General features: G+C 44.6%; 1 protein-coding gene across 1 annotated transcript; it reads left to right on the top strand.

Annotated features, from left to right (window-relative positions):
• The first annotated feature begins 439 nt into the window (after positions 1 to 439).
• Positions 440 to 60,621, top strand: LOC103304972 (complement C3-like). Its single transcript, XM_054717463.1, has 41 exons — positions 440 to 513; positions 1,234 to 1,426; positions 2,245 to 2,407; positions 2,504 to 2,574; positions 5,424 to 5,518; positions 5,619 to 5,701; positions 5,787 to 5,877; positions 6,214 to 6,316; positions 6,429 to 6,558; positions 6,783 to 6,898; positions 6,991 to 7,140; positions 7,584 to 7,793; positions 7,922 to 8,125; positions 8,490 to 8,651; positions 9,037 to 9,166; positions 9,412 to 9,483; positions 9,627 to 9,827; positions 12,777 to 12,885; positions 13,139 to 13,224; positions 17,722 to 17,864; positions 17,954 to 18,166; positions 38,472 to 38,538; positions 38,633 to 38,719; positions 39,415 to 39,618; positions 40,067 to 40,142; positions 40,418 to 40,577; positions 41,546 to 41,644; positions 42,940 to 43,096; positions 44,592 to 44,755; positions 54,537 to 54,695; positions 54,841 to 54,900; positions 55,018 to 55,105; positions 55,218 to 55,269; positions 57,436 to 57,523; positions 57,629 to 57,721; positions 58,632 to 58,737; positions 58,943 to 59,032; positions 59,247 to 59,330; positions 60,031 to 60,114; positions 60,205 to 60,340; positions 60,427 to 60,621. Exons 1-41 carry the CDS (start codon positions 440 to 442, stop codon positions 60,566 to 60,568), a joined length of 4,995 nt encoding a protein of 1,664 aa, XP_054573438.1. The 3' UTR covers positions 60,569 to 60,621.
• Positions 60,622 to 71,392: the final 10,771 nt, after the last annotated feature.

Here is a 71,392-nt window from a genome sequence, read left to right on the forward strand (position 1 = left end):
ATTTTAAAAAAAATAATAATAAGTTAATGGACGAAACTGGACTGAGCCTGGCCCAGATATCTGAGGTGGGGGGTGGGGGAACCCCTTGCCCTCAGAGTTCCTCCACTACAATGTGGGTGTAACAGGGAAAGGTCCCTGTTCATCCACTGGCCTTGCCACTGAGGAAAGCCCAGGCAGGGGGCACTTGTGCTCCTGTTGGAGAAGGATATGCCCTCAAGTTAATTACCCAGGACCTGCTGGCCCAGGAAATGAAAAAACTTAGGAAACGTTATTGAGAAATCTGGGGCAGCCCCAGGAGAGGCCATGGGGAGCAGAGGGCTGGGCTGAGTGGAGGAAAGGCGGGAACTAGATAAAAGGAGGCCTCCAGCAGCCTCTGCTCAGTCCTCTCCCTCCAACCCTCAGTCCCTCTGTCCCTCTGTCCCTCCACTGTCCCTGTACCATGGGGCCTGCCTCAGGTTCCAGCCTCCTACTGCTGCTGCTGAGCAGTCTCCCCCTGGCCCAGGGGGACCCCATGTGAGTAGTCATGGCCCTACCCCAAGTGAGGCAACTTCTGAGGTGGAGTAGGCATTTGTGGGTTCAGGTCCTTGTAGAATTCAGGGTGCATTATGCCAGAGGATGAGGAGTTAGTGGGGAGGAATGCTAATAAATAGGGCTGCCTGTGACTTTGAGAGTTTATGGGTTGGGTGTTTGTGAAATTCAAGCATTGTACAGAGGGAGTGTGTGGATGTTTATGAAACTGGGGGTCTGCAGGTTTAGGGTGCATATGGTGTTTGCTGATTCTGTGGATGTGGAGGTTTGACTTTCCATGATTTAGGAGTTTGCAGTTTTAGGATTTATGGGTTTCAGTGTGTGTAGAGCTATGGCGTGGGGTTATGTTGGCTGGGGGTGGGGCGGATTTAGTTGTATTTATAGGCCTGGGTGATAGAGGTTTAGGTAGAGGCTTGGAGTGTTCAAGGATTTGGGGTTCAAAGATTTGGTATATGTGAGTTTGGCTATGTATAGTTGGGGTGCCTGAGGGTCTGGGTGTTTAGAAACTTAGGGCGTTTAAAGATTTAGGGATCAGGGTTTCAGGAGTATGTATGTAGATTCCCCAACTGTGGGTTTGGAAGTCTAGATAATTAGGGGACTTGCTGGTTCTGGTTTTGAGGTTCCTGCAGGAGCAGGGACTGGGGAGACCCCCTTGGAGGCTGGAATGTTTGGTTCCTAGGATGACCCCGTGCACTCTTCCCACAGGTTCTCCATAATCACCCCCAACATCCTGCGGCTGGAGAATGAGGAGACAGTGGTGCTGGAGGCCCACGATGGGACAGGTAACATTCCTGTCAAGGTTAAGGTACACGACTTCCCAGCCAAGAAGCAGGTGCTGTCCAGCAAGGACACCATTCTGAACAGCGCCAATGGATACCTGAGCACCGTCACCATCAAGGTGGGTGCTCACTGGAGCCGCCCCGCGGATGCTCCACCCCCTATGGGTCTTCTCCCCATTCCAGCACCTCGCTTATGAGCCCTGTCCCTTCCTCAACCCTTCCATATTTTTAATCCTCATGAGAATATGCTTTCACCAGGAGGAAAGAAGAGAGAGAGAGAGAGAGAGAGAGAGAGAGAGAGAGAGAGAGAGAGAGAGAGAGAACATGCTCAGTTGCCTCCAGTACACACCCTGGCTGGGGAATCAAACCTGAAACCCGGGTATGTGCCCTGATCAGGAATTAAACCCAGTGACCTTTTGGTGCACAGGTCCAAGCTCCAACCAACTGAGTCACAGCAGCCAGGGCAGCCTTTCCTCTCTTTAATTCTCCTCCCCATTTGAGCCCCTCCTTTTATTGACCCTGCCCCTTCTAAGGCCCTCCCTAACCCTGAGCCCCTTCCCTTCCAAGCCAACAATGTCTGTGTCCCTCCTTTTGGAGCCCTTTCCCTTCCAAGCCCTCTCTTCCTTCAAGCCCCTCTCCTCTCTGAGTCTCCTCCCCTTTCTGAGCCCCCCTACTACTGAGCCCTCCATCCTCTGAGCCTCTTCTCTGATCCCCCTTTCCATTCCTCTCTGAACCCTAGCCTGTCTCCTGCCCTTGCCCCCTCACTGAGTACCCCCCTCCCCAAACCCGGGCCAACCAGAGAGACCAGGCAGGAATGAGGGACAGGCTCTGTTGTGAGGAGGGGCTGGTGTGGACCCGCCAAAGGCCCAGAGGTTGGACGGTGGGCAAGGGGCCCTGGGGCAGACCCCTCCTCATGCTCTCTCCCATCCATGCCTAGATCCCGGCCAGCAAGGAGTTAAAATCACAGAAGGGGAACAAGTTTGTGAGTGTCCAGGCGGTCTTTGGAAATGTGCCAGTGGAGAAGGTGGTGCTAGTCAGCTTTCAGAGCGGGTATCTCTTCATCCAGACGGACAAGACCATCTACACCCCAGGCTCCACGGGTAAGGGGCTGGTGGGTGGCTCCGAGGGCTGGGGCTGGGTCATTGGGAGGAGCAGGGCCTCACTGAACTGTCCCTTTCTCTCCCGCCACCTCCCAGTCCTCTATCGGATCTTCACTGTGGACAATGAGCTGCTGCCCGTGGGCCGGACGGTTATCGTCAGCATTGAGGTACCAGGCAGCCGGGCCCCCAGACACACTTGGGGCAGAGACTCAAGGAGAGACTAAGGGAGAGTTTGAGACAGAGAAAGAGACACTAGGAAAGACCTTAAGGCAAGCATGTCAAACTCAAAGGCTAACACGGGCCAAATAAACAAGGTGTGAGTTATGTGGGCCGCAAAAAAACAAAAGCTTCAACTTTCATAGAAACGTAGGTTTATTTCTATAGAGACATGCTGAATACAGAGGGCTGAAATAAATGATAATCTTTAACATAAGAGAACATTTTAATAAAAATTACTATTTTTTTATTTAACATGAACTTACCAGACACTGAATAACTGCACAAATTAATAAGCGTAACGCAAATAAACCTATTTTTCTTGTTCTCCAAAAGTGAAATATTTCCTGTTGTGCACACCAAACAAGTCAGTACAAGACTAATGACATGGCAATCGGCTGCTAAAATATTCACTGCTAGTGTTAGTGGGGAGAAATGGTACTCTCGCAAAAAAAAGACGCTTAAGGGAAATGAATGCAACAGGATTATAGTAATCCGTCATTAGCGAACGTTGTAGTTTGTTATTAACAATTAGGTATAACAGTATATTGTAAAAATTAAGTTATGAAATTGTTATTAAAACGTTTCTTACATACCATTATATTGGCTGGGCCACAAAAATATTTCTTGTGGGCTGCACGTGGCCCACAGGCCTCGAGTTTGACATGCTTGTCCTAAAGCAGTGGTCGGCAAACTCATGAGTCAACAGAGCCAAATATCAACAGTACAACGACTGAAATTTCGTTTGAGAGCCAAATTTTTTAAACTTAAACTTCTTCTAATGCCACTTCTTCAAAATAGACTCGCCCAGGCCGTGGTATTTTGTGGAAGAGCCACACTCAAGGGGCCAAAGAGCCGCAGTTTGCCAACCACGTCCCTAAAGCAAAGAAATATAGACAGGCACAAACACAGAGGCCTAGAGGTGGGCGGGGACCCAGGGAGCCGGCATGGGGCAATGTTCACACCTATGAATTCCACCTCCAGATAAACCGCTGGTCCCTGTGACTCTGGCCAGGTCTCTCACCTTCCTAAGCCTAAATTTTCTCTTCTGAAGATTGGAGTAATTCCATAATGCTGTGTAGTAGTCTGTTCTGCCTACTGTAGCCAGGAGGCACCTGTGAGCACCTGAGTCTGGGCCAGTCCCTCCTCTGCTCACATTTCTCCAGGACTCCTCCCTCCCTCCAGATAAAAGCTCAAGGCCTGGCTCAGTGGTTGAGTGTCTACCTATGAATCAAGAGGTCAAGGTTGGATTCCAGTCTGGACACATGACCAGGTTTTAGACTAGATCCCCAGTGTGGGGCATGCAGGAGGCAACCAATCAGTGATTCTCTCTCATCATTGATGTTTCTATCTCTCTCTCCCTCTCCCTTCCTCTCTGAAATTAATAATATATATCTATATATATTTTTTAAAAGCTCAAGTCCTCCCTGTGACCTACAAGGCCCTGAATGACCTCCCTTGTCCCTTTCCTGCCCTTACCTCCTCCCACTCTCCCTCTCACTCACTCTATTCCAGCCACACAGGCCTCTTCCCTGTTCCTCTGACACACGAGGCAGAGTCTCCTGCCCCAGCGCCTTTGCACTGGTTATTTTTTCTGCCCAGAAAACAATCTTCCTCCAAAAATGCACTCTACTTGCCCTTTATCTCCTTCAAGACTTTGCTCAGATGTCACCAATGCCCCAATGGTACAGTGAGGCCTTTCTGAGCACCTGTAAATTTGCAACCCCCTCCCATTCACACATGCACTTCACTCTTCCTGCCATGCTTTTGGCATCCTGTAAATTGGATTTATTCATTTATTAATTGCCCCCTCCACCAACCTCTGTGGGACCACAATTCCCTACAGGACAGAGTTGTGTGTGTGTGTGTGTGTGTTTTAATATATTTTTATTGATTTCAGAGAGGAAGGGAGAGGGAGAGAGATAGAAACATCAATGATGAAAGAGAATCATTCATCAGCTGCCTACAGCACGCCCCCTACTGGGGACCAAGCCCGCAACCCGGCATGTGCCCTTGACAGGAATCAAATACAGGGCCCTGTAGCCCTGGCTGGTTTGGCTCAGTGGATAGAGCAGGCCAATGCTCTATCCACTGAGCCAAACCAGCCAGGGCTACAGGAAAGAGTTTTTATCTGTTTGTTCCGGGGCTTATTCCTTAATTGATCCAAGTGTTTGGCATATAGTGGGGCTTAATACAAAGTGATGGAAGAAAGGAGGCAAGGAGGGAGAAAGGCAGAAGCGAAATGTCGCCTGTGCCAACAGGGTGGCATTTTCCACAGTTACCCTGGTTTCCAGGAGAAGCCAGAGAACCAGATTTCTATGTGGGGTCTCCCGATGTTTAACTGTTGACAGAAATGAAATAATATGTGTATAGGAGATTGCTATTCTTGCAGAGGAGAAGGTTGAACAGAGCAATTATGTATGGCTTGGCACAAATCAAATGCTCAGCCCAGGGCCTTGAACAAAAGGAGGTAATACAGTCTAGTGATTCTTAATATCAGGGGGCCACTCATAATGATGAGCTCCTGCTCATATGAACGCTGTCTCACGCCAGAGGGTCTGTATTTATCTCCTGTTTTTAGATGTGCACATTGAGCACAGAGAAGTTAAGTAACTTGCCCAAGGTCACACAGCTTGTAGGTGGCACAGTGGGATCTGAACGCAGGCTGACCAACTCAGGTCCACGTTCTTAGCCGCTGCTGCTGTAGACATGGCAGAGAGAGTGTCCAGACACAGAGAAGGAGAGGGCCAAGGGGCTAAGCCTGCTCTGAAGAACCACACCCCTCCCTGTCTATCTACAGACGCCCGAAGGCATTCCCATCAAGCGGGACCCCCTCTCTTCTCAAAACCACATTGGCATCTTGTCCCAGTCTTGGAATATCCCGGAGCTGGTCAAGTACGTCAGGCCCTCCGGGAGTGGGTTTGGGGCTCCCCTCTCCCAGAAGGAGTCGGAGGCTGCCAGGTCTGAGCAGATCACTCACCTGCCTTCCCCACAGCATGGGGCAGTGGAAGATACGAGCCCACTATGAAGATTCGCCACAGCAGGTCTTCTCCGCTGAGTTTGAGGTGAAGGAATACGGTAAGAGAAGGAGGGAGTCAGGATGTGGGCCCCATAATGCTGGGTTCAGTGCTGGCTCCTCACCAGTGCTGTTCCCCCACTCCAGTGCTGCCTAGTTTTGAGGTCCAAGTGGAGCCTGCAGAGAAATTCTACTACATTGATGACCCTAAGGGCCTGGAGGTCACCATTACAGCCAGGTGAGGGGCCAGGTGAGGGCCAGGAGAGAGACCAGGTGAGGGATTGGGTGAGGGGTCAGGTGAGGACCAGGTGAGAAGCCAGGTGAGGGGTCAGGTGAGGGGCTAGGTGAGGGCTAGGTGAGGGGCTAAGTGAGAGCCAAGTGAGGTGCTAAGTGAGGGGTCAGGTGAGGACCAGGTGAGGAATCATGTGGTACCAGATGAGGGGCCGGGTGAGGGCCAGATGAGGGTGAGGTGAGGGGCTGGGGATTCTGGGTCCTCTCCATGGCCAGTGGAAGTTTGGGGGAGGGGGACACAGCTTTTGAGGAGGGAGAATCTGAGACTCTCCTCTCTGCACAGGTTCTTGTACGGGAAGAATGTGGATGGAACGGCCTTCGTCATCTTTGGGGTCCAGGATGGTGACCAGAGGATTTCACTGTCCCAGTCACTCAAGCGTGTTGTGGTACCTACCAAGGGCTCCCAGAGCTTCCTCCACTCTGAACCCTTCCCTCTCACTCTCTGAATCCCCTCACTGCTGAGTCCATCCCCCTCTGAGCCCTCATTCCCTGTCCCAGATAGAGGATGGCACTGGAGAAGCTGTGCTGAGCCGAGAGGTCCTGCTGAGTGCGGCCCCAGAGCACCCGCGAGAAGCTGCCCTAGTGGGAAAATCATTGTATGTGTCTGTCACCGTCATCCTACACTCAGGTGAGGCATGGGCTGAAGGTGGAGGCTCAGTACCACCACGCAGTCCGGTGTGAGAGGGGAGGCCCAACTGAGGGAGGAGGCCCGGAATGAAGGTGGGATCAGTCTTATGACAGAGGCCCCGTCTGAGGAGGGAGGTCTGGTATGAAGGCAGCAGGGTCCAATGTGGGGGAAGCCTGGCCCTGAAGGGTGGCCCAGTAGCCCACCCTCACAGCTGGCCCCCTCAGGCAGCGACATGGTGGAGGCGGAGTGCAGCGGGATCCCCATCGTGACCTCCCCCTACCAGATCCACTTCACCAAGACGCCCAGGTTCTTCAAACCCGCCATGCCCTTTGACCTCATGGTGAGACCCAGGGCAAGGTTGCACCCCACTCCTGAGCACTAGCCTCGTCTCTGGGTCTGCTGAACCCCCTTCACCTTTCCCTGCACCCACAGGTGTATGTGACGAACCCCGATGGCTCCCCAGCGCCCCGCATCCCTGTGGCAATTCAGGGCTCCAACCAAGAGATTTCTGTGACCCGGGATGATGGCCTGGCTAAGCTAACCATCAACACACACAGGAGCCAGAAGCCCCTGTTGATCACTGTGAGTCTGCACCAGCAGGACCCCACCACAGGGAAACCGAGGACTTTATTCATACAGCGGGCTTCTAATGATTGCACAAAGGGGTCTTGTCATGTGCATAGCGGGGGTCCTTTCATTTGCATAAGTGGGTCTTGCCATTCACACGGAGATGTTTCATTCACATAGAGGAGTCTTGTCTGCACATTGGAGTCCTGCCGTCTGGGTAGAGGGTCCTCCTGCCATTTACACAGGGCCTCCTGTCATCTGCATGGATGTCTTATAAGGACCCTTGTGATGACATTAGTGCACCTGGGTGACCAAGGATAATCTGCCAATGTCTAGATCCTTAACTCCATCTCACCTGCAAAGTCCCTCTTGTCACACAAGCTGCCACATTGCCAGGTGCAGGGGTTAGGTCATGGACATCCCAGGTAGGCAGCATGCCTCCCTGTCTCCCTGCTCAGGTCCGCACAATGAAGGAGGGCCTCCCGGAGGGGCGACAGGCTACCAATCAAATGCAGGCCCTACCCTACAGTACGATGGGCAACTCCAACAACTACCTGCACCTCTCCGTGCCCGCCACGGAGCTCAAGCCAGGGGACAAGCTCAATGTCCACTTCTTCCTGCAAATGGACCCCGGCCAGGATGCCAATGTCCGGTACTTCACCTACCTGGTGCGTGGCTTCCTACAACCCCAGGTCTCCCCGCTCCTCACTTCTCCAGCTCTCAGAGCCCTACCCCTTTCCAAATCCCCCATCCTCCCTCCTGCTGTGCTGATCCTTATGCCAACCTGTCTCCCAAGGTCATGAACAAGGGGAAGCTGTTGAAGGTAGGACGCCAGATGCGAGAAGCCGGCCAGTTCCTGGTGGTGCTGCCTCTGACCATCACGACAGAGTTTATTCCTTCCTTCCGCCTGGTGGCCTATTACACGCTGAACAAAGGAGGCCAGAGGGAGGTGGTGGCTGATTCCGTGTGGGTGGATGTCAAGGATTCGTGTGTGGGCACGGTAAGCATTGTGAGTCTCTGTGCCCATCATGTGACTCTCTGCCTGGCCATGGCTTTCTCTGTTTCTGCCTCTCTCCATCCTTCTGAACCCATTTCTCTGCCCTGCTTGTAGAGTTCCTGCCTTTCTCTTCCCCTTTTCCATCTTGTTTTCTTCCCTGTTTTAGTCTCAGTATCTCTTTTGCCCCCAATTTTCTCTTTCCTTAACTTTCTACCTGATGATGGTTTTGTGCGTGTCCCTTCTTCTCTCTCTGTCTCCACCTTTCTCTCCTTCCAGACCAGACCAGAACCCCTTCTGTCCTCTACCAACCAAGGCTGGGGCCTCACTGGGCTGACTTCTCCCTCCTACCCCTCCCACCTCCTCACAGCTGGTGGTGAAAAGTGCCATGAAGGAGGAAAAGCATCAGCATCTACCTGGACAACAGATATCGCTCAAGATAGAGGGTAACCAAGGGGCTCGAGTGGGGCTGGTGGCTGTGGACAAAGGCGTGTTTGTGCTGAATAAGAAGAACAGGTTGACTCAGAAAAAGGTATGTCCCCATGTCACTGAGGTTGGGTAAAAGATGGCAGAGGCAAAAAGATGGCATTGGGTTGAGGTGGGAATGGCGCTGGGGAGAACCAGTGACATGAGATTGAGTGTGGGTTGAGTGCAGAGGTCAAAATGGACACAGACATGGGAATGGGTTGAAGTTCAAGTTGCAGATGGAAATGCGGATGGACAGGGTCTATGTTGGGGACAGTCATGGTAATGGACACAGATCTGAGTCCCACAGCAGCACACTCCGATCACCCACTTTAGAGTGTCTGGGGCCCAACAGGAGGACAGTAGTGAGGTTAGGTGGATGTGTTGGTGCGTTGACCTAGGCCCTGCTGGCCTGGCCTCAGCCTGCCCTTGAGCCCCTCCCCACCCTGCAGATCTGGGACACAGTGGAGAAGGCAGACATTGGCTGCACGCCGGGCAGTGGAAAGAACTATGCAGGCGTCTTTACGGATGCCGGGCTGGTCTTCCAGACCAGCAAAGGCCTGCAGACCGAGCAGCGGTCAGGTGAGGAGTCGGCCAGTGGACAGCCAGGGAGGGGCAGCACTTCTACCTCCCAGATAGGATCCGGGACCCTGGTTTCAAGTCCTGCCTCTACCACCAACTAGCAAATCGCTCTCCTCTCTGAGCTTCTGTGTCTACATCTGTTAAATGGGAGCAATAACACTCCCCCCTCGCAGCTACTGTGAGGAGTAAACCAAGGACAGGCAGTCAGTGTTTAACCCATCTTGTTCTGTCCACCCGCCCCTCAGATTTGGCATGCCCGAAACCAGCCACCCGGCGACGCCGCTCTGTGCAGCTCATGGAGAAGAGGATGGGCAAAGGTGGGAGCCCTCATCCGCCTCCCCCACCCTTGCACCCTGTCCACTGAGATCCCAGCAAAGCGGGAGGAGGGCACGGCCTGGACCTGGGCAGGTCCTCCCTGCGAGGCCCTGTGGGGACTTGCCTGGGGTGTGTGTTCCCACAGCGGGTGAGTACCCCAGCAAGGAGCTGCGCAAGTGCTGTGAGGACGGTATGCGGGAGAACCCCATGCAGTACCCGTGCCAGCGCAGGGCGCAGTTCATCCTCCAGGACAAGGCCTGCGTGGACGCCTTCCTGGACTGCTGCAACTACATCACCCAGCTGCGGCTGGAGCTCAGCCGGGACAGCGACCTGGGCCTGGCCAGGAGTGAGTGCTGCGGCCTGGGGGGCCCTGCCTGAGGGCCGGTGTTGCGGGGGGGTGCCCATCAGTGGGGATGGGAAAAGTGTGGATCAAATTTGGTTTAAAGAGCAAAGGCAGGTGTGAGTGGCTTGTGAAATTGAGGGAAATTACATTATCAATTACAGGATGAAACGTAACAAAAAATATGCTTCTGCTTAAAACCTAAGGAAGATTGGGAAACTTGCCCAGTGGCTGGCTGGCCGACCAAGACCAACGCAAAAATAATTACCTTGTTTTCTTTAAACAGCCTTTAACTTACAGACAAACTTGTGCGGGTTAAACCCGCTCCCCCCTTGCCTTCCCTCAGCTATTTGATGCCCCCATAATTCTGAATAGTTTAGTGTGGATTTTTTGGCAGCAAATATATTCTCCTAAACACCACAGCACAATGCTCAGCATCAGGACATTACTATGGATTCCTTCCCACCATCTAATTCAGACTCCACTCAAACGTTGCCACTTTTTAAATTTTTTAGTTCTCTCTAGGAAAAGGACCCAGTTCAGAGTCACACATTGTATTGGTGTGTCTGGTTGTGTCTCTTTAGCCTCCTCGTATCTGCCCAACCCCCAGCGGCTCTTTGGTCTTTCTGTGACTCTCACGTTCTTCATGTACAGGAGGTACACAGGCCAGATCATTTGAAAGTTGTTCAGCCCCCTGAGTCTGCCTGATGTTTCTCCTGCTCACATTCGGGTTTTGCATTTTGGGCAGGGCTGTCCCAGAGGATATATCGTGCCCTCCTTGGTGCCTGGAATCAGGAGGCAGGTAGCATTTGTTAAGGCACAATTTCTAGGCAGCGGGAAGACATAGAACCAGGCACTTGGAAGATTCAGAAAATGCACTTTATTGCAGGAGCACAGGTGCTGTGACTCAGGGGAATTGGTTCCTAAAGCTGAGCGCTGACTATAGCGGGCTTTCTCTTTATAAAGGGCATTATGTTCTTTGTTTATGGTTCCCGGGCTTTTCACGGGCTTTTGCAGCCCCCCGTAGGATGGTGGTAAGGGGGAACAAAGAGGCCCTGGCTGGTGTCTGCAGTCAGCCACACATAGTTTATGGCCCTGCAAGAAAAGTATTCAGGGAAACAGGTTTTTCAAGGGCATTAGCTGGAAGGGGTTTGGGGTACAGGATGCAGCTATGAGCAGGCCTGGGGGGTCCATAGACATCAGCTATTGTAATCAGTCATCAGGCAATGAGATGATGTTAATGAGATGATGTTTTGACTCCTGGTGGGTCGGCCTGACCATACCTATCAGTTCTGCTTGCTGGATTCACAGCTGAGTCACCTCCTCAATCACTTTGCAGGCCTTGAAAAGAAAACTTTAAGAAAAAGTTAGCCCCCTATCTATATATATAAAAGCCTAATATGCAAGTGTCCCACCATTCAACCATTCACCCAGTCACTATGATGTGCACTGACCACCAGGGAGCAGACGCTCCAACCGGTAGGTTAGCTTGCTGCTGGGGTTTGGCCAATCGGGACTGGGTGAGATGGGCCGGACATGGTCTGGAACCAACCTCCCACAGCCCCACCCTGGTCTCTAAAATATTTCTTCTAATTAATTTCCTTTCAGTGTGCACAAATCCATGCACCAGTCCCCTAGTTTACATATAAGAAACTTAACCCCATATGCACATAAGTATATGTGTTCTGCGATTTAAAATAATATAATTACTTTTCAGATTAATTCGGGTACACTATCAGGTTGTAGGTCTCTATTACATTGACTTGTCCCATCATTGGTGATGTGAATCTTGATCCTTGATTAGGTGGTGTCTGCCCTGTTTCTCCATTGTAAAATTCCTCTTTATTCCTTTCATATTTTTTAACATCTTTTTAAAATTTAAGTCAAGAGAGATGTTACCAAAGATCAATATCACTTAGCCTTTAAAATAATAGATATGGATGGACGCCTTATATGGTAACACATGATTTTTGTGTACATGTGTACTTTGGGGGGCGGGGCTTAGCAGCCACCTGTCAAAGGCAGCTGTTGTCAAAGTGGAGAAATATTTCTAAATTCTTTTATCTGGAAAGCTCAAATCCCCTCCACCCCTCCACCCACAAAAGACACAAAGATTCCCAACACACGTGAGCAAAAGACTGTCTATCTTCACTCTCTTTGCAAATGATGACAACTAGGCAGGCTGCTTTCTACTCCTGACAGAGCCTTCCTTCTGCAAAGAGAAGATAAGGCTGCTGAGGGAGTTAGACCTCACTGATCTGCTGGGCTGTGGTTTACACCCATGGGGAGATTTATTTCTCAGTATTGCGTATGTTTTTTAGTCAACTGGGGGTGAGACAGAGGATGGCTTAAACGTTAGTAGCGCCAAAGGCACTTTGATGGATTATCCCAGAGCAGGAATGGATTTAGGCATCTGTGCAATTGCACCTACTTTGTTGTTAGACACACCCAGAGCCAAGTTAAAGTCTGTCCACCATTTCTTGAGGAGAACCCAGCCATCGGTCAGCCTTAGCCACGCCCAGCGGTGTTTACTTGCTGGTGGTGCCCAGCTGCAGTAGAGGCCACCAGGGTCTCCATCAGTCCAGAATCTCCGCTCACCTGGATGCTCTCAGGACCAACGTCACTTCTGATGCAGCAGGCACCGTGCCAGGGGTCAGGGTACCTTTAGAAGCTTATGAAAATGCTTTTGTTTCTTGGAAATCAGGGGAAATGTATATACCCTAGCCTGGATTATCCTTGCCTTTATACCAACGCCGTTGTATAAAATATCACTTTTAACATTTTTATGGAGGCAGGAGCCCTCAAAGGGGAACAGCCTTTAACTCACAGACAAGTCATTTGTCCATGGGTGTGTTTTGCTGCCAGCAACCCCTCCAGGGCTGTAGAAATGAGTATCTAAGGGGACAGCAGGGGAAGCAGGTCTGCTTTTAACCCAGATTGCCCCCACCTGCCCAGGTGACCTGGAGGAGGACATCATTCCAGAAGAAGACATCACTTCCAGAAGCGACTTCCCTGAGAGTTGGCTGTGGAAGATGGAGTTGTTAGAGGACCCAGAGAAAAATGGGTAAGGCTGGGCACCCCTCATTCCAACCCACCCCCAGGCACTTCCTACCCACACTCAGGACCAGAACATTTAATTTGCATGTACCCCAACCTCCTCTGTTTTCTGGGATCATAGTGCAACTCCACAACCCAACCTGGAAAAACCAAGAGGTGCCCACACCTGCACCCTCCAACCGGTCCCTTTGGGGCCCCTCATTACCTGCTCTCCTCTCCACCACATCTTCTCCTAAGGCCCCCATTTCTCCTCCATCTAGAGTCTCCTCCAAGACCATAAAGGTGTTTCTGAAAGACTCCATCACCACCTGGGAGATCATGGCTGTGAGCTTGTCCGACAGGAAAGGTGAGATGGTGGTTTCGCAGGCCCAAGGCCCCGGGCATTTTCTGTTTCTTATCCATCCCAAAGCTCCTCTGCTTCGTGGTGGCTGACACTCTGCCCCCTGGTTACTGGGTGGGGTGGATGCATCATAGTCTAAATGTGGGTGTCAGTGCTTTTTATTTTTATTTTTTTAATATGTTCTTATTGATTTTTTAGAGAGAGAGAGGAAGGGAAAGGGAGGGAGACAGAAACATCAATGAGAGAGAAACATCAGCATCACCTGGCTGCCTCCTGTATGCCCTTTGTTGGGGATGGAGCTCAAACCCAGGCATGTGCCCTCACAGGGAATCGAACCAGTGACCTCATAGTGTATGGGTTGATGCTCAATCACTGAGCCACACTGGCTGGGCAATGCTTTTTATTTTTTAAATTGATTTTATTTTTAGAGCAGTTTTAATTTCACAGCAAAATTGAGCAGAAAGGCCCTGGCCAGTTTGGCTCAGTTGGTTGAAGCATCATCCTGTACACCAAAAGGTGGCGGGTTCAACTCCTGGCCAGGGCACATACCCAGGTTTCGGGCAATTGGAGTCTGTGCTGGAGGCAACCAATAAATGTGTCTCTCTCACAACAATGTTTCTCTCTCTGTCTCTCCCCCTCCCTTCCATTCTCTGTAAAAAATCAATGGGAAAAAAATATCCTCGGGTGAACATGAACAAAAACAAAAGTATTCTATTAAAAACTTGAGCAAAAAGTACAGAGATTTCCTATATACTCTCTGCCATCCCCTCTCCCATGCACAGCCGCCCGCACTGTCAACATCCCCCACCAGAGTGGTGCATTTGTTACAATCAACCATGAAACCCCCAAGTTCATAGCTGACAGTAGGAATTCACTCTTGATGTTGTACATTCTATGGGTTTGGTCTAATGTTTCATGACACGAGTCCACCATTGTAGTATCATAAAGATTAATTCACAACCACAAAAACTTTTAAGGAGGTGCTGTCGGCATGATAGTAGGTAAAGCGATGAAGAAAAAGGAGGAAGCAGATGAAATGGGGGTGGTCAGATTGTTAAGCGTGACAAAACGGTTACCTGTCCCCGGTCACCCACAGCGGGACTGAGACCTGAGGAGCTCTAGCTAAATGGAGATGGTTTACAGCAGGGCCGGAAGGGGTGAGGGAAGGAAGACCCCGACTTTTAGTGCAAAATATAAGTAGGTGCCAAAAAGTTAGTCATCAAGATAAATAATATCCCACTGCAATCGTTTTCAAAATAAAAGTGAGTACAAAAAAAAAATCTATGATGAACAAAATATCCATATTTTAAACAGAGACCAGAGCCATGACAATCCACAAAGGAGTTTGAGGCAAGAGAAAAAATGTGACCCATATCCATATTTTATGTATACTTTAAAGGTAAAATTTGTCAAACAATATTAAAACATTAAAAGGCAGGTGTATTCAAACTCACAATATTAAGTGTAAATATTTTATTTATACCAGAGCCAGACTTACTTAGGCTGTATTCTCATTTTGTTTATTCACTTTAGTATCATTTTACTTTCCTGACTTCAAGATTTTAAAAATCTGCTTCTTTGCTGATCTCAGTTTTAATTGAAGGAATTGACATTTTCTGCCCATTTCTCTTATTTAAGAAAAATATGTTTATTGGTTTTAGAAAGAGGGGGGAGAGAAAGAGAGTTTGAGATTCATAAGAGAAAAACATCCATGGGGATGGAGCTCCTAACCTGGGCATGTGCCCTGACCTGGAATGGAATTTCAGTGCATGGGACAATGCTCCACGAACTGAGCCACACCAGCCAGAGCTATGGCAATTTCTCTTGAACAAGTGATTATCTAAAAAGAAATCATTTACACAGGGACACACGGTTTCCTTTTGCCTGGGACTCCAGTATGACTCAGCACAAGCCACTGTGTGGCCTTAATCAAGTTACTCAACCTCTCTGTGCTCCTCCATAAAATGTACATGATAGAAATAGCACGTACTCAAAGCATTATTGAGAGGATTGTTATGAGTTAATACATGTAAAGCCCTTATAATAGTGCCTTGAAAAAAAGAAAGGAAGGAAGAAAGGAAAGAAGGAAGGAAGGAAGGAAGGAAGGAAGGAAGGAAGGAAGGAAGGAAGGAAGGAAGGAAGGAAAGATTTAATGTGGGCTGGTGTGTTATTTTTATTTCTGATAGTCCCATGAAAAAATGAATATGATGAACCCGAATTCAGAGATACATTTTATTTGACACAAATATATCCAAAATGTGATCATTTCCATATTTTATAAAAGTTTGCAAAACCACTATCACACTAATAATAATGTTACAATAATAAAATCACTACTATTTAAGCATAAACTATTAAGATATTAAATTTTTTGTTTATTTATCTTTAAGCCTTATTTATAAGAAATATGTTTTTAATAATTTCAGAGAGAGGAAGGGAGAGGGAGAGTTAGACACATCGATGAGAGAGAATCATTAATTGGCTGCCTCCTGCACGCCCCCTCCTGGGGATCAAGCCCACAACCCGGGCATGTACCCTGACCAGGAATGAAACCATGATTTCATGGTTCATGGGTTGACACTGAACCACTGAGCAACTTTGGCCAGGCAAGATATCAAAATTTTTAATGACTTATTTTACTTCTATTTGTAAGCCTTTGAATCTGGTGCATCTCAATTAGGATGTGAGCTTTTCTTTTCTTTCTTTTTTTAATCTTTATTGTTCAGATTATTACAGATGTTCCTCTTTTTCCCCCCATAGCACCCCTCCACCCGGTTCCCACCTCACCCCTTGCCCTTGCCCTGCCCCTCCCCACTGTCCTCGTCCAGAGGTGTAAGATTTTTGTCCAATCTCTTCCCTCACCCCTTACACTGCCTTCCCCCCGAGAATTGTCAGTCCAATTCCTTTCCATGCCCCTGATTCTATTACATTCACCAGATTACTCTGTTCCTCAGAATTTTTATTCATTTGATTTTTAGATTCACTTGTTGATAGATATATGTATTTGTTGTCACTTTGTTGTTCGTAATTTATTATCTTTACTTTTTTCTTCTTCCTCCTCTTCTTAAAGAATACCCTTCAGCATTTCATATAATACTGGTTTGGTGGTGATGAACTCTTTTAGCTTTTCCTTGTCTGTGAAGTTTTTTATCTGACCTTCAATTCTAAATGATAGCTTTGCTGGGTACAGTAATCTTGGTTTTAGGTTCTTGCTATTCATCACTTTGAATATTTCTTGCCAATCCTTTCTAGCTGCATAGTTTCTGTTGAGAAATCAGCTGACAGTCATATGGGTACTCCCTTATAGGTAACTAAGTTTTTCTCTTGCTGCTTTTAATATTCTCTCTTTGTCTTTTGCCCTTGGCATTTTAATTATGATGTGTCTTGGTGTGGTCCTCTTTGGATTCCTTTTGTTTGGGGTTCTCTGCAGTTCCTGGACTTGTAAGTCTATTTCTTTTACCAGGTAGGGGAAGTTTTCTGTCATTATTTTCTCAAATAGTTTTTCAATATCTTACTCTCTCTCTTCTGGCACCCCCATAATTTGGATGTTGGTACACTTGAAGTTGTCTCAGAGGCTTCTTACACTATCTTCATAATTTTGGATTCTTTTTTCTTCTTTCTCTTCCTATTGGGTGTTTTTGCTTCCTCATATTTCAAATCTTTGATTTGATTCTTAGGATCCTCTAGTCTACTGTTGAATCTCTGTATATTATTCTTTATGCAGTCAGTGTATGCTTAATTTCTGACTGGTTCTTTTCCATTATTTTTGGCATTCTCACTAAGATTATTGAAGGTTTCACTAAATTCCTCAGAGGTTTCTAGAAGATTCTTGAGTAACCTTATAAGCGTGGTTTTGAACTCTATATCCAGTATTTTGCTTTCTTCCATTTCTTTCATTTGTGACATGTTTCTTTGTCTTCGCATTTTGGCTGCTTTCCTGTGTTGATAGAGTGACCTTGTGTGGTAGGTGTCCTATAGGGTCCAGTGGCTCAGCATCCCCAATCACCTGAGGTGGACACTCTTGGTGCACCCCTTTGTGGGTTGTGTGCACAGTCTTGTTGTAGTTAAGCCTTGATTGCTGTTGGTGTCACTGTGAGGAATTGACCTCCAGGCCAGTTGGCTATGAGGCTCAGCTGCTTCTTTGACTCTGAATCCACTCCTTTCATCAGTTTATTTTGTTAATTAAATTCCATATATGAGTGAGATCAGATATTTACATTACGATACATAACAGTAGCAAAATTACAGTTATGAAGTAGCAACGAAAATAATTTTGTGGTTGGGGGTCACCACAACATGAGGAACTGTATTAAAGGGTCACGGCATTAGAAAAGTTGAGAACCACTGCTCTAGTCTATGGGCTTCTACCAAAACAAGCTGAGCTCGGGACAGCTCCCGTGTCAGGGGTAAGCCTTGAGAGGCAGGAACTTCGGGCTGAACTTGGACCCTGTCCACCCTGCCCATCCCCTACCCCTGACACTCATGTTCTGTTCCCCTGGGCAGGCATCTGTGTGGCTGACCCCTATGAGGTGACGGTGGTGCAAGATTTCTTCATCGACCTAAAGCTGCCCTACTCTGTGGTTCGTAATGAGCAGGTGGAGATCCGAGCCGTCCTCTACAACTACCGGGAAGCAGATACGCTCAAGGTGGGCCCGTGGAGCAGGAGAGGCACGAGGGGAAACCTGGAGAGGGGACCATGGTGCGTGCCCCTGGCCTGATACTCTCTCCCCGGCAGGTGAGAGTAGAAATGCTCTACAATCCAGCCTTCTGCAGCTTGGCCACTGCCAAGAAGCGTCACCTGCAGACTGTATCCATCCCTCCCAAGTCCTCGCTGGCGGTGCCTTATGTCATTGTTCCCCTGAAGACTGGCCTGCAGGAGGTAGAGGTCAAGGCCACTGTCTATCGGTTCTTCATCACCGACGGTGTAAGGAAGACCCTGAAGGTCGTGGTGAGTCCTTGGGGCACCTGCTGCCTCTTGTCCTTCAGGAGGGACTCTTGCTCTCCCTGTGCTGTCAACTCAGTTTCGAGCCCCAGGCTCTGAGACACTAATACTGTCCGTGTTCAGCTTAGGAAAGTTAGGAGCCCAGAGGTGTGAAAGCAGGGCCGTGTGAGGCAGGGGAGACATTCTGTACATAAAGTTCTAAGGGGGTGCCCCAAACCTCAGCGGTAAAGATAAAAACAATTTTCATTAAAATATATATATATATATATATATATATATATTTATTTTATTTTTTAATTTCTTTATTGATTAAGGTATCACATATTTGTCCTCGTCCCCCCATTTCCATCCCACCCCCCTCCCCACACATGCCCCCACCCCCCTGTTGTCCTTAACCACTGGTTGGGCTCATATGTCTGCACACAAGTCCTTTGGTTGATCTCTCCCTTTATCCCCACCCTTCCCTACCCTCCCTCCGAGGCCCGACAGTCTGATCCATGCCTCCTTGTTTCTGGGTCTGTTCTTGTTCATCAGTCTATGTTGTTCATTATTTCCCCTAGATGAGTGAGATCATGTGCTCTTAGAAATACACTTATAAGAACCGAAAATGAGACAAGCAATAATGGTTATGGTGACAGGCAAATATATTTTAATATCAAATATGACATTTCAGTATAAGAGTTTTGTCTTGAATTTTAAAATTATTTTTATTTTATTTTTAAAATCTTTATTGTTGAAAGTATTACATAAGTCCCCTTTTTCCTCCATCGACCCATTCAAACCCCCCCCAACTCCTCCCACCATCTGTGTACATGGGTTATTCATATATGCATACAAGGTCTTTGACTGATTACCCCCCAACCTCCCACCCTCCCCTGCTTTCCCTCAAAGATTCTGCACTTTTTCCCATGCTTCTTTGACTCTGGATCCACTCCTTTCATCAGTTTATTTTGTTAATTACATTCCATATATGAGTGAGATCATATGATACTTGTCTTTCCCTGACTGACTGAATTCACTTAGCATCATGCTCTCCAGGTCCCTCCATGCTGTCTCAAAGGGTAAGAGACTCTTCTTTTTTACTGCTGCATAGTATTTCATGGTATAAATGTACCCCAGCTTTAAAAAAAAAAAAAAGCCTTTTTGTTGAAAGTCTTACATATGTCTCCTTTTTTCGCCCACTGACCAAATCCAGACCACCACCATGCCCTGCCCCAGGACCTCACCGCCCCACTGTCTGTGTCCATGGGCCATGCATATATGCATACAAGGTCTTTGATAGGTTACCTCCCACACCTTCCCTCCAAGATTCCACATTCTCTTCCATGCTTCCAATCTCTGGATCCCCTCTGTTTATTTTGTTACTTAGATTCCTCATTGAGTGAGATCATGTGATACTTGTCTTTCTTTGATTGGTTTATTTCACTTGGCATGATACTCTGCAGTTCCCTCCATGCTCAAAGGGTAAGAGATTCTTCTTTTTTACTGCTGCATAGTATTCCATGGTAAATGTACCACAGCTTTTTTATCCACTCATCTACTGATGGGCACTTGGGCTGTTTCCAGATCTTAGCTATTGTAAATTGTGCTGCTATGAACACAAGGATACATACATTCTTTCTGTTGGTATTTTGTGTTTCTTGGGATATATTCCTACAAGTGGGATCACTGGGTCAAATGGCAGATCCATATTTAATTTTTTGAGGAAACTCCATACTGTTTTCCATAGTGGCTGCACCAGTCTGCATTCCCACCAGCAATGTACTAGGGTTCCCTTTTCTCCACATCCTCGCCAGTACTTGTCATTGGTTGATTTTTTTGATGGTAGCCATTCTGACAGGTGTGAGGTGATGCCTCTATTTAGATCATTTGCCCATTTTTTTAATTGGATTTTTATTCTTCCTTCTGTTAAGTTGTATGAGTTCCTTATATATTTTGGATATTAACCCTTTACCAGATGTATCATTGCCAAATATGTTCTTCCATACAGTGGGCTCCCTTTTCGTTTTGTTGATGGTCTCTTTTGCTATGCAGAGCTTTTTATTTTGATGTAGTCCCATTTGTTTATTTTCTCCTTAGTTTCCTTTGCCTTAGCAGATGTATCAGTAAACATATTGCTAGGAGAGATGTCTGATATTTTGCTGCCTATGGTTTCTTCTAGGATAGTTATGGTTTCCCAACTTACATTTAAGTCTTTTATCCATTTTTAGTTTATTCTTGTAAATGGTGTTTACAAGAATGGTGGTCTAGTTGGTGGTCTAGTTTCACTTTTTTGCATGTATCTGTCCAATTTTCCTAGCACCACTTATTGAAGAGACTGTCTTGACTCCATTGTATGCTCTTGCCTCCTTTGTCAAATATTAATTGAGCATAATGGGTTAGGTCGATTTCTGGGGTCTTTGTTTTGATCCATTGGTCTGTATGCCTGTTCTTGTGCCAGTACCAGGCTGTTTTGATTCAGGTGACTTTGTAGTATAACTTGAAATGTGGTATTGTGATTCCTCCAACTTTGTTCTTCTTTGTCAAGATTGCTGCAGCTATTCGGGGTCTTTTTTGGTTCCATATAAATTTCTGGAGTATTTGCTCTAGATCTGTGAAGTATGCCATTGGTATTTTAATGGGGATTTCATTGAATCTATAAATTCCTTTGGAGTGTGGCCATTTTAATGATGTTGAGTCTACCAATCCATGAACACAGAATATTCTTCCATTTGTTTATATCTTCTTCTATCTCTTTTTTTGACGTCCTGTAGTTTTCTGAGTATATATCTTTTACCTCCTTTGGTAAGTTTATTCCTAAGTATCTTAAATTCTTTGTTGCAATGGTAAATAGGATTGTTTGTTTAGTTTCTCTTTCTGAGAATTCATTATTGGTATATAAAAAAGCCACTGATTTTGGGGTGTTGATTTTGTATCCTGCTACATTGCCAAATTTATTTATTAAACCTAGTTGTATTTTGGTGGAGTCTTTAGGGTTTTCTATGGACAATATCATGTCAACTGCAAATAATGAGAGTTTTACTTCCTCCTTTCCAATTTGGATGCCTTTTATTTCATTTATTTATTTATTTATTTATTTATTTATTTATTTATTTTGTCTGATCACTGTGGGGTGATCAGTGGGGTGTTAAAGTCCCCTACGATTACTATATTGTTTTTTATCTCTCTCTTAAAGTCCTCTAAAAAAATTATATATATCTTCCTTTTATTAAGTTGTATAAGCTGCCTGTAGATGTTGGAGATTAAACCTTTATCAGTGATAACATTTGCAAATACGTTCTCCCATACAGTGGGATTTCTTGTTGTTTTGTTGATGGTTTCTTTTGCTGTAAAAAAGCTTTTTATTTTGATGTAGTCCCATTTGTTTATTTTCTCTTTAGCTTCCATTGCCCTAGAGACAGTATCAGTGAAGAAGTTATTTCGGCATATGTCTGAGATTTTGGCTGCCTGTGGATTCCTCTAGTATTTTTATGGTTTCCTGTCTTATGTTTAAGTCCTGTATCCATTTTGAGTTTATTTTTGTGTATGGTGTAAGTTGGTGACTTAGGTTCATTTTTGGCATGTATCTGTCCAATTTTCCCAACACCATTTATTGAAGAGACTGTCTTGACTCCATTGTATGTTCATGCCTCCTTTGTCAAATATTAATTGAGCATAGTGGTTTGGGTCGATATCTGGATTCTCTATTCTATTCCATTGATCTATATGTCTGTTCTTGTGTCAGTACCAGGCTGTTTTGAGAACAGTGGCTTTGTAATACAGCTTGAAATCTGGTATTGAGATCCCTCCTACTTTATTCTTCTTTCTCAGGATTGCTATAGCTATTCGGGGCCTTTTTTTATTCCAGATGAATTTTTGGAGAGATCTTTCTAGGTCTGTGAAATATGCCGTTGGTATTTTAATGGGGAGTGCATTGAATCTATAGATTGCTTTTGGCAGTATGGACATTTTAATGATGCTGATTCTACCAATCCTTGAACATGGTACGTTCTTCCATCTGTTTACGTCTTCCTCTATCTCTTTTTTCAGTGTCCTGTAGTTTTCCGCAAGTACGTCTTTTACCTCCTTAGTTAAGTTTATTCCTAGATATCTTAATTTTTATGGTGCGATGGTAAATGGGATTGCTTTTTTGGTCTCTCTTTCTGTAAGTTCACTATTGGTGTATAGAAAGGCCATAGATTTCTTGGCGTTAATTTTGTATCCTGCTACATTGCCGAATTCATTTATTAAGTCTATTAGTTTTTTGACGGAGTCTTTTGGGTTTTTTATGTACAATATCATGTCATCTGCAAATAAGGACAGCTTTACTTCTTCTTTTCCAATTTGGATGCCTTTTATTTCTTCTTCTTGTCTAATTGCAATGGCTAATACTTCCAGTACTATGTCAAACAGGAGTGGTGAGAGTGGGCATCCCTGTCTTGTTCCTGTTCTTAGGGGAAATGGTTTTAGTTTTTGCCCATTGAGTATGATGTTAGCTGTGGGTTTATCATATATATATTTTCTTATGTTGAGGTATGAGCCTTCTATTCCCACCTTGTTGAGAGTTTTTATCAAGAAACGGTGTTGGATTTTGTCAAATGCTTTTTCTGCATCAATTGATATGACTATGTGATTTTTATCTCTCAGTTTGTTTATGTGATGTATCACATTTATTGATTTGCAAATATTGTACCATCCTTGCATTCCTGGGATAAATCCTACTTGGTCATGGTGTATGATCTTTCTGATGTACTGCTTGAGCCTATTTGCTAGAATTTTGTTGAGGATTTTGGCATCTATGTTCATGAGGGATATAGGCCTGTAATTCTCTTTCATTGCGTTGTCTTTATCTGGTTTTGGTATTAGGGTGATGCTGGCTTCATAGAAGGAGCTTGGAAGTGTTCCTTCCTCTTGTATTTTTTGGAATAGTCTGAGGAGGATAGATTTTAGTTCCTCCTTGAATGTTTGGTAAAACTCTCCTGTGAAGCTGTCTGGCCCTGGGCTTTTGTTTGCCAAAAGCTTTTTGATAACTGCTTCAATCCTTCCATAGTTACTGGCCTATTGAGCTGTTGATATTCTTCCTGATTGAGTTTTGGAAGGTTATATTTTTCTAGGAATATGTCCATTTCCTTCAGATTGTCCAGTTTGTTGGAATAGAGTTGTTCATAGTATTTTTTAACAATCCTTTGTATCTCGGTGGGGTCTATTGTTATTTCACCTTTCATTTCTGATCTTGTTTATTTGGGTCCTCTCTCTTTGCTTCTTGGTGAGCCTGGCTAAAAGTTCATCAATCTTGTTTATCCTTTCAAAGAACCAGCTCTTGGTTTTGTTGATCTTTTGTATTGTTTTTTTGGTCTCTATGTCGTTTATCTCCGCTCTGATCTTTATTATTTCCTCCCTTCTGCTTACACTGGGCTTTTCTTGTTGCTCTCCTTCTAACTCTTTGAATTGTAGGGTTAGGAAATTTGTTACCATTGTTTCTTGTTTTTGCAGTAAGCTTGTAGAGCTATGAACTTCCCTCTCAAGACTGCTTTCGCTGTGTCCCATAGATTTTGGATTGTTGTGTTTTCATTGTCATTTGTCACCATGATTTTTTTTTATTTCTTCCTTGATCTCTCTGGTAACCCAGTCATTGTTTAATAGCATGCTGTTTAGTCTCCATGTGTTTGATTTCTTTGGATTGTTTTTATTATAGTTGATTTCCAGTTTTATGCCACTGTGATCTGAGAAGATGCTTAATATGATTTCTATCTTCTTGAATTTGAAGAGACTTTGCCTATGTCCCAACATATGGTCTATCTTTGAAAATGACCCATGTGCACTTGAGAATGTATATTCTGTAGTTTTGGGGTGAAATGTTCTGAAGATGTCAATTGATTCCATCTGGTCTAGTGAGTCATTTAGAATTGATGTTTCTTTGCTGATTTTTTGTTTAGAGGATTTGTCCAATGGTGATAGTGGGGTATTAAAGTCTCCCACTATGATTGTATTGCTGTCAATCTCTCCCTTGATATCCTCCAGGAATTTTTTTATGTGTTTGGGTGCTCCTGTATTGGGTGCATATATGTTTACCAGAGTTATTTCTTCTTGTTGGGTTGTTCCCTTTAGTATTATGAAGTGGTCTTCCTTATCTCTTGTTATGTCCTTCACTTTGAGATCTAATTTGTCAGATATAAGTATTGCTACCCAAGCTTTTTTTTTTTTCATTTCCATTCACCTGGAAAACCTTTTTCCATCCCTTTACCCTCAGTCTGTGTGCGTCTTCTTTTCTGAGGTGGGTTTCTTGTAAACAGCAGATATATGGGTCTTGTTTTCTGATCCAATCCGTTACCCTATGTCTTTTGATTGGGGCATTTAATCCATTTACATTTAAAGTTACTATAGACAGGTACTTTTTGTCACCATTTTTATTCTTTACCCCTGTGTTCCTTCTTTGCTTGCTATTTCTTTTTTTCCTTTTTTTTTTACAGCAGACCCTTTAGCATTTCTTGCATTGCTGTTTTGGTGGTGATAAATTCCCTTAGTCCTTTTTTGTATGTGAAGCTCCTGATTTCACCTTCTATTTTGATTGATAGCCTTGCTGGGTACAGTATTCTTGGATTCAGACCCTTCCTTTGCATGACTTTGTATACTTCATTCTATTCCCTTCTGGCCTGATGAGTTTCTGTTGAGAAATCAGTTGCTAGTCTGATGGGGGTTCCTTTCTATGTAACTTTCTGTCTCTCTCTGGCCACTTTTAAGATTCTTACTTTGTCGTTGGTGTTTGCCAATTTAATTATAGTGTGCCTTGGCATTGGTCTTTTGGGTTTCATTTTGCTTGGGACTCTGTTAGCTTCTTGGATTTGTGTGGGCTTTTTCTTCCCTATATCAGGGAAGTTTTCTGTCATTATTTCTTCAAACAGGTTTTCTATTCCTTGCTCAGTTTCCTTTCCTTCTGGTACGCCTATTATGCAGATGTTATTTTGTTTCATGTTGTCCTAACGTTTCCTTAAGCTCTCCTCCTGCTTTTTAATTTTTTTTCTAGATGCTGCTCTACTTGGGTATTTTTTTCCATCTTGTCTTCTAGCTCACTGATGCAGTCCTCAGCTTCTTCTAGTCTACTCTTGATGCTTTCTTTTGAGTTCTTTACAGCAGCGATGTCATTTTTCATTTCTTCTTGGTTCTTACTCATATTGTTGAATTTGTCTTCCATTTTTTTCAGCCACCTTAGGACCATTTCTCTGAATTCTTTCTCTGATAGGTTGCTTGCCTCTATTTCGTTTACTTCCTTTTCCGGTGATGCCTGCTTTTCTTTCATATGCAGGCTGTTTCTTTGTCTCCCCATGGTCTCTCTTCTCAGGATGTCTGGTTATGTAGTTCGCTCTCTCCTGCGTTGATTTAAAGGCACAAAATACAACACAACCAGGTACAACACACAAGGCACTGAACAGAAATGTATTCATGATATTAATAACCTCCAATAAAGGTGACCACCAGAGAAAGGCAAATTAGTGGATAGGAGAGAAAGAAGAAGAGTAAAAAGAAAAAAAATGAGTGTCAAAATGAAATTGGGAAAAGAAAAAAAAAGTAAGACAAGAATGGGAGCAAGAGAGAAAAGGGGAACCAACTATATGTATGGGGAAAAAACTCCAATAGAGCAGCCACTAATCCCACAAATTCCAGCAACAAGTACCTGGAGATTAATACAAACTACAACACCAACTAATATTAAGCGAGGCCAGGGAAAACAGAAGTAAAAACAAACAAAAACAATGCAAACAAAAAAAACAAACAAAAAAGAATAAGCAAAACAATCTCACAAAAAAGCATAAAAATTCGATATAATCAACATTCAAACAGACAACAACAAAAGGACAGAGAGAAAAACAATTGTTGGATAGTTATGACAGTGAAGAGAGAATTCTGTATGGACTTGGAGCAGGGGATTGGAAATTAAATATATAAGTAGGGTGAAATTTTAGCAGGGGGTAAACAGAAAGAATAGGGAAAATCTAAAGCAGGAAAGGGTTAAGATAAACAGGACACCAAAAGGGGAAAGGTTAGGAAGAGAGTGATGGCATAAAGGTAGAGTTGAGATAGGGTAAAACGATGCTAAAGGAAAGATGAAAATAGAATGTAGAACACTAATCCCAAAGTAAAATAAAGAGAAAATAAAATGATACTTTAAAAAAAAAGGAAAAATAGTAGTAGTAATAATACTGATTGAAAATAAAAATGTAATAATTAAAAGGGTAAAATCAACTGAGGAAAAAAGAAAAAATAGTTTCTTAAGTAAAAGATGAAAAAAATGAAAATAAAAAAATTAAAATTAAAAATAAAATGTGCAGTAGTGAAGGTCATTCACTTCCTCTATTGTTCTGTTTGGCACGCCTGTTTCCCAGTCCAGACAGTATTGTAGTTCCCTGTGTTTTACTGATCCTCAGTGTTGTAAGCCAGTCCTGATTTTTAAGCAGTTGGTGTGTTAATTTCTCGTATTACTTTATTTTTTATTACACAAGAGTCAATTTGTGATTCAGCCCCTGGGTGGCAGTGTTTCTGGATTGACTTCCGAGTCTCTATGGCCTCTCTAGCCTTCTTTCCCTGTGGCACTCAATACCGGTTTGTGGAGGTGGGCTGCCTCAGAGCTGGCTCTCCGATGGTCATTCCCCACTCCGATCCCCAGGTTCCAGAAAAACAGCTTTCCCCTGCAGTCTCCCAGGGTGTCCCCAACTGGGTGATCCTATATATTGGGCTTAGTAATCAGAAGCAGAAAAAGCCCAAGTGTGCAGACAGTGGGTCTGCGCCTGAGTCTAAGCAGCCTGCACTCCTTTGAAATTCTTAGGCTGTCCCTTCGCTTCACGTCAGATCAAAATGGGTTGTTTTTTAGAGATCCATTCTGTTAGCAGCTCTGAGGACTCCCTTCCACATTCATGGATCATGCCAGCCCCAACAGCCACGGATTTTTCTAGGCACAGACCTTCCCTGGTCCTCCAGGTCCCACAAAGCGCGCGTTTCTTTCTCCCACTAGGACCAGAGACCTCACCTTATCCCAGGCGAAATCTGACCTTTCCATGATGGAGTGAAGAGCTCCTTTGAATCCACGTGTTTGCGCCGATTGGGGACTGGTGTTCTGGGGCTCACAGCTGTTTGATGGTTGCCGCAGTTGTGGATTTTCAGGCTTCCAATAAGATCCACTTTCCCTTTTAAGATGGCGCGGTTTCCGTGTTCAAGCCCATAGCTCCAGGTGGGGACCCTGCCGCAGTGGGGGCTGCCAGGTCAGGGGAACTCTGTCCAGCAGTCCCCCACCTTCTCCTGGAGTTTAGCTGTCCCTCAACTTTCTAACAAACACTCCCCGTGCAATCCTCAGCTGTTCTTTCTTTCTGCTCCGGGACAAGGCTCAGAACATGTCTGTCTAATCTGTCGCCATTTTCCTCCCCCTATACTAATATTATGATGATATCATATTCCCTATAGGTGCATCTTGATTTAATCCCATGGAGAACTGTTATTGTGAGCTGAAGTCACACAAATATATGTAAAATCAGAATTGCATTGCAGGTGCTGTCTAATCTTTACACTTTCTAATTGATTGCCTAGTCCTATTACTACAGCTTCCAAAGCATTTAACTTTGTTTCTAGCTTTTTGTCTATATCTTCTTTATCATGAAATGTAGTCTAGTGTGCTGAGCCAATTCATTGACAAACTTCACATTCTGCATGCTTTGGGTCAATGCAAGAGAAGCAGTCACAGCAGATGTGATAACAGTAACTAGGGTAACAATACCAAAAATAATAAGTCACAAAGCACACTTTTCCCAGGACAGCTGATTGTGTAATTCCTGCAATGCCTAGAGGCCCGCATCATGATACCATTTTCCTGTTATATTGGTAGAAAGAATAATAAAAGAAGGCTGCTTTAAAATTAATATATCTTCATTCAGATTATGCCTGGAAATACAGCTGGTAAGGTTACAGTGATGGCATTGGACAGCATAATGGGTGTCTAATCTGGTGATGTTCACATTTCCAGTCACCAATACATATGGGGGCAGGACATAGGCTCATAAGCCATAACAAGGACTTGATGAACATGCTCCTTTAATATCAGCTAAGGAAGAGCCAATAAAATTAAGAAAGTCAAGGGCAGTGGCTAAATGCCAAAGATCTTTCTGCAAATTTCCTATTTCCATGGTCAGGGCATTACCCACAAACCCTCCTGGTGACATAGGCTTGTGATGGGGATGTTTAGCATCAAGCCTGTGAGAACAATCCAATACATACAAGTCAGAGCCAGAAATATTATGTCTCACTGGTACAGGGTTGGCACAATCTTGCCATTGAGGAAATGCTCCCAGCTCAATAGTGGTGCTATTAGGACAGTAGGGAAGTGGGGGATGCTTATCAGACAACCATCATGTGGCCTTAGGAAATCCTAGTTTAGTAACTGTCTGAGTATATTTTCCTATATCCCAGGGACCTGTGATGTTAGCAACATTTGCACCTCCATAGGATGTCTTATTTTCTTGGCCAAGCTGTAAATATCCTAAAGTTCCCTTTTTAGATAAAGAAATAAGGAGCTCCCCTCTAAAGCCATTATAAGTATAATTACCTTGGGAAGAAGGAGTTACGTGCTTGTCGGAGCTACCCCCGACTATATTGGTGTTGTTAGTAACACTGGCACTGATTCCCCGGTCCAGGTGGCTGGATTGACCACAGGGGGATCTGGAACATATGTCCAGTAAATCTCTGCTGCAGCCATACTTACCTGGCAGCTGACAAGTGCCATCATAGCAACAAAAAGGGTGGAGGGGGTTACCTGAAACCCCTGTTCTTTCACCTCTTGCGGAGCATCGATGGTCAGCTTCTTCAGTTGGCCCCATGTGGGGACACTAGCTTCTTGGATGGCCTTGGTCACCTGCCTGCTGCTCTCATTATTCTTCGGGGCCTGTGGCTGAGCTGGCATCATCACGGGAGGTGTGATCTTCAGCTTCTTGAATGGCAGGATGAGCTGTTCTTCCAGGTCCATGGTCGTGACGCACCACTTGCTCTGGCACCCAGATGGGGTTAGAAGTGCCTTCTGGAAAGATACAAATGTGCCCTCTTCCCCACATCATTACTGGATCTGGCCCTCTCCACTGCCCTGTTTGTAAATCCTTTCATCGTGCCATACCGGCAGATGCCATGGCACCAGGAGCTTGATGCCTCTTGGCTGCTGTGCGACCCTCATTGTCGCAATTTAAAATATTTAAAGTGTAAAGAGCATGATTTAACTGATTCTGTGGAGTAGGATAATACCCATCTCCCCCTTTTTGCTTTTGTTACTGAGTCTTTAAGTTTCGATGGCTCTTTCTATAATTGCCTGTCCCCGGGGTTTATAGGGAATTCCTGTTTTATGCATTATTTGATACTAGAGGCCTGGTGCACGAAATTCTGTGCACTGCGGAAGGGGGAGGGTCCCTCAGTCCGGCCTGCACCCTCTCGCAGTCCAGGACCCCTCGCTCCTTACTGCCCACCTGCAGCGGAGGTGGGAGAGGCTCCCGCCACTGCTGCTGCACTTGCCAGTCATGAGCCCGGCTTCTGGCTGAGCAGCGCTCTCCCTGTGGGAGCACACTGACCAGTAGGGGGCAGCTCCTGCGTTGAGCATCTGCCCCCTAGTGGTCAGTGCACGTCATAGCGACCAGTCATTCCACTGTTCAGTCGATTTGCATATTAGGATTTTATTATATAGGATTGCTTGCAAAACTGCTGAAAGGAGGAGCTAGTATAAGCAGGTCCATTGCCTGTTTTCATCTCTAGGGGCCGTCCCATGACTGGAAAAGCTGATAGGCAGTGGTTAATTTCATGTTTTTCGCTTTCCTTTGTGAGAGAGAAAAGAAACATTTGAGGCATTTTAGAGTCTATTGGGATGATCTAAAGTCAATTCTAGATTAAAGAAAGTTTCTTAAAATTCAAACCCTTAAAGAATTGCCAAACTTGATTTTACTAAAAGATTATATATTAAAGTGTATTAGACAAGAACATAGGCTAACAAACTTTAGTTCCTATGATTAAAAGATGGTCTTTTTTATTTATTAAATACCTGATTAAAATAATTATTTCACTAGAGAAGAATTAATCAAAATAAGGCTTATTTTTTAACTTTATTTGTCCTTAGATATGGACAGCAAATGACACTAATTGGATTTTTGCTATAAGCTATTTACCCACTGTTTAGGGAGACAACATGCAAAAACCTTAATTTTTTACTGATAACCAAAAAGTAAATATTTTTTAGATTGACATTTATGATCACACTTTACATATACTCTTACTTTGAAGAAAATATACCTTTAACAAAGTACAAGAGACCTTCTGTAATAAAAGCTAAGAGCAGGTGAATTAAAACTTGTCTAGCAATTAATGTTTTAGTATTTTATGTTATTTTAAAATATTTAGATGTTTATTATTTAACCCAGCAATGCTCCAAAGTCTTTAAGTTATCGAAGACTTTGGAAAAGTATGTATAGGTATATGAGGCTGGAGCCCCTTGGATTTAAAACTGCCAGATTTTCCTTAGAGGTAACATGCTAAGGTAACATGCTGTGGCTCCAACTTCTTTCACAGCCTAGGAAAGCTGGTTTCTGGTGGCTCAGTGGCCAAAGGGCTGGGAGCCTGAGGGGGAAGCTGAGATTGTAAATGGTCATCTTGGCTGTTCCCTTAGATTCTCCCCCCCGCTGCCCGCCCGCACCACCCCCCCTCCCCGGTTGCATAGGGAGGGAAAGGCAGGACAAGGGATTTTATTTTGTTTTTATTGTTTTTGTTTTTTGTCTACCTTGTTCCTTTTTATGCCTTTTTATTTTTACAGGGAGAAGGGCGACTGGCCTGTTCCTCTAACAGAGAGCACAGTCAGTCTTCTCTTGAGTGACTGGACTTTCATTATAAACATATTTGTAATTATTACTGAAAAGGCTTTATTACAAATTCTTTATTTTAGTTACATCTTTTTATTATATCTTAACAACTTTGAGATTTTCAATTCAATTATTACTTAAAATACTTTCTTGACCAATTTTGTACTTCCTTCTGTTAATTTCAAGTATATTATGTTGGTCTAATTTAGTTCAAAATATTTTAGGAGAGAGAATAAATCTTTGTGTCACCTCAGGGCTCTCGAGATGGCACAAATCTGTCTCTCAGTTAAATTCTTGAAATGTTACATTTGGAAAAGCTGTCAAATATATCCAATTTAAAGATTACTAAAACTTAAACTGGTTTTAATATTAAAGATTTAGTCTTGACCACAGAATTAATTTATTTTCAATTTGGCCATTAAATTTTTCTATTTTAATAATTCTACGACATACTTCGAATTGTAGATAAAATGCTAGGAGGGCACGCCTAGCGCCCATTCATTCCTATGCTTTGCATCCCCAGGGCTGGCCTGCATGGGTTTGTGTCATCACAAGCAGGCTTGGTATTAGCTGGCCTTTGTTTGAACTTTCCTGGGTTGCAATTTTCACAAATTTTACACTTTTAAATTAATCTTTAGAATATTAAAATGTTAATACAGCACAGTAAAATCATAAGTCAGAGAAAAGCAAATTAAAGTTACAATATAGACATACAGACATAAATCTAACTAGTTAAGAATTTCTGGTGGGCTGGGAAACAAATAAAAAGGTCTTTAAGATAAAGAATTCTTGGCAGCTGCTGGGAAATTCCTTTAATCCTTTCTACTTGGTTCAGCCCACTACGAGTAGCTTGAGCCTCCAGCAAAATGAAATATGAAGTAGCTTTCACTTTTGGCTGAGCACCTGCATCCAGCCATAAAGGCTGGGCGACTGCGAGCAAAACCTTTCTTATCATCTGAGTCACCCCGATCACGGTGATGCTTGTCCCCCACTGCCTTAAACTCTAGCTCCTGCTCATAATTTAGGAGCTAAAACTTTATTAGGTGGGCTTTTGACTGCAGTGGCAGGAGCAATGGGCAGAGGAGGAGGTGGCTCAGAGGGGGGAGGTGGTGTTTTTAGAGATTCACACCCCTCTACTGTAGGCTGTAAAGCCATGGCCACACCTGCTTAGAAATTCTTAAACTCTCCTGCGCTGGATCAAGGCAATCACAAATTGGAGACCATAGTGTGAATGTAGGAATAGGACTCTTCTCTAGACCTTCTGCTGTGTATTGGTCACGCAACTGCTTTCCAACCTTTTCCCAGGTTTGAAAGTTGATGGTTCCCTCTTCGGAAAACCAAGGGCTAGTTTCATTAACAAAACTTAAGAAATCAAGAATTTGACTATGCTTAACAGAGCATCCTCAAGCTTTGAGCATAGTTTTAAGCATTTGAGAGTAGAGATCTCTTTCCTGAGACCCTGGGTTTCCCATGTTTTACACCCAGTTCTTACCTTATGCTCCTTACCTTACTTCTTGAGTTCATTGCACGTGCACTCCTGGGTTGTTCCCCTCACTTGGCTAAGAGTTCCCCAGTATTCAGGTCCTGGTTCAGGGTGCCAGATATAAGTATTTTTCTCTTGGACTGAGACCAGCACAGTTAGAGAGCGGATGAGAACTGAGTAGGGGTGACAGGGGATTGAGAAAAAGAAAGAGACAGACACAGAGACAGTAGGGAAAGCTGGGACCAGGTGGGACACTGCCCTCTGCTGGAGGGATAGTGACCCAGATCTGGTGCAGCATGTTTATTATATACAGCATGATTCCAGGAAGTTTATTACTAGAGTTTAAGACAAAGGAAATTATGTGAAATCATGGTTAACCTTTTGCACTCGGATGTCGAGTGTGACTCGACATGGTTAGCATTAGAATAAAGGAATCGAGAAAAAAGCAAGCAAGTGCAAAGGGTTAAAGATCAAGCTGCAATTCTTCATTCTTGTGGCTTTTTTGTAATTGTCATTCTCGGCTGATCCTGGATAATTGTGTCCATTCCTTGCACCTGGCTGAACTTAGAGAATGAAATCCACCCCCTGGCTCCTGAGCTAAGGGTCAGGCTGACAACATACCTGCCTCTGGCACGGTATGTTTCCAGGACGTGGCTCTGCCAACGCCACTGAACTCAGCTGTCAATCAGCTCATGTGCCTTCCCAGGTGCTCTCTATAGTGTTCTTTATTTGTGCTATGTCAGTCTTTATTTCTGTTTTCATAGTTACTATATCTTTTCTCATGCAGCATTACCATCGATATTCTGACTATCCAGTTCTGTATCAGATAAATTTCTTATCTCCATTTCATTTATCTCTTCTTCTGGAGAATTCTCTTATTCTTTCATTTGGGTGTTGTTTCTTTGTGTCTTCATTTTGGCTGCCTGTTAGGGTTTGTGACTATGTATTAGGTAGATTTGCTATGCCTCTCAATCTCTAGTGCAGGACAGTGTCAAAAGCTGTTTCTGATTAATTAGATCAGTCAAAGACTCAAAGCCTCCAGAGATGCCTACAGACTGATAGGATTCTGTCTTGACTGGCCCTCAGGCAATCGTCTACAGGCATGGTGAGTGTTTTTCCCAACACAATGGGGCAATTGCTTCTACCTGGAGGCTACTTGTTATTCTCAGCCTCTTAATGGACCTCAGAAACTCCACACCATGGGGTAAGGTGTTTTCCAATAGGGTGGGTCAACTGTCTTCCCTCCAGGCAAAACCGGCTGTATGGCAAATATCTACATGAAAAAGATGACCTCTGCAGTGTGAGGGAATAATTCTGCACAGGAAATCAGGGTATCTGCCTTATGACCTCTAACCCTAGTGCCCCCAATCCTAGCTTCTGCTCACACAGCTCCAATCCACTCTGCTCTCCCTCTGCTGGAGCACAAGGTGAGTGGCTCCACAGGAAATTTTGTGTGTTGGCCTTTTACAAGGGTGACTGCATTTCAGCCACCTCTCCCCGGCAGATAGCAAAACCACTGCTTTTCACAGCCTGATGTTGTATGGCTCCACTTCTCAGTTATGATTCTCTCTGTTGGGCAGCCCAGATTGAGGATTAGACCCCAGAAGTCTCAGTGGCAACCCCCCAGAGTTGAGATATTTCTCTGGAACTTCAGTTGCTTTCTGTAGGAACACAGCCAGCCCTTTTGCACCTCTGCCCCTCTTACCAGTCTCTAGTCAGTCTCCACTTTCTGTCCTCAGTTATCAAGGTTCTCTTTAGCAATTCTTTTGTTGATTATTCAGGAAGTTTTTCTGCATTATAGTTGTAATTCCAGGAGTGTGTCTGTGCAGCATCCACTTTCTCCACCTCCATTTTTAATCTCCTTGACTTTAAAAATAAACATATTTCACAACCAAATTTTATAAAGCAATAATATATGATGCTAGAATATAGAAAATTTTTAATTTTTTAAATATGTGTTTTTATTGATTTCAGAGAAAGGAAGGAAGAGGGAGAGAGAGTTAGAAACATTGATGAGAGAGAATCATCAATTGGCTGCCTCTTGTACAACCTCTCCTAGGGATCCAGCCTGCAACACAGACCTAGAATGAAACCCTGATCTCCTGGTTCATGGGTAGAGGCTCAAACACTGAGTTACACTGACTAGGCAGGAAAGTTCTGTTTTTACCTGCGATTTTGTTGTTGTTGAAATTTTTATGAACTTATTTGAGCCAAATTCATGACATGTGCTGGGGAAAAAGATCTCAAATGTTCCATTACCTGAGACTTTTTGCCTCGCAATATATATTAACAGTTACATTCCTACTTTTACTCACAGTTTGGAAGACTTTCAAATATAATAACAGATAGAATCATTAATAAAATGCTTTTGTCATCTTTTCTAATATTTTAAAGCAAAACAAGATCATAAACAAGATCACTTGTTTAATCATAAACAAGTACTTAGGCGACCTAAAGTAAATATATACTTTTTTTATATATATATACTTCTAAAGTAAAGTACTTTAATAACATTTACAAGGCTTACAAGCTCTCTCCAGGCCAGGACCCACCTGGCATCTGGGCAGCTAACTGGTTAAAGAGCTCTTTGCAGGCAACTCAGCCAGTCTTCACATCTGTTTTAATTAGAGGTGGGAGGGGGAGAGGGGAAGAAGTTCCCAGGTCAGGAGCATGCTGGCCATGCAGTGGCCCATGCAGCTTTGGAGAAGTGGGACCTGGGAGGAGCCCAAGTGCTCCCACACCCTCTGGGGGCTGACAGGACAGTTGGAGGTTTGGGTTGCACCTAGGTGAGAGGTAGCTGATGTTCGCGCCTCATTAGGGCACTCAGGCTTTTGACCTGGATCGGGGGACACCTTTGAATTCTAACATTCCTGGTTCCCTTTTTTCTTCTTCCATTTTCACCTGGGGATTCTCTCTAGTTTAAAATTGATCCATGTGTTTGGTTTATATCAGCGGTTCTCAACCTGTGGGTCGCGACCCCTTTCAGGGTCGAACAACTCTTTCAAAGGGGTCACCTAAGACATCCTGCATATCAGATATTTACATTATGATTCATAACGGTAGCAAAATTACAGTTATGAAGTAGCGATGAAAATAATTTTATGGTTGGAGGTCACCACAACATAAGGAACTGTATTAAAGGATCATGGCATTAGGAAGGTTGAGAACCACAGGTTTATATGAAGATATTCGGCATCCTCAAAATGCTGACAGGATTTAATATTCTTTTAGTGCTAGGTGGTAAAACTGGTCTTGTGTAAGAAAGCAGAGCCCAGTTCAGACAAGGATGAGTGAGTTAACAAGATGCTAAGAAATGTGACCACGAACTTCTGACATGGCCACGACCTTTCAATGCCACTGTCTCTGATTCTCCATCTCCCGCCAGCCCCCAGCTAACCAATGTGCAACACCTCACAACCATTGACATGAAGATGTGTAAACCCATGTTGTTCTCTCTCTCCTCACTCCACCCCTATCTTATGACTTAGAACTTGAGCAGTTTTACAAAACTGCACTCAACACAAATGGGTACACATGCAATTATGTAATTTACAGCTAGATTTGTGTAAAGCACTGTCTCAGTAATAAAGACCTGATCCAGCCATCAGGTTATTGGTTCTCTGAAGGCAAAAACCTTAGCTCTCGCATTTCTTGCACAAAGTAGGTGATCAATAAATACCTGCCAAGTTAATAGATGAATCTAAACGTGTCCGCCAGATGCTTGGCTGTCAGTCTCAGAATGGTTGTACTGGCCAATCATTTTCTGAGGAAATAATACATCTCAGAAGGGCTAGCCCCTGGACATGGTAGGTTCTACCTGTATAGAAGGTGCCTGGGACATGGTGCAATTCATTTTACACAGAAACAGGTACAGAGGAGATAGTAACTTGTGCAAGGTCACCACTAGGATACTGTTGACCCCGGACTTGAGCTGAAGAATTTCTTCTCTCCCAGGACTCGGCCCTCACAGTGAGGACTGCGGGGCCTTGTGTCTGTGCTCAGCAGCTGCATTTATAGCATCAGATCACTAATATTTTACTGCAATTGTTTAAGAAATCAAAATTAATGCCAAAAATATCTGTGATGAACAAAATATAAAAGTTTTAAATAGAGACAAAATCTGACAGTGTCTAGCAAAGCCATTTTGGAGCACAAAGTAGAAGGAACAGTGAGTGCCCCCACAGACGTGCCTGTGGATTTTATTTTAATGATCAATTTTCCCTCAAATTGTTAAAGTAGTTGAGAAAAGCCTTGAATCGGTGAAATACAAATATGTTAAAACTAACAGTGTGATTTTATGTTGAGATGTTTTATTCACACCCAAACCAGAATTTGTTATGCTTTTTCTTTCCAGGCTTTAAGGAATGTAAATTTCATATTTTTTCAATTACTTTAATGTTCTGGGAAAATATTATCATTTAAAAATACATTGAAGTATATATTTGGATCCCAATATGGCCCAGCATAGGCACTGGTGGGAAAGAAAAAACACATAGTGCAGAAACCTGTGTGGCCAGCTCCTACCAATTCTGTATTCACTAACTGGTAGCTTGAAATCCAGTTTACACCAAGGAAATTGGTATCCCTGAAAATCAGGATTTTTTCTTCCTGGACAGCTGGATTTAAATATTTACCAGCACACTTTGGGAAGAAAGTCTGCAAAGGGAAATCTGGGATTTATTACCAGGTGAAAGGAGAATGGGTTCTGGAAGGCCAAAAGGTGTATCCACAGTAAAGGCTTATCTGAAGACATCTGAGAACTTGAGTTGGGTGTTTGATGCTAATTAAGATAGCCCCATACACTGCTAAGTACTTAAGCACAGTCTTTTATTTTATGATTTATTTAAATCGTTTGTTTAAAAAATTAATTTTAACCCTGGCCCATGTAGCTAGAGCATCATCTCATGCACCGAAGGGTTATGGGTTCGATTCCCGGTCAGGGCAGATACCCAGGTTGCAAGTTCTATCCCCAGTCAGGGTGCATACCAGAGGCAACCAAAGTTTCTCTCTCACATCAATATCTCTCTTTCTCTCCTTTCCTCTCTCTCTAAAAAAATCAATAAAAACATCCACAGGGAAAGATTAAAACAAGTATTAGTTAATTAATTAAAATTTTAATTTGATGTATTTACTTTTTTGCATTTATTTTATTTCACTTATTTTAAATTAATTATTGCATTTTATTTTTTAGTTTAATTTAATTTTTAAATTTCTATTTTATTTTTATTTTATTTAACCCATTGAGGGACACTGGGTTGAAAACAGACTCTAGAGCCAGACTTCCAGGCGCATATTCCAGTTCTATTCTACTGGCTGTGTGGCTCTGGCCAAGTTACTTCAGCTCTCTGTTCTCCAATTTCCCCATCACCATAAGTTTATGTGTTGTTGTTTTTTTAAGACTTTTTATTGATTTTGAGAGAGAGAGAAAGAGCAAAGGAGAGGAAGAGAGAGAGAGAGAAACATTAATATGAGAGTGCTACATTCATCAGCTGCCTCCTGCATGCCTCTACTGGGGATCAAGCCCAAAACCTGGGCATGTGCCCTGGCCTGGAATCAACATTTCTGTGTATGGGACAATGGCCAACTGGCTGAACCATACTGATCAGGGCCCGTTTCCCCATCTTTGAAATGAGAATGATAATAGTGGTACCTTATTGTAAAGATTAAATGAGTTAACCTGGATAAAGAAAGCTTCTAGGCACATAGGAAGGTTTTAAAGGCTTTGTTGTTTTATTATCACTTATTTATAATTTTGTTATTATATCATACAATAGTATTAAGTAGATGCTTGTATTGCCTCCTCCCAATAAGGAAGGAAGCTGAGACACAGAGAGGTTAAGTAACTGGCTCCCAGTCACACAGCTAAGACTGGCAGATGCCATCTAGGCTACATAATCCCCAGAACAGTGCCCTGCTGACCAGCTGTGTCTCTGTCTGTCCTTTTATTCACCCAACTCCCGCTTCCCTCAACACTGTCCAGCCTGAAGGAATCAGAATGAACAAAACTGTGGCCGTTGAGACACTGGATCCACAGCACCTGGGCCAGAGTGAGTCAGCGCAGGAGTGGGGGTGAGGCCTGGGTGGTGTGCAGGGTCTGGTGAAAGGAGGCTGGTGCCAAGGGTGTCTCCCATTCCACCACAGACGGTGTGCAGCGAGTGGAGGTCAAGGCTGCAGACCTCAGTGACCAAGTCCCTGACACAGAGTCTGAAACCAAGATCCTCCTGCAGGGTGAGATGCCCTTGGTCCAACCCCATAAGGCTCGGGAAGGTGTGGGAGCCATGACCCCGAAGAGGTGCCCGGTTCCATCGACTTCCGGAAATATTGAACCATGGCGCCTCTCTCCTTCTCGTGTGCTAGCACAGCCTCTCCTTGGTGTGTTCGCAGAAGGCTCCAGGCAGTACTTGGCTTCTGCTGGTAAAGAAGCTTAAATGAGAAGTGATAGAGTTCAACAACAGAAATTCTGGAACTAATTGCCCAGGATAGAGGACTGGGGCGAGAAGGCACAGGAAGGAGCTAGCAAAGCTCCTTGCACCCTCTGATCTCTTAGGTTTGGGGTAGAGACTCTTGGTTTCCTGATCTGTGATGAAGGCAAATAGTGGTACCTCTTTCTAAGGGTTGCTGGGAAAATTAAATGAGATACTATATAGTGTTCTCTTAGAAGGGAGCTTGGCAAATGGCATTAAGCATGATAGACGTATTCATGACCATTGGTCCTGGAATTATGTTACCACTGGTGGAGAATGAGGACCCGGGACAACTGCCCTGGCCCCCCGCAGTCACATGCCTCCAGCCGCCAGCTGTCCCTGACTCCCTGACTCTTTGGCCCTGGCTGGTTGGAGCCTGGGAAGTCTGGCGCAGCCCCGGCCCTCTTCACCCCACAGTGGGTCTCCTTGCCTGAACGCCATCCTTCCTCCTGGCTGCAGGGACCCCAGTGGCCCAGATGGCAGAGGACGCCATCGATGCGCAGCGGCTGGGGCACCTCATTGTGACACCCGGGGGCTGCGGAGAGCAGAACATGTTCCGCATGACGCCCACGGTCATCGCGGTGCACTACCTGGACCACACTGAGCAGTGGGACAAGTTTGGCCTTGACAAGAGGCAGAAGGCCCTGGAACTCATCAAGAAGGGTATGTCCCCTTCCCCTGTTGGAGGCCCCCACTCTGAGGCCCCTCTCTGAGCTCTTTTCTCCTCTGAGGCCCCAACTTTCTGAGGCCCCACCCCTTCTCTGATACCTCCTGCTCTCCCCTCTTTGAGACCCTGGTCCCTCAGAGTTCCCTCCCCCACTGAACCCCCTAAGAGTCCTTCTCTCTCTGAGCTCCCTCTCCTCTGAGAAGTCCATACCCCTCCTCACTCTGATCCCTGTACCCTTTCACAGTCCCTCCACCCTATAAGCTCCTCTCCCCTCCAGACATTCCTCCGAGTCCTGAGCCCCTTCTTTCCTCTCTGAATCTCACCGTCCCCCTTCACAGAATCCTTGTTCCCTCTCTAAGCCTCTCTGTTTCCTGGCATACCCACACCAGCCACTGCCTCCACTCAGCCCTCGCTCCCCCAGTGACATTTCTCTATTCCTTGCAGGGTACACGACACAATTGACCTACAGACAACCCAACAATGCCTTTGCAGCCTACCAGAACCGGAAGTCGAGCACCTGGTGAGCCTGCCCATCCTTGGCCCTGCACCCCTCAGCAGGGCCTGTGTCCTGGCCTGTGGTGATCTAGGCTGGCCTCCCCCACACAGCCCTGTGCCTCTGGACCCCTTCACCTTCAGAGTCACTAAGCACTGCCTACAAGCAACATTGGGTCCTGAGACCTGACACGGAAAAATGGGCACACCTGAGCAGGCCCGCCCCTCTCTGCTCCTTGTTTGGCTGGGATGGCAGTCTCTGGATCCAGAGCCAATTGGTTCATGCTCTGTGCCCACCCCCAGGCTGACAGCCTACGTGGTCAAGGTCTTCTCTCTGGCCACCAACCTCATCGCCATCGACTCCCAAGTCATCTGTGGGGCTGTCAGGTGGCTGATCCTGGAGAAGCAGAGGCCTGATGGAGTCTTCCAGGAGGATTCGCCTGTGGCACAACCAGCAATGACTGTAAGAGGCCGGGATTCAGGGCAGGCTGGAGGAGAGGAGTGCCTGAGTGCCCCAGCATGGACAGGAGACAGGCTCCGTCTGCCATTTCCCCAATCCCCAGCGTGGGATGGACAGAGAAATAAAGGAGCCACGATGGTCACTTCTCCTTTGCAAAAACCAGAGACCTCAGAGTCCAGTGCAAAATGAAAGTTCCCTAGCTCCTCATTGCTTTGAAAAAAACCTGAGAAGTCCTTAGAATTGTGGTTCTCAAACTCTGGTCTCCGGGCCAACAGCATCAGCATCAGCTGCAAGTTTGTTAGAAATGGACATTCTTGGGCTGGATCCCAGATGCACAAATCAGAAACTTTGGGGGTGGGGCCTAGGAATTGGGGTTTTAATAAGCCCTGACTCCAGGTAATGCTGACGTGTGCTCAAATGAGCGAACCACGGCTTCAGCCTGACCTTTCGGGCTTCCAGCCTCACAGCCTTCCCTCTCCACATTCCACTGTACTGCCTGGCGCCTTGCTCCCGGGCACAGGGCCTTTGCACATGCTGTTCCCACTGCCTGGCATGTTCCCACTGCCCTCTTTGAGAGTTGAGTCCTACTCACTCTTCAGATTGTGGCTCCACCTGTCATCCCTCAGAGACACCTTTCCAACTTCCCTAACATGGACACACACCCCACTATCCATTCTCACTGCCCAGCACTCATCAGTTTGTAACGATATATCTGTTGATGAGCTGGTTGGCTCATGCCTGCCTCCCCTATGAGATGGGGAGCTCCATGAGGGCTGGAGCCATCTTACCCACAACACCAGCAACATTTACAGAATGAGTGAGTGAGTGAGTGAGTGAGTGACTTCTAGAGTATGGACCTCCTGTGAGACACTGGGGAGAGACCCACCCCTGCCCCACTGATCCTACAGGGGGGTGGTTGGAATGAGGGGCACACAGGTGACCCCATCCTTACTTCTTGCTCCACACCCTAGGGTGGCTTGAATGATGCTGAGGAGAAAGATGTGACCCTCACAGCCTTCATTCTCATCGCGCTGCAGGAGGCTAAAGATATTTGCGAGGGACAGGTCAACGTAAGTTTGCCCTCCCCCCGCCCCCCCACCCCCACGCAGGCACAGTCATCCTGGAGGTTGTATAATCACGGCATCTGCTTTGTCCTGGGGTTTTGAGAGTGGGTTGTTTGACCTTTAGCTTTCCAAGTGGGGGACTCCAGGATCCCAACTTCACCAGCTGCTTCTCCCTCCTCAGGACCCCAGAAAAGAGAGGGAGGAGAGAAAGGCTGTGACCTTTAAGGCCAGAGGAACCTTGTTTCAATCCTTGCAGATTTGAAAGAAAATATGATAGAAAAGAGACAGCTCTAGGGCACTGGGGTCAGACAGATCTACATTTAGATCATTACTCTCAGGCACTTCCCATTACTGGGCCTCAGTGTGTGCATCTGTTAAATGGGTATAATAATCTTTGTATTTTTTAGGACTCTCTGAGTTCTAGATGTAACACACGTGTGAGCTACATTATGTAAAAACACAGGTTGAGGCAAATCAATTAAGAAAAAACAACAACAACAACATGGGTAGTAAACACTAAAAACTCATCACTTCTTAAATATTTTACTACCTTTTATCATTATCCATGCTCTTGAAGTTATTTACATCTGTTGTACCTATATGGTGGACATACTACATAATCTCTTCCCAATTCTACAATGACTCCATGCTGGTAGGTTGAAACCAGCCATGGTTGTATTTACACTATAAAAATCAGCAAACTCTTTAAAGCATATCTGCCACTGCACCTCATCTCATGGGTCTCAGTATTCTCCTCTGTGCAGTAGGGATGATGATGAAAATAAAACCTACCTCATGGGATTTTGAGATGAAATGAGTGGATATGTGACTGGCACATAGTAAGTGTTAGTTACAGTGATGATGATGATTAGATAATAGGTGGACCCACTTGTGTGCTAACCCTGGGTGCCTATCTGTGGCATCTCTTTCCCACTATGTGTTAAGTTATGTCACACTGGTAGCTTGAAATTGGCCATGACGGAAGTATTTACACCACAGTCATTGGCAATCGATAAACCAGCTCCTCTAACCCCTACCTCCTGCACTGACTAGACAACTGGTTATGAAATATTTACTAGCATACCATTGGCATACAGAAGGCACCAGGAACATGATAGGTACTCAGTAACAGAGCAGTGCACAGTGGCTAAACTGTCTGGGGAACCCTTAAAAATAGATCCAAGACAAATATGTACCAAGCCAGAAACATTGTGCCCAGGAAGTGGTGATTATGTGATCCTTGCCAGCTCTCTGGGACAGCAGTGCCCACCTGACCAGAGTACCCAATCTTTTTCTCATAGAGCCTTGGGGGCAGCATCAATAAGGCCGGAGCCTTCCTTCAAGCACACTACAGGAACTTGAAGAGACCATATGCTGTGGCCATTGCTGGCTATGCCCTGGCCCAGTTGGGCAAGCTGGAGGGCCCTCTCCTCGACACATTTCTGAAAGCAGCCACAGGTGAGAGGCAGCCTGGCAGGGTAAGGAGAGATAGGTGGGTGGCTGGGGGTTGAGGGTGGCCATCTTAAGCTGGGCTGCATGGCTCCAAGCTTAACTGGGATGAGTGAGTCTAGGTGTGAAAAGTCCTCATTGTAAATGACACGAAAGATCCATTGCATGATTCAACAGGTATTTTTTAGTACTTGTTATGACACAGGAGCAAGGACATGGGCTCTGACATCAGACAGATTCAAGTTCAAAATCAAATTACCCTCAGCCACATTCTCACTGTGTGATCTTCTACAATCCACTTAACCTCTATGGACATTGTGTATAAAACGATACCGACATCACAAGATTGGTGCGAAGATTAAATGAGCAATGCGGGTAGAAGAAGGTCTAGCCCGTAGTAAGAGATCTGTCACTGATGTTGCTATTGCCTTTAGTATTATTAATAACATTACCATTATTTCAAGGGTTATTAGGACTAGATAAGAGAATGACACAGGAATTTTAGCACAATAAGTAGCACCTCGTGAGCACTTAGTCACTGATTCAAGTGATGACACCTTATCAGGTTTATGCTCACCTCTGTAACATATCTGAGTGTGTACTGAAGTAGTTTCACACACAGAAGTCGGTGTCTTGCTTTGTAAGAAACAGCACAGTGCGGGGATCCCAAGTTGGTGGACAGCTCTCCTCTATACAGTGATGCAGGGATCCAGGCTCTATCTTCTCATGGCCCTGCCACCTCAGGGCCTCAGAATCCCTTCTCTTAAAGCAGAAGGGGAAACAGTCAGGAAGACTGTGGAAGGGAGGTAGACCAGCCATGGGAGGGGCCCTGTCAATTGCTCTGCACCTTCTATTAGCCAGAGCTCAGTTACTTGATCCTACCTACCTGCAAAGGCCTCTGGGAGATGTAGTCCAACTCTGTGCCCAGGAAGAGGAGGGGATGGTTCTTGGAGACAGTCTCTATCATGAGTACTTTCTTAGGCACTTGGGACATCACAGTGAATATGGCACAGCCCCTGCCATCATGGCCCCACGTTCCAGTTGAGGAAAGAAATTAGTTAATCGATTTCTGTAGAGCGTCATAGTGCTGGGACAGGAGAAGCACAGGAGGCTTTAAGAGACAGAAGGAAGGGTCTCACTCTGTCTTGGGTGCCATTGAAGCTGCATTGTGCGGGTGGATAAGAATAACCAGGGGTAGGTGGAGGAAAAGGTGCTTCAAGACAGGAGAACAGGATATGCAAAGGCTCAGAGGTAGGAATGAGTATGGCAAACTTAGGGAATCTGCTCCCATAGGTCAGAGGGGCTGCGGTTCAGAATTCAAATGGAAGAGTGAGGTTGATGAGGGAAGAGAGTAAGGCAGAAACCAGCAGACTGAAAGCCACAAATGTGGGCCAGGACACCTGAGCACCAAGAGGTCTCGTACACGTCTTTTTTCTGAGCTTCCTCTGAACTACTTCCAGGCTGGACAGAGAGTGAGCATGGGGGCTGGTGTTCTCTCTTGTAGATAAGAACCGCTGGGAGGAGCCTGGCCAAAGGCTCTACAGTGTGGAGGCCACATCTTACGCCCTGTTGGCTCTGCTGCTGCTCAAAGACTTTGACTCTGTACCTCCTGTCGTGCGCTGGCTCAATGAGCAGAGATACTACGAAGGTGGCTATGGCTCCACCCAGGCAAGTGGTCCCACATCCCCCAGGCAAATGAATCCTTACCTCCTCTGGCCTGGCTGGCCTCCCTGATAAGATGCTGAGACCAAGAGAGGCAGTTGGTTGGAATGAAGTTGAGAAATCAGGTTTTTGTTACAAATCTGTCTATGGATTCTAGACTAAATTCTGGATGCCTCAAGATGCATTTTTAGACTCCTTTTCCCTCCTGGTGTCCAGATCATGTTCTCATGGCCCAGATTCAGAGGTGACCTTCTCTCTTATGGGTTCTAGACCATGTTTCCAGCTCCACCAGGCCTCCCATCTTTTTCTGTTCTACTGGTGGGTTCTAGACCAATTCTCAATTATTACAGGGAATCATCAAGTCCATCTCTCCCTCTGGCAGGTTTTAGACCATGCACTCAGTTCCACGATACTCCCAGTGTTACCTTGTCTTACTGTGGGTTCTAGACCATGTTCTCAGATTTCTAGAGAATTATCAAAGCCTGCATCTCTCCCTGCTGTGTTCTAGACCATGGTTTCAGCAACCTCAAGTCTAGCAACCTCAGGCTTCAGTTTGATCCCCTTTCTCTCTGGTGGCATTCTCAGATTTTTAAAACATCCTCATCCAGTGATGTTTATTGATTTAGAGCAGCGGTTCTCAACCTTTCTAATGCCACGACCCTTTAATACAGTTCCTCATGTTGTGGTGACCCCCAACCTTAAAATTATTTTTGTTGCTACTTCATAACTGTAATTTTGCTACTGTTATGTAAATATCTATGTTTTCCGATGGTCTTAGGCTCTACAGCAGTGGTTCTCAACCTGTGGGTTGCGACCCACAAGTTGAGAACTGCTAGCAGGGTCACCTAAGACCATCGGAAAACACAGATATTTACATTATGATTCATAACAGTATCAAAATTACAGTTATGAAGTAGCAATGAAAATAATTTTATGGTTGGGGGTCACCACAACATGAGGGACTGTATTAAAGGGTTGTGGCATTAGAAAGGTTGAGAACCACTGATTTAGAGATAGAGGAAGGGAGAGAGAGGGAAAAAACAACAACACATTGATGTGAGAAAGAAACATCACCGGATTGCTTCTTGTATGTGTCCTGACCAGGAACGGAACCTGCAACCTTTTGATGCATGAGACAATGATCACCTGGCCTGGGCTCAGTGTCACTTTTGGATTCTAGATTATATGCTCAGTTGTCCCTAGGTTCCAACTTTATTATTTACTCACAAATGGGGTCTAGATACATTCTCAGTGTCTCCAAACCCCTGTGTTAGACTCTTCTCTGGATGTGTCTAGACCACATTCTCAGTGTTGCTAAAACTTCCTCTTTTTTTTTTCTTTTTTTTTTTGGTGGCAGCCGTTGGCATGTTTTTATTGTATTTATTTATTTTTTATTGTTGATGGTATTACACATATCTGCCATCCCCTCCCCACCTCTCCTTCCAGCTCCTCCCATTCCTTCCCCTCAGGTCTTCACGATGTTATTTCCATGTCCATGGGCTAGACATATTAGATCTTCAGTCTTATGCCCGCATTTTCTTGTATATCTAGACATGCTCAGTGTCTCCACACTCTGGTGTAAGCCTCTGTCCTTTGGCGAATTCTAGGAGATGTCCTCAGTGTCTCATGACTCCCAGTCTTAGCGTTGTGCCCTCTGGTCCCTTCTAGGTCACAGTCTTAGTGTCAGCAAGCCCTAGACTGAGCCTCTCTCACTGAGAGAGTTCTAGAACATGTCCTCAGTATATAACAACCCCCATTCTTATCCTCACCCCCTCTGGTGCATTTTTTTGTTGTTTTTTTTGTTTGTTTTATATTTTCTTTATTTGTTTTTTATATTTATTAACAGATTTCAAGGTTAAACATGTTGTTCATATTTATTGACAGATTGCAAGGTTAATAAAGAACAACTTCATGAAAAAAAGTAAAAATATTAAGCAGCCTCTGGGTCCTTTCTCAAGCTTCCTAATAATGGATGGGCTTTAGAAAGCTAGGTCATTTCAAACAGCTGCTCTTTTAAAGGACAAGTTAAATTTTAAAAATATGGATCTTAACTTTATATTTTGATCATTTTTACTTATATCAGTTTCATGCAAGAGTTATAAAATGTTTTCTTTATGTTCATGGATCTTGGAAATCTACACATCAAAGTGAAGTATAGAGTTGTGTAATGATCCAGTGATTCTGCAACTATGTAGATTCCAGAGAGATTATCTTTGTTTTCTCCCAAGAGAGGTCTGAATTATTCAGGTTTTCTTTTCAATTGTTCTCTTCATTATGGCTTAAACAGCAAAAAAAAAAAAAAAAAAAGATTTAAACTGCTTGCAAAGAGTTTTAGAACAATATAATAGCAGAGCTTAAAGAATACCTCTTTATTCCAGGAGTAATGGAAACATTGAACGAGACATTTTTCATGCTGTTGTTTTTCCAAGTATCTCTAAGCAATAGGACACTACAGACCCTATTAAAAGTCTGTTAGAAGACATCAGCAAAGAAGATAAAACAAGTCCAGTGATTTTATAAAAACATTTACCATTGCTTTTTTGTTGTTAGCTGGTACAGCATGCTTTTTTTAATTAAGGTATTATATGTGTACATATCTTACCATTGCCCCCCCACCCCACTCCCATACATGCCCTCACCCCCCAGTGTTTTGCATCCATTGGTTATGCTTATATGCATGCATACAAGTCCTTCCGTTGATCTTTTATCTCCCGCACCTCTCCCTAGCCTTCCCACTGTAATTTGACAGTCTGTTTGATGCTTTACTGCCTCTGTATCTATCTTTTTGTTCATCGGTTTATAATGTTCTTTATTATCCATAAATGAGTGAGATCATGTGGTATTTTTCTTTCATTGACTGGCTTATTTCACTTAGCACAATGTTCTCCAGTTCCATCCAGGTTGCTGCAAATGGTAAGAACTCCTTCTTTTTTATGGCAGCATAGTATTCCATTATGTAGATGTACGATAGTTTTCTGATCCTGTCATCTAATGACAGGCACCTAGGCTGTTCCCAAATATTAGCTATTGTAAATTGTGCTGCTATGAACATAGGAGTGCATATATCCTTTCTGATTGGTGTTTCTAGTTTCTTAGGATATATTCCTAGGAGTGGGATTACTGGGTCAAATGGGAGTTCCATTTTCAGTTTTTTGAGGAAACTCCATACTGTTCTCCACAGTGGCTGCACCAGTCTGCATTCCCACCAGCAGTGCACGAGGGTTCCTTTATCTCCGTATCCTCGCCAACACTTGTCGTGTGTTGATTTGTTGATGATAGCCATTCTGACAGGTGTCAGATGGTACCACATTGTCGTTTTGATTTGCATCTCTCGGGTAATTAGTGACTTTGAGCATGTTTTCATATGTCTCTTGGCCTTCCTTCTGTCTTCTTTTGAAAAAATTATATTTAGGTCCATTGCCCATTTTTTTATTGGATCATTTATCTTCCTTTTAATAAGTTGTATAAGTTGCCTGTAGATGTTGGAAATTAAACCTTTTTCAGTGATAACATTTGCAAATATGTTCTCCCATACAGTGGGGTTTCTTGTTGTTTTGTTGATGGTTTCTTTTGCTGTGAAAAAGCTTTTTATTTTGATGTAGTCCCATTTGTTTATTTTCTCTTTAGCTTCCATTGCCCCTAGGGACAGTATCAGTGAAGAAGTTATTTCGGCATATGTCTGAGATTTTGCTGCCTGTGGATTCCTCTAGTATTTTTATGGTTTCCTGTCTTACGTTTAAGTCCTGTATCCATTTTGAGTTTATTTTTGTGTATGGTGTAAGTTGGTGATCTAGTTTCATTTTTTTGCTTGTATCTGTCCAATTTTCCCAACACCATTTATTGAAGAGACTGTCTTGACTCCATTGTATGTTCATGCCTCCTTTGTCAAATATTAATTGAGCATAGTGGTTTGGGTCGATATCTGGATTCTCTATTCCATTGGTCTGTATGTCTGTTCTTGTGTCAGTACCAGGCTGTTTTGAGAACAGTGGCTTTGTCATACAGCTTGAAATCTGGTATTGAGATCCCTCCTACTTTATTCTTCTTTCTCAGGATTTCTGTGGCTATTCAGGGTCTTTTTTTATTCCAGATGAATTTTTGGAGAGATCTTTCTAGGTCTGTGAAATATGCCGTTGGTATTTTAATGGGGAGTGCATTGAATCTATAGATTGCTTTTGGCAGTATGGACATTTTAATGATGTTGATTCTACCAATCCATGAACATGGTATGTTCTTCCATCTGTTTACGTCTTCCTCTATCTCTTTTTTCAGTGTCCTGTAGTTTTCTCCATATATGTCTTTTACCTCCTTGGTTAACTTTAGTCCTAGGTATCTTAGGTTTTTTGTTGCGATGGTAAATGGGATTGCTTTTTTAGTCTCTCTTTCTGTAAGTTCACTATTGGTGTATAGAAAGGCCATAGATTTCTTGGCATTAATTTTGTATCCTGCTACATTGCCGAATTCATTTATTAAGTCTATTAGTTTTTTGATGGAGTCTTTCGTTTTTTTATGTACAATATCATGTCATCTGCAAATAAGGACAGCTTTACTTCTTCTTTTCCAATTTGGATGCCTTTTATTTCTTCTTCTTGTCTAATTGCAATGGCTAATACTTCCAGTACTATGTCAAACAGGAGTGGTGAGAGTGGGCATCCCTGTCTTGTTCCTGTTCTTAGGGGAAATGGTTTTAGATTTTGCCCATTGAGTATGATGTTAGCTGTGGGTTTGTCATATATACCTTTTTATTATGTTGAGGTATGATCCTTCTATTCCCATCTTGTTGAGAGTTTTTATTAAGAAAGGGTGTTGGATTTTGTCAAATGCTTTTTCTTCATCAATTGATATGACTATGTGATTTTTATCTCTCAATTTGTTTATGTGATGAATCACATTTATTGATTTGTGGATATTGTACCATCCTTGCATTCCTGGGATAAATCCTACTTGATCATGGTGTATTGTCTTTCTGATGTACTGCTGGATCCGATTTGCTAGAATTTTGTTGAGGATTTTGGCATCTATGTTCATGAGGGATATTGGCCTGTAATTATTTTTCATTGTGTTGTCTTTATCTGGTTTTGGTATTAGGGTGATGCTGGCTTCATAGAAGGAGCTTGAAAGCATTCCTTCCTCTTAAATTTTTTTTGGAATAGTCTGAGGAGGATAGGTTTTAGTCTTCCTTGAATGTTTGGTAAAACTCCCCTGTGAAGCCGTCTGACCCTGGGCTTTTGTTTGCCGGAAGCTTTTTGATGACTGTTTCAATTTCTTCCATAGTTATTGGCCTATTGAGCTGTTTAGATTCTTCCTGATTGCGTTTTGGAAGGTTATATTTTTCTAGGAATATGTCCATTTCCTCCAGGTTGTCCAGTTTGTTAGAATAGAGTTGTTCATAGTATTTTTTAACAATCCTTTGTTTTTCGGTGGGGTCTGTTGTTATTTCACCTCTTTCATTTCCGATTTTGTTTATTTGGGTCCTCTCTCTCTGCTTCTTGGTGAGCCTGGCTAAAGGTTCATCAATCTTGTTTATCCTTTCAAAGAACCAGCTCTTGGTTTTGTTGATCTTTTGTATTGTTTCTTTGGTCTCTATGTCGTTTATCTCCGCTCTGATCTTTATTATTTCTCTCTTCTGCTTACGATGGTTGCTCTCTTTCTAACTCTGAGTTGCAGGGTTAGGTAATTTATTACCATTGTTTCTTGTTTTTTGCAGTAGGCTTGTAGAGCTATGAACTTCCCTCTCAAGACTGCTTTAGCTGTGTCCCATAGATTTTGGATTGTTGTGTTTTCATTGTCATTTGTTGCCATGATGTTTTTTATTTCTTCCTTGATCTCTCTGGTAACCCAGTCATTGTTTAATAGCATGCTGTTTAGTCTCCATGTGTTTGATTTCTTTGGATTGTTTTTATTATAGTTGATTTCCAGTCTTACGCCACTGTGATCTAAGAAGATGCTTAATATGATTTATATCTTCTTGAATTTGAAGAGACTTTGCCTATGTCCCAACATATGGTCTATCTTTGAAAATGACCCATGTGCACTTGAGAAGAATGTATATTCTGTGGCTTTGGGGTGAAATGTTCTGAAGATGTCAATTGATTCCATCTGGTCTAGTGAGTCATTTAGAATTGATGTTTCTTTGCTGATTTTTTGTTTAGAGGATTTGTCCAATGGTGATAGTGGGGTATTAAAGTCTCCCACTATGATTGATTGCTGTCGATTTCCCCCTTGATATCCTCCAGAAGTTTCTTTATGTATTGGGTGTTCCTGTATTGGGTGCATATATGTTTACCAGAGTTATTTCTTCTTGTTGGGTTGCCCCCTTTAGTATTATGAAGTGGTCTTCCTTATCTCTTGTTATGTCCTTCACTTTGAGATCTACTTTGTCAGATATAAGTATTGCTACCCAAGCTTTTTTTTCATTTCCATTCGCCTGGAAAACCTTTTTCCATCACTTCACCCTCAGTCTGTGTGCGTCTTTTTTTCTGAGGTGGGTTCCTTGTAGACAGCAGATATATGGGTCTTGTCCAATCCGTTACCCTATGTCTTTTGATTGGGGCATTTAATCCATTTACATTTAAAGTTATTATTAATAGGTACTTATTTGTCACCATTTTTATTCTTTACCCCTGTGTTCCTTCTTCGCTTGCTATTTCTTTTTTTCCTTTTTTTTTTACAGCAGACCCTTTAGCATTTCTTGCATTGCTGTTTTGGTGGTAATAAATTCCCTTAGTTGTTTTTTGTCTGTGAAGCTCCTGATTTCACCTTCAATTTTGATTGATAGTCTTGCTGGGTACAGTATTCTTGGATTCAGACCCTTCCTTGTATGACTTTGTATATTTCATTCCATTCCCTTCTGGCCTGATGAGTTTCTGTTGCGAAATCAGTTGCTAGTCTGATGGGGGTTCCTTTCTATGTAACTTTCTGTCTCTCTCTGGCCACTTTTAAGATTCTTACTTTGTCGTTGGTGTTTGCCAATTTAATTATAATGTGCCTTGGCATCGGTCTTTTGGGGTTCATTTTGTTGGGGACTCTGTTAGCTTCTTGGATTTGTGTGGGGTTTTTATTCCTTATATCAGGGAAGTTTTCTGTCATTATTTCTTCAAACATGTTTTCTATTCCTTGCTCAGTTTCCTCTCCTTCTGGCACCCCTATTATGCAGGTGTTGTTTTGTTTCACATTGTCCCAAAGCTCCCTTAGGCTCTCCTCCTGCTTTTTAATTTTTTTTTCTAGATGCTGCTCTACTTGGGTATTTTTCCCCACTTTGTCTTCTAGCTCACTGATGCGGTCCTCTGCCTCTTCTAGTCTACTCTTGATGCTTTCTATTGAGTTCTTTACAGCAGCAATGTCATTTTTCATTTCTTCTTGGTTCTTCTTCATTTCCTCTTGGTTCTTACTCATATTATCGAATTTGTCTTCCATTTTTCAGCCACCTTAGGACCATTTCTCTGAATTCTTTCTCTGACAGGTTGCTTGCCTCTATTTCGTTTTCTTCCTTTTCTGGTGATGCCTGATTTTCTTTCATATGCGGGCTGTTTCTTTGTCTCCCCATGGTCTCTCTTCTCAGGATGTCTGGTTATGTAGTTCTCTCTCTCCTGCGTTGATTTAAAGGCACAAAATACAACACAACCAGGTCCAACACACAAGGCACTGAACAGAAATGTATTCACAATATTAATAACCCCCAATAAAGGTGACCACCAGAGAAAGGCAAATTAGGAGAGAGAAGAGAAAGAAGAAAGGAAAAAGAAAGAGGGGGGAAAAAAGGAGTGTCAAAATAAAATTGGCAAAAGGAAAACAAAAAGTAAGAGAGCAGAGAAAGAGACTAAGAAAGAAAAGGGTAACAAACTATATATATATGGGGAGAAAACTCCAATAGAACAGCCACTAATCCCAGCAAATGCCAGCAACAAGAACCTGGAGATTAATACAAACTACAAACACCAACTAATATCAAGTGAGGCGAGGGAAAACAGAAGCAAAAAACAAAGCAAACAAAAAAAAGAATAAGCAAAACAATCTCACAAAAAAGCATAAAAAATCAATATAATCAACATTCAAGCAAACAACAACAAAAGGACAGAGAGAAAAACAACTTTTTGGATAGTTAAGACAGAGAAGAGAGAGGTGTGTATGGACTTGGAGCAGGGGATTGGTAATTAGATATATAAGTAGGGTGAAATTTTAACAGGGGGTAAACAGAAAGAATAGGGAAAATCTAAAGCAGGAAAAGGGTAAGAGAAACAGGACAACAAAAGGGGAAAGGTTAGGAAGAGAGTGATGGCATAAAGGTAGAGTTGACTTAGAGTAAAATGATGCTAAAGGAAAGATGAAAATAGAATGTAGAACACTAATCCCAAAGTAAAATAAAGAGAAAATAAAATGACACTTTTTTAAAAAAGGAAAAATAGTAGTAGTAATAATACTGATTGAAACTAAAAATGTAATAATTAAAAAGGTAAAATCAAGTGAGGAAAAAAGAAAAAAATTAGTTTCTTAAGTAAAAGATGAAAAAAATGAAAATAAAAAAATAAAATGTGCAGTAGTGAAGGTCATCCACTTCCTCTATTGTTCTGTTTGGCACGCCTGTTTCCAAGTCCAGACAGTATAGCAGTTCCCTGCATTCCACTGTTCCTCAGTGTTGGAAGCCAGTCCTGATTTTTAAGCAGGCGGTATCTTATTTTCTCGTATTCCTTTATTTTTTATTACACACGAGTCAATTTGTGATTCAGCCCCTGGGTGGCAGTGTTTCTGGATTGACTTCCGGGTCTATATGGCCTCTCTATCTTGTACATAGATCCTGGTTTCCCTGTGGCACTCAATACCGGTTTATGGGACTGGGCTGCCCCAGAGCTGGCTCTCCGATGGTCATTCCCCACTCCGATCCCCAGGTTCCAGAAAAACAACTTTCCCCTGCAGTCTCCCAGGGTGTCCCCAACTGGGTGATCCTATGTATTGGGCTTAGTAATCAGAAGCAAGGATTTGAAGAGGAAAAAGCCCAAGTGTGCGAACAACGGGTCTGCATGTAAGTCTGCGCAGTCCCCCTTGCCCCCTTGGGTCTAAGCAGCTGGCTCACTTTTGGAATTTATAGGCTGTCCTTTTGTGTCAGCTCAAATGGGTTGCTTTTTAGAGATCCCTTCTGTTAGTAGCTATGAGGACCCCCTTCCACATTCACAGATCACGCCAGCCCCAACAGCCACGGATTTTTCTAGGCATAGACTTTCCCCGGTCCTCCAGCTCCCACAGTGCGTGCGTTTCTCTCTCCCGCCGGGACCAGAGACCTCACCTTATCCCAGGCGAAATCTGACCTTTCCGTTGTGGAGTGCAAAGCTCCTCTGAATCCGCTTGTTTGCGCAAATTGGTGACCGGTGTTCCGGGGCTCGCAGCTGTTTGGTGGTTGCCGCGGTTGTAGATTTTCAGGCTTCCAATAAGATCCACTTTCCCCTTCAAGATGGTGCGGTCTCCACGTCTGAGCCCATAGCTCTGGGAGGGGACCGAGCAGCAGAGGGGGCTGCCTGGTCCAGCAGTCCCCCACCTTCTCCTGGAGTTTAGCTGTCCCTTAACTTGCCAACAAACACTCCCCGTGCGACCCTGAGCTGTTCTTTCTTTCTGCTCCGAGACAAGCCTCGGGATTCGTCTGTCTATTCCGACGCCATTTCCCCCCTCCCCTCTGGTGCATTTTAGGCCACAGTCTCAGTGGCCCAGCTCAAAGCTGAAACTTTTCATTCCCCAAGAGGTTCTGACTGCTTTCTTAGTCTCTCAAATCACCTTCTTTTTCTCTCATGGGTTCTAGGCCACTTTCATGGGGTTCCAAGCCTTGGCCCAATACCAGAGGGATGTCCCTGACCATGAGGATCTGAATCTGGATGTGTCCATTAACCTGCCCAGCCGCAGCTCTGCGGTCACACACCGCATCCTCTGGGAATCTGCTAGCCTCCTGCGATCAGAAACGGTACAGCTACTTGGCCAAACCCTCCTCGCTCTCATCCTCCATGCCAGTCAGAGTCTTCAGGAGGCAGGAGGGAGGGCTGGTGACCATTGAAGCCAAGGGAAGGCTTGGCTCCCAACACTTTCTCTTCTCTCCCCACTCCCTGCAGACCAAGGAAAATGAGAACTTCACATTAACAGCTAAAGGGAAAGGACAAGGCACCTTGTCGGTAAGGACCAGAGCCCACACCTGCTCACCACCTTCTCTCAGCCCCGCTGCCCCAGAGGGACCATCTCCTTCCCAAGTCAAGTTTGCTGACACCTCATCTCTCCTCCCATCTCTCCAGGTGGTGACATCGTACCACGCCAAGATCAAAGGCAGAACCACTTGCAATAAGTTCAATCTCAGTGTTACCCTGCGACCAGCCCCTGGAGGTAAAAAGAATAAAGACCCTATCTGGCACCCTTCCCCCACTGCCATTCTAGTGTCTGCCCAGCTCCTGAATCAGGACCCAGCCCTCCATCCTTCTGTCTTCTGTGTTTCTAGCGAAGAAGCCTCAGGATGCCAAGAGCACCATGTTACTCAACATCTGTGCCAGGTAAGAGATGGGTCACTGGGGTTCATCTCGCTCATCCCTCTGTCTAGCAAGACTTCCTGTAAATAACATCCGAGGTACCTACCACTCTCTGGGAATGTGTTGTGTGCGTAGTGCTGTGCTGAGCCCCCTCCAGGAGGTAGACAGCACGGCATGGTGGTGTGAGACTAGCCGTGACCACATAAGCTGAGACTGTGAAAAGTGATATTAATAATCAATGAGGGACATTACAAGTGTTACAGGAATTTTACGTTATTATTATTTTTAAATTTTTATTTCTTCCAGAGAGGAAAGGAGAGGGGGAGAGAGATAGAAACATCAATTATGAGAATCATTGATTGGCTGCCCCTTGTACACCCCATACTGGGGACAGAGCCGTCAACCAGGGCATGTGCCCTGACCAGGAATCAAACTGTGACCTCCTGGTTCATATATGGAAACTCCACCACTGAGTAACACCAGCCGGGCTTATATTATCTTTTTATCACAACATCCAAAACGTTTGTACTGACAGCTTTAAAAGTATAGAATAATGAAAAGTGTAGTAAGACGAGTATTTGTTTAGTGCACTGTAATTTAAAACATCAGAACATTGAGATTGAAGTTTATTTTGATTTTTTGTGAAGCAGTTATCCAAAGCCCTGTAGTTTGATCAGTGCCTCCTTTCTTCTCTGTAGCACTTACCCTATGGAGCCAGCATCTGCTCTATGATGCTGTGAAGTGTCATGTTCCCTTCTAAGTTTAGGTCAACTTCCCACATGTAATCCTTTGAGCTTTAGATGTCATGGGTATTTAAGAGTTCCTTCACGGTGAAGTGTTTTGTCAGTGTCACTTCCTCCGGGACATCATTTTTGGCCACAGCCACTTTCTTCATTGATGTTGATGCCCTTGCCTTCACTAAGTGCCTCTGGCCCCATGATGGTCTCTCCAAGGGCAGCAGGTCCACATTCCCACCATCTGCTGTTTCTTCTCTGGCTCCATTTAAGTGTTGCTGTGTGGGGTGGTTTCTCTCTTTTCCGTGTCCAGCACGGAAAAGGAACGGGTCCAGTTCCTGAGTGGAGGAACTGGGGATTAAGAAATAAAAGAAAGAAAGAAAGCAAGATGCAGAAATAGAAGCAAGCTGGGAGCCGGGTGGGATGCTGCCACTCTGATGGAGGGACAGGACTCCGAGCCCATGCAGCACATTTATTTTATACCCCCAAATACCAGGAAGTATCACCAAAACTTAGGATCAAAGGAGCTTATTTGCATTCTTGAGTAGGCCCTAGCATTCCTGGTGCTTGACTGGATTTACATATCAAAGTCACAAATCCCGGAAATCTGGACAAAGGTAAAAGCCAGTACTGATAACACTTTCCACCTTCTTGGAGAATGTGTATCAAGATGCGGCACTGCCAGTCGCCTCAGACTCAGCTGACAACAATTAAAGAAATGCCCATGTGCCTTCCCAGGTGCTGTCTACACTGCTGAAATCTCACTCCCAGTGTTACCACTCTCATTTCTGTGCTGCACTCACATCTTTGCTGGCGATTCCCTTTCAATGATCCATTTTGGTAAAATCTCACATGATTTTTTTTTTACTGAGAAAGAAAAAAGTAATACAACCCCCGACTTGGCAAGAATGACGGGTGCTTGGTGACCCATCACTGAATGATTTTGAAAGAAGTGACGTGATTGGTCATTGATTGTAATGCTCATTTGTTTACATAGTGATTGGTGGTCTATAGAGCTGGCAACTAGATTTGTCCATTAGGGGTTTGCTCATTAATATATTGTGGTACTGGGATTAGACCTTGTTGCTGAGGGAATGGTGTTATTGAAATAGACCGTGATAATGGAATCATGCAGTGAGACCTGCCTGTACTCTTGTCTTCATTTTCTAGAAGAACTGGGGCCCAAAGAGGTGAAGTGACTCATCAAATGTCACATAGAGCTGGGATGTGAACCCATGTAGTTGGTCTTCAGAGGCTGAGCAGTTCGTCGCCTTAACCATTACACACCTTTTCTTTATTCCCCTTGGGGGAGAGGTGTTTCCTTAGATCTGACATCCTCTGTGCTGCTGTGTGGGAACCAGAATCCTCAGTCACTGATCAGACCCCCTTGTCCAGGCACTGACCCCTAGGAATAACCCCACCTGGGACTCAAACCCTCTCTCCCTGCCCCATCCAGGTACCTAGGAGGCCATGATGCCACTATGTCCATCCTGGATATATCCATGATGACTGGCTTTGCTCCCGACACTGCTGACCTCAAGCAGGTGTGAAAATCCTGGGCTCAGGGGCTAGGATTAGGGGGAAGGAGCCTGGGGTCTGGAAGAGGCTGAGGGAAGGAAGGGATTTTCACAAGCTCTTCCCTCCTCCAGCTGACCAGTGGCACTGACAGGTACATCTCGAAGTTCGAGTTGGACAACAAGGCCTTCTCCAACAAGAACACCCTCATCATCTACCTGGATGAGGTGAGGCTTCCATTGGGACCTTGACCCAACTGTGGCTGGCCTTTTCCTTCTCTATTGGTCTTTTTTTAAATTTCTTTATTGATTAAGGTATTACATATGTGTTCTCATCCCCTTCTCTATTGGTCTTAGAGTCATCTGCCTAATCCATTCCTTCCTTCCTTCCTTCCTTTTTTTCTTTCTCATTTAGTTTCCCAGCTTTATTGAGATATAATTGGCATATAACACTGTGTAAATTTAAGGTATACAATGCAATGATTGGATTTATGTACATTGGAAAATGATGACCACAGTAATTTTAGTTAACACATGTATCACCTCACAGTTATAACCTGTGTGTGTGTGTGATGAGAACTTTTAAGATTTACTATCTTATGCCCTGGCCAGTTTCGCTCAGTAGAAAGAGCGTCAGCCTGCAGACTGAAGGGTCCCAGGTTTCATTTCGTTCAGGGGCACGTGCCTAGGTTGTGGGCTCCATCCCCAGTGTGGGGCAATGAAGGAGGCAGCCAATTGGTGATGCTTTCTCATCACTGATATTTCTATCTCTCTTTTCTTCTCTTTTCCTCTCTGAATTCAATAAAAATATTTTTTAAAAAGATTTACTATCTTAGCAGCTTTCAAATACACAGTGCAGTATTGATAACCATGGGTTGTTTATAGGGGAACAGATAGCAATCCGTTGGCCAGAATTCAATTTCATGATCACACCAAATGGAAAGGGAGGCTGAAAAGGGTACTCTAGCCATGGGCCTTGGAGAAAAAGAAAATAGATGTGTTGACCTGCTCATTAATCTTTGCCACTCCTCACCCCCACCCATCCTCTCCATGCAGATATCTCCTTGGCCCCCCCATTTCTCCTTATGCTGGACTCTCTCCCATGTCGCCCCACTGACTCACCTCCTCCTTTTCCCAGATCTCACACGATCAAGAGGACTGTATAGCCTTCAAAGTTCACCAGTACTTTAATGTGGGGCTTATCCAGCCAGGAGCAGTCAAGGTGTACTCCTATTACAACCTGGGTGAGCAGCCAACCTCGGGCCTGAGGGTCCCAAGGTTCTATAAGATGGGGTCCCAGGGCTTGGTGACTGGGGACCTGGGAGTCCCAGGGTTCAGGACCTAGCATCTCCAGGTCTGAGGGACTGGAGTTGGGAACCTGAGCCCCACAGGCATGAACTTGGGTGGAGGCCTTAGCTCTCTGACACCTCCCACTCCCTCTGCCCACAGATGAGACTTGTACCCAGTTCTACCACCCAGAGAAGGAAGATGGACTGCTGAGCAAACTCTGCCACAATGAAATATGCCGCTGTGCTGAGGGTGGGTGCACAGGAGCCAGGAAGTGGCAGGCCAGGCCCACTTGATACCTGCCCCCTCACCCCACCCCTTTCCATGATGTTGATGCAAGGGGCCCCAAAAGCCCACACAAGGGAACACCAAGAAGGATGGGCCTGGGGCTGACCACACTCATGGGTGGCGGGCCCTGGGTGAGAAGTAGAGCTTAGATAATGTCCCCTGCCCACCCACCCCACAGAGAGCTGCTTCATGCACCATTCAGAGGACCAGCTCACCCCAGAAGACCGGCTGGACAAGGCCTGCGAGCCAGGAGTGGATTATGGTGAGGAGGGGGTGGAGAGACACAAGTGCAAGTGTGAATGTGTGTGAGTGATGGTGTGTGTGACTGTGCTTGTGTGGGTGAGACAATGTGATGGCAGGTGTGGTCATGGTTGTGTGTGTGACTGGCTGTGAGTGGCCACAGGTTCATGTGTTTCGGGCTATGGTTGTGGGTGACTAGTGTGTGTTATTAAGGTCATGATTGCTGGAGAACCATGATTATGACTGGGCTGGGTATGTGCAAGTGTGTGAAAAAAGGTGGTTGTGAGTAGATGCGGTTGTGTGTGTCTCTGAGAGTGTGTTTGTAAATAGCCATGATTGTGTGATGGTGACTGTGGATAGGCATAGCTGTCCCTGTGTATATGATGAATTGTGAGTGGCTATAATTGTGTGCATGGCTGTATGTGACAAAGTGTGAGGTGGAGTAGTGAGTGACCATATGTGGCTGTGTGTAGGAGATGGTGCTTTCAGGTGACAGTGGACAAGAGTAACTGTCCTTGTGTATGGGATGAGTTGTGGGCAGCTATAACAGTGCACATGGCTGTGGGTGACTATGTGAGATGGTGGTTGTATGACCCTGTGTGGCTGCATGTGGCTGCTTGGGAAGCCATGTGCCCAGGTGCCCTTACAAGTAGGGTGCTACCCTGCTGTCTAGCCTGCCCATAACCCATGCTGGCCCTCCTTCCCTTCCCGCCCCCTCCCAGTGTACAAGACCAGCCTGCTCAGAAAGGAGCTGTCGGATGATTTTGACGAGTACATAATGGTCATCAAGCAGATCATCAAATCAGGTCAGCCCTGGGCTGCCTTCTGTCTTGCTGCCTTCCCCTCCCTTCTCCTGCCTCCTCCACCCCAGCTCAGCGTCCTTCTCTCCCCTCCAGGCACCGACGAGGTGCAGCCTGAACAGGAGCGCAGGTTCATCAGCCACGTCAAGTGCAGAGCAGCCCTGAAGATGCAGGAGGGGAAACACTACCTCATGTGGGGCCTCTCCTCGGACCTGTGGGGAGAGAAATCCAAGTGAGTGCCCACCCTGCTCATTGTGTGCTCGCCCCACCCCCCCTTTCAGGACCCCTCCTGACCTGCCATGTGTCCCTCCTCCCCAGCATCAAGTACATCATTGGGAAGGACACCTGGGTAGAGCTGTGGCCTGAAGCAGACGAATGCCAAGACGATGAGAACAAGAAGCTGTGCAGGGACCTCGCCAGCTTCACAGAAAACATGATCGTCTTTGGTTGTCCCAACTGAGCCCTCATCCGGCCCCTCCCCCAATAAAGCTTCAGTTTGTTAACATAAAAACATTGAAAGCTGCAAAGAATTTTTGTGAGTTTATTTGAGCCAAACTGTCGACAATTGCAGGGAAGCAGGATCTCATCGTATTGGGTATTGGGATAATGCTCCAGCGAATGGCCGTTTTCACCTTGTTGTATACTTTCCAGCCAAAGGAAGAGAAATAAGTGGTTTACATGAAATCCATGAGTGATAGATTAAGGAAGTGGGGGAAAGCAAAGCAGGGAAACCTCTGGGATTGGATAAAAAGTAAAATGATAGACAAACACTTCTTTTACTTAAGTCGGTGCAAGATAGTTAACAGTCAACAATTAACTCCATAACAATGAGGGAATTTCTGGTCTCGGCAGAGTGGTGCTTGTGCTTTCAGGAGCCGGGGAAAAGGGAAATTATTTTGACATTCCCATAATATATTATCGTAGATGTAAAAAGACAATAGGCTCATTTAAGGTAAAAATGGACCTTTGTCAGGGATTATACTGGCCTAGGACATGACTATTCACTATCAACTGCTTTTAGTTAAAGGTTTCATTTCAGACCATCCTATGTGGCTACTTTACGTCTTTGAGTTTGCAAAACTGCCATGCAGGTCTTCCCTGAACTAGTCAGGTTAGCATGTGGCCTTTTTTTTTTTCTTTTTCATCCATAAGTTGTATTCCGTGTGATCTCCCAAAGTCTGGAGGTCTGTGCCAGAGGGAAAGCGACAGTTATGGTCCCTAGCTGCCTCACCTGCATCTGAGCTCCGTCCTTACTTGAAATCCCCAAGAATCTTGCATTCTTTCCTGTGCACTGATGCCCTCACCATCCTCACCTGCAGCTCCCTGCCCCCTCACCTGGGTTCTCACATACTTGCTTACTTGACTTCTTACTGCATCCAGAATATTTTCCACATTCTCATTGGAATCTGTACCTCCTCTCATCCCTGCATCCTTGACTACATCGACCTGTATTTTTGCATCCTCACCTGGACCCTCACCTACATGTCTGTCTGTAAACTTACCTGTATTTTTACTTATATTTTCACCTGTCTTTCCACCTGCATCCTCATCGGGGACCTCACCTACATCTTTAAATCCCAATCTGGATCTCTTCCTGTCTTCTTATCAGCATCCTTACCTACAATCTACCTACTCAGTTACGTGCCGTTTCACCTGCACCTTCTGCATCTTAACCTATGTCCTCATCAGCATCATAACCTTACAGACTCCTCTCCTTTCTCACCTGCATCCTCACCTGCAGCCTCCCCTGTTCTCAAATTCCTCATTCGCAGCTCACTATCTCCAATGTCATTCTCACCTGCATTCCTTTTTATTCTCTAGGCTCACCCTCCCAGTCACCACTTTCTAGATGAGCCTGAGCAGACTCCTCAATGCTTCTGTAGGACCCAGTGGGGAGGCTGTGCCCAGGAGAGGGCGGTAAGGGGCCGGCAGGGTGATATTTCCGGTGAGGAAGCCTGAGTGAGTGAGGGGAAGGCATGAGTCAGCAGTTGAGGAGAGAGTGCTGGGGCTGTTGCGGTCACAGCATCACCAGAAATGAGGGGCGGGGGGGGGGGGGGGGGGGGGGCGGAGGAGAGGATGACAGCCACCAGGCTGAGTGGAACTACTGGTTGCAAAGTGAAACTGGGACTCCAAAGGCCTCATCTAGTCTCTAGATCCTCGAAGACTGTTGAGGGTGGGACCCAAGCACAGGGTTCTGGATCCGGTCGTCATGGGAAAAACCCTACAGCCTGGAAGTCACCCCAGCACAGCCCCCTGGCCCTAGAGCCCCTGGTCCTAGAAGCCACCTCCCAGTTCCAGGATTGTGGGGGAACACATTCACAGCCCAGCCCTGCTTCCTCCAGCCCCCACTTGCCAGAGACTTCCGTGAAGGGAACACTCAAAGACCCGCATCACTCACTAGCTGTCCCAGCTGACATCGGCCTGCTGCCCCCTCCCCCGATGTCCATCTTCTCATTTCTTTTCTTGCCTGTTTCCCCTTTCTCCTGCCCTGCGTCCATTGTCCTCATTTCTTTAACACATGGGGTTGAGTGTTGCTTGAACACCTATGGTTCTAAGCTGTGAACATTCTGAAGACAGCAGAGGGTTGATTTCAGACAGCGAGGAAAGGAGAGCAGGGCAACCTGAGCAGGCCTGCCTGTGATGGGGCCACCAGTAAAGGTCCTTTACATGAGGGATGGTTCATGTCCTGTGTGAACTTAGCCAGGCCATGGAGACCAGCTGTTTGGTGAAACACCAGCTAAATGTAGCTAGGAAGGTATTTTAAAAACGGGATTCACATCTATTGTCAGTTGACTTTAAAAGCAGTTTATCTTAGCCCAGTCAGTGTGGCTCAGTGCTTGGGCATTGCCCTTCGAGCCAGGAAGTCACAGCTTGATTCCAATCAGGGCACATGCAGCTCAATTCCCAGTAGGGGGGTGCGGGAGGCAACTGATCAATGATTCTCTCTCATCCTGATGTTTCTATTTCTCCTCCCTTCCTCTCTGAAATAAATAAATATATATATATTTGAAAAAGCAGTTTACCTTTGATAATGTGGGTGTGTCTCACCCAATCAATTGAAGGGATGAAGAAAAAACAATCAGATTTCCTGAAGAAAAAAGAATTCAAGACAGCAGTGTAGAAATTCTGCCTGAGTTTCTAGCCTTCAGACTAAATGCTGCATCAACTCAATTAAATTTTGAGCCCACTGGAGTTTTCAAACTTGCCGAGCCACAAATTGCATGAGCCAACTCCTTAAAATAAATCTGTCTCCCCGTATACAAATAGATAGATGGTACAGATTAAATAGAGATATAAATCTGATACAGAAACCCCTGCCTAATGCAGATGGACTGGGAAGTCTTCTGTGAAGGGGGTTCTTGAGTAAAGACATAGATGACAAGGAGGATGTGGGAAAGACTGTCTCAGGCAGAGGGAACAGTATATGCAAAGGCCCTGACATACCTGTTGCAAGGTGAGCGAGGGCCCAAGAGCTTCCAGATAGTGACACCCACTTAGTGTCTAAGCTCAGAGGATGGCAAGCTTTTTCTCTAAAGGGCAAGATAGTCAATATCTCAGGCTTTGAGGGGTGAGAGGTGTCCCAATTTCTCCTTCAGGGACGGAAGCACAGGTGACCAAGGGTGCCTCAGCCAGTCTCTAAACTGACACGTACTACCCAAGGTACTTACTTAATATTGGCCGAGCATAAATTACACAGGAGACAGACAACCAATGCACGAATCACTCACGGTTTATTTACAGAGTCCTGGTGGTTTCCAGACCTCAGCAGGCCACCCGGGGATCCGCGCTGACAGACACACACACTGGACGTTGGACGTTGCAGCTGCAGCTCGGCGTCTTGCTTGAGGCCTCAGTTTCCGGCTCACTGTTTGGACTCACAGTCCACGGCAGAGCTTGGGCAGATTGCAGGAAGGGGGGTGGAGAGTGACCGTCTGTGGAGGAGCAGAGCAGCCTCTCTGATCTTCCTCTGGGGCTTCCTCTTTTTATGTGCCTAGATGGGCGTCTTCAGTGTGTCTTATCAGCGGGTCCCAGGAGCCTTGCATATCTGGTTTTACATATGGGGAACAGATCACTTTATCTATTTTCTACATACAGGCCACTCAGGGGTGTTTAATCAACCTGTTTACATTACATTCAATACTTTTTAACATCATACTTTAATATCACACTGTAATTCCACATTTTGATACTTATTCTATATTATTCTTATCACTATTACTATAACAAGAGGTAAAATGGGAGCTATTGTTAAGGCACTTCCACCCTGCCACACCCTGTTTGCTTGGGATGGGCCACTGGAGTGATGGGTGTGACTTGTGGCCCACTGCTGGAGACATTCTCTGGATGAAGAGTGATCAATCTGAGGCTTGGCAATCTAAGCAGGGGCAGGATGGAGGTGACCCCCAAGGCCAGTTTCTCTTTCTGCTCCAGATCTCAGCCAGCCTGTCCCTTCAAAGCCCAGCTCTCTCATCTGGATAGCTGTCCAGAGGCAAGGCGACATGTTGAGTCACCCACCCCCAGAATGAGATTCATCCACTCAGTGCCTTCCAGTCACTAACCGAGGACATTCCAACATGTTGGGGTGATCAGTGTGACCATCACAGAACATGGACAGTGGTCAGGTGTGGGCTGCTGGTCCAGGAGGCAGAGTGGGGTTTAGGGGCAGAGGAGAACACCCAGCTGTGTCTCTACAGCTCACTAAAGTCCCATCCCTGAGAACTGCTCCTGTAGCTGTACAGAAGCAGGAGGTCCACTGGATTTGGCCTGCTTATTTTTGCTTATATGCTCAATGGGAGGCCATTGAAAGATTTTATGTATTTTTTTAATTTTTAAATATATATATATTTTAATATATTTTATTGATTTTTTACAGAGAGGAAGGGAGAGAGAGTTAGAAACATCGATGAGAAACATCGATCAGCTGCCTTTTACACAACCCCCACTGGGGATGTGCCTGAAACTAAGGTACATGCCCTTGACCGGAATTGAACCTGGGACTCCTGAGTCCGCAAGCCAACGCTCTATCTACTGAGCCAAACCAGTCAGGGCTAATATTTAAATATATTTTTATTGATTTCAGAGATGCAGCCTTTAGTCGTGTTATCAAGGAGGCAACAAGACCTCAGTTCTTGTCTTCTTGAAGGAAAGATTTCAGCTAAGAGGAAGAGAGAGGGAGCAAGATATAGAAATATCAATAATTAGACAGAATCATTGACCGGTTGCCACCAGCACACCCCCACTGGGGATTGAGCCTGTAACCCAGGCATATGACCTTGACCGGGAATCGAACCATGACCTCCTGGTTCGTAGGTCAATGTTCAACCACTGAGTCATGCCAGTTGGGCCATTGAAAGATTTTAATTAGGGGAGGGGGAGATGAGAGCTTCCTTAGTGTTTGAAAAGCTAATGCAGGCCATTTCCATTCTAGTTATGTACCCCAAACAATTGAAACCTGGTACCACAACAAATATAAGTGCATGCAGGCTCACAGCCGCATGATGTACAGTAGCCAAAAGGTGGAAACAACTTAATGCACATCAACAGATGAATGGATTCACAAATGTGGTCCTTCCACACAATGGAATACTCTTCAGCCATAACAAAGGATCAAAGCACTGACACTCACTATGATGTGGATGAACCTTGGAAACATTTATACTCAGTGAACAAAGACCACACATTGCATATTTCCGTTTTTATGAAATATTCAGAACAGGTAATTAGATAGAGCAAGAACAAAGAGTAGTGGTTGCCTGGGGCTGGGAAGATTGGGGAATGGGAAGTAACTGCTTAATGGCTCTGGAGTTTCCTTTGGGGGCTTTGAAAATGTCTTGGAACTAGATAGAGTTGCACAGCATTGTCAATGTAGTAAATGCCACTGAGCAACCTGCTTTGAAATGGCTAGTTTTATGATATATAAATTTCACCTCAATAAAATAAAATATAAATAACTAAGGAAGGTCACACTAACTAGAGGATAGAGGGTGAATTGTAAGGTGACAGGAGGTAAAGCAGGACATCCAACTGGAAAGCTACTGCAACCGTCCACGCAAAAAATGATGGGTGCCTTAATGTGTCAGTCCATTTGGGCTACCAGAACAACATACCCTAGACTGAATGGTTTAAACCACAGACCTTTATCTCCCACAGTCTGGGAGCTAGAAGCCAAGATGAGGGTGCCAGCTTGGTGGGGTTCTGGAGAGAGCTCTCTTCCTGGCTTGCAGATGGCACCTGCTCACTGTGTGCTCACATGGGAGAGAGAATCTCTCTAGAGTGTCATCTTATAAGGGCCCTAATCCCATCGCTAGGATTTACCCTTATGACCTAATAATCTCCCAAAAGTTCCACTTCCAAAACCATCACACTGGAGGGTTAGGACTTCCACATATTAATTTTGAGGGACACACACATTCAGTCCATAGCACTTACTAGTAGCTTGAATGGTTGTGTTATCAAGGAGGTGACAAGCCCTCGGTTCTTGTCTTCTTGAAGCAAAGATTTCAGCCAAGAGACAAAGGCAGCAAAGCAAAATCATGCTCAGTGAAACAAGGAAGGGCCTTGCATAGAAGAAGCAACAGGAGAGCCTAGGCTGGGTTTCTTTAGCTGACTGGGAAGTCAGACAAAAGGGAGCCTTGGAGTCAGGGTCTGTGGATTAGCCTGGAATGAGCTGCTGCTGCCCATTGCTCCCCTGGTTGCAAGTCTCATGGGGTCCCTTGGAGTTGAAGGGATGCTTGCCTGTGGGGCAAGGAAAAGAGGAAGGGCCAGGGCAGGAAGTCATTAGTTATTGTAGCTGATCTTGAGGCAGCCACAACATCACCTGTCTGCTTTTGCTGCTTTTCTGCGCCTGGAATACAACTGAGGCCTAGATGTTACCTTTAGGGAGGAAAAGTCAGGAGGTCCAAATTGCATGACCAGCAATATGCTAGGGAGGAAATGTTACCCTGGGGTCAAGGTCCTTGTTTTCCCAGTTTTGCCCCTTGCGAGGCACCTGGAGCTTTCTGCCCTGATGACCTTCTGAATGGCCCATCATCCTTGCTCTGCTCATGTCTGTCTAACTGCCTATTACCTTCCCCAGTTAAGGATCTTGGCTCTGAATCCTTTCAGAGAAATAGAGCACAGGGTCTCTTCTGTAGCTACTTCTGCTGAAGAGAGCTGAGGCTTTCCTTCAGAGCCCAGAGATCCTTGATCTCTGTCAGAGGGGTGCTGAGGCCTGGGCAGGGAAGGATGTTGTTTGTGATGGTGTTGAGGGGTGTTATTCCCTGAGTACGAGTAGTGCTTGTAACCCAGTGGAAACAAACTGTGTTACAAATCTCAGTATTATTGGGGCAAGAATTGTAATGAATAGTCCGATAGGAGAAAAAAGTTTTAGTTCCCAATAATTCCAAGTCAAAGAATGGGAGAAAAATAAAACATGAGTCTGGAGGCTTGGAGGCAAATATTTGAGAATACTAGAAAAATCCAGGACCCAGTTTAGTTCACAGGTGAACAGTGAAGCTTTTAACTGAACTAAAGTCTAATATCCACAACTATGTATTATGGAGGCTATTGAAATATAATTTTCCCTCTAAAATCATCCTTATTTTTATCAAGGAGCCAAATTAAGACCAATTTATTTACCATAGTAAGTCCAGTTTCCATTTGGCCTGAATATTTGTATGAACACAAGAATAGCAATTGATCATATATCCTCTTTCAGATCTGCTTTGCTGACAACTCTTACAGAATGGGAAAGATGAGAGATGCACTGGTGAGCTCAGTTCTTCAAGACTAGTGTGTGTACCTGAACCCCAGCAACAAGGGGTCAGAGAGGAAAGAGATTCCATCTGCGACTTTAGGGATGGATGGGCTCTAGCACGAGACATGTGGGTGGGGGTAGGGCAGGTTACATGGTAAGGCTAGCTGAGTCCCCAAACATGGGGGGGGTGCTCTCTTTCAAGCCCACTATGGGAGTGGAGGGGATGAATGCGGGTGCTTGTTTCTCCTATTTGCCCCCTCTATTCTATTCCATTCCTCAGGACTCACCCCTAGAATGGATCCTGAATAACTGGTCAAAATTTGATCCCCAAACCCTAAAGAAAAAGAGATTAGCCTTCTTTTGCAACACAGCATGGCCCCAATATAAACTGGGAACCAGGAGGCCTGGCCGAAGAATGGAAGCCTTCATTATAACACGATTCTCCAGCTAGATTTTTTCTGCCATCACCAGAGCCAATGGACTGAAGTCCCATATGTCCAAGCCTCTATGGCCTTAAGGAACAACCAAGACCTTTGTAAGACTTGCAGCTAGACCGGCTTTGCCAGTCCCAGGGAAATGGATGAAGGTCCCATATACCCAAGTCTATGGCTTCCAGGGATGACCCTAAGTTATATAATACCTGTAAACTAGATCTCTCTGTAATTGCTACAGGGCCCAAAGAAAACTACCCAGATGAAAAGGAAACATTCTAAAAATGGGGGAATCCTTTTTAAAAATTATTTTTATTGATATTAGAGAGGAGGAGAAGGAGGTGAAGACAAAGGAGGAGGAAGAGGAGGAGGAGGAGGAGGAGAAGGAGGAGGAGGAGGAGGAGAAGGAGGAGGAGGAGGAGGAGGAGGAGGGAAGGAGGAGGAGAAACATCAATGTGTGAGAGAAAAACATCAATTGGTTACCTTCTACATGTGCCCCGACCGGGGATTAAACCTGGCATCTCACTGGCCAGGCTAAAAATGGCCCGGGGTGCAGGCTCAATCCCCAGTGAGGGTGTGCAGGAGGCAGCTAATAGACGATTCTCTCTCATCATTGATTTCTCTCTCTCTCCCTTTCCCTTCCTCTCTGAAATCAATAAAAATATTCTTTTAAAAAAAGGAAAAAGAATCACTCTCCTTTTTTTTTACAAAAGTAATCTTTACAGGGCCAGCAGTATGGTTCCAGAAACAATTCAAAGCCCACCAAATCTTATCTGGGCCATATTTTAAAATGCAAGTTTCTGGGAGGTAATCCTTATTGAAAGGAAAAAACAAAAACAAAAACACCTTAGCCATTTGAGTTGATCTAATTAATGTATTTCAGATGTTAAACATTAATTGCTAGACAAGTCTGAATTTCACCTACTTTTGATGTTTTATTACAAAAATAAGGCTAGAAAATAGATTTGAAGTTTTTAATAAATATCTTACATTTGATTAGAAATATGTCTCTTAAAAGTTTGAGTGTGGTCCTAGCTGGTTTGGCTCAGTGGATAGAGTGTCGGCCTGCATACCGAAAGGTCCTGGGTTCAATTCTGGTCAGGCGCACACGTCTGGGTTGCGGGCTCGGCCCCCAGTTGGGGGTATGCAGAGGCAGCTAATCAATGAATCTCTCTCATCATTCTCTCTCTCCCTCTCCCTTCCTCTCTGAAATCAATAAAGATATATTTTTTTAAAAAGTGTGAGTGTGTTTGCCAATGAAGAAGTCCAATATGAAATATATTTGCTAATCTAAAGAATGCCAATTGCTTACTTTATAGTAATCACTAAAAATTAAATTTCCTAAGAGTTAAGAATTCAAATTAAATTAGAAAGAAATTGTATGGTTTGATGATAGAAGGTATAAAGTATGGAGATTTTTTTTTAAGGAAAAGGAAGAAAGTTAGTTGTTTTAAAGTTGGTTATTTCTGAATGGGTAAGAAGGTTTGTGAAAGTTGTAGAAGGTTTGTGAAGAGAAATCTTGAAAACAAATTATATAGGTAAGCTGAATGATGAACTTAATTATATAAATGAATTTAAAGATCAAAAGAAAACTAATACAGAATTAAAGTTTTGTTCTTTTCTACTTTATTAAAAGTACAAGGATGTTCCTCTTGCTTTCTAGATATAAGAAGACTTATTTTTTTAAAGCAATTTGGTAAATTATATATTTTCTCCCTACCTCATTCCTCTAGAATTTGGCAATTCTTATTGAGTGAGCCATGGTAATACATTCCTTTGCATGAATTCAATAAGACCAGTTTCCAATTGTAGTTTTAACCAAAACTTTGACTGGAATGTCATGTCTGAGAGATTGTTAGTCATGTAGTTTAGACCCCCTGACTTTCCTCCCTAAAGATAACATCTAGGCCTCAGTTGTGTTTCAGCTCCAGGCCCAGAAAAGCAGCACAACCAGACAAGTGACGCTGTGGCTGCCTCAGGACCAGCTGCCATGACTAATGACCCCCTGCACCAGTGGAGAGCACACCCCTGGAAGAGCACACCTGGAAAACTGATGGCTATTCTGCTAACCCGCCCCTAGGAGCCTCCTGCCTTAAATGTCCCCGAAAGAGAAAGAGAAATACCCGCAACACAAAGGACCCAGGGCAACAGGTCCGGGCCTTCGCAGCCTCCTCTCCACCCCTCACAGGCTTGCATCCCCTAAGGCAGTGGTCGGTAAACTGCGGCTCGAGAGTCACATGCGGCTCTTTGGCCCCTTGAGTGTGGCTCTTCCACAAAATACCATGGCCTGGGCAAGTCTATTTTGAAGAAGTGGCGTTAGAAGAAGTTTAAGTTTAAAAAAATTGGCTCTCAAAAGAAATTTCAATCGTTGTACTGTTGACTAAGTTTGCCGACCACTGCCCTAAGGCCTGCTAAGCTCGTCCACGTTTCACTGTCCTGAGTGTGCTTTTGCTCACAATCAATAAATTCTTGCTTGCTTTGCCATATTTGCCTCTTGGCTAAAATCTTTCCTTCAAGAAGACAAGAACCGAGGTCTCATCGTTGTCCAGCTGGTAATAGGAGCCGTGGGGATGGAAACAGGTGGCTGAATCTGAGACCTGGTTGGGAGGTTGCATTGTCAGGGCTCGCTGAAAGGTGGGTTGTGGGGGACAAGATAAAGGGAGGGTCCAGAATGACTCCCAGGCCCTGAGCTTATTTAACTGTATGGACAGTGGTTCCACCCCATGACTTTGAGTTCCATTTAAAACTTAAAGCACGCACGTGGATACACGCATGCAGACACCACACCTGCACATACATATGTACACACATGCAAACATCCACATGTGTGAACATGCACACACGTGTGCTTCCACCTGCACACACCTCCATGCGCACTCATACATGTACATATACATGCCGCATACACATGCACACACTCGCACACAATATGCATGTACACTCAAGCATATACACACCCATCTCTACATGTGTACACTCAAAAACCACTCTTGTATTTTCCATGTCTCTTATCACAGTCTAAAATACTATATATTATTCTCTTATGTATTGGGCTCAATGTCTTTCTCACCGGACTATAATAGGAGCTCTGTAGGACCAGGGACTTTTGTCTGTCTTG

This window comes from Eptesicus fuscus, chromosome 6 (genome assembly GCF_027574615.1).
Source record: "Eptesicus fuscus isolate TK198812 chromosome 6, DD_ASM_mEF_20220401, whole genome shotgun sequence".
Lineage (NCBI taxonomy): Eukaryota > Metazoa > Chordata > Mammalia > Chiroptera > Vespertilionidae > Eptesicus > Eptesicus fuscus.

Coding starts and splice junctions, on each gene's coding strand:
- LOC103304972 (XM_054717463.1), top strand. CDS start 440: ATGGGGCCTGCCTCAGGTTCCAGCCTCCTACTGCTGCTGCTGAGCAGT. Junction 39,619..40,066: donor CCTGGAACTCATCAAGAAGG/GTATGTCCCCTT, acceptor TATTCCTTGCAG/GGTACACGACACAATTGACC. Junction 41,645..42,939: donor TTTGCGAGGGACAGGTCAAC/GTAAGTTTGCCC, acceptor TTTTTCTCATAG/AGCCTTGGGGGCAGCATCAA.